The sequence below is a fragment of the Euprymna scolopes genome, chromosome 1, assembly GCF_053919585.1.
Source record: "Euprymna scolopes isolate OS-2025 chromosome 1, ASM5391958v1, whole genome shotgun sequence".
In the NCBI taxonomy this organism is placed as follows: Eukaryota; Metazoa; Mollusca; class Cephalopoda; order Sepiida; family Sepiolidae; genus Euprymna; species Euprymna scolopes.
Genome location: NC_136482.1, coordinates 8,388,401 through 8,442,122, shown reverse-complemented (window position 1 = coordinate 8,442,122; position 53,722 = coordinate 8,388,401). Strand labels below are relative to the sequence as shown.

At 32.1% G+C, this 53,722-nt stretch overlaps 1 protein-coding gene across 1 annotated transcript; it reads left to right on the top strand.

The window, feature by feature from the left end:
- Positions 1-1,556: 1,556 nt before the first annotated feature.
- Positions 1,557-53,068, top strand: LOC145277486 (WD repeat-containing protein 82-like). The gene is made up of 9 exons (XM_080128912.1): positions 1,557-1,998; positions 11,272-11,369; positions 20,707-20,773; positions 29,771-29,870; positions 38,387-38,503; positions 43,723-43,878; positions 43,990-44,059; positions 47,455-47,597; positions 51,957-53,068. Exons 1-9 carry the CDS (start codon positions 1,838-1,840, stop codon positions 51,984-51,986), a joined length of 942 nt encoding a protein of 313 aa, XP_079985038.1. The 5' UTR covers positions 1,557-1,837; the 3' UTR covers positions 51,987-53,068.
- Positions 53,069-53,722: the final 654 nt, after the last annotated feature.

Below are 53,722 nucleotides of genomic sequence, written 5' to 3'. Positions count from 1 at the left end.
TGCAGTATTAACATGAAATAAACAAATTTATGTGTTAGGAAGATTAGTTTAAATTGTTCCAACATAAGTGTGTGGAATGTTCATAATGAAAGATTAATGAAGTGAGGATTTTGTGAGATTAGCATGAGATTTAAAATGACAGATTTTTGAAGATCAGTGCCACATGTGGGCTTAAAATTAATGTGGTTATTTTCTGAGAAAAACAGTCCATAAATCATATCAGCGAATGCGTGTGTGTGTGTGTGTTCATATCGTAAGAACAGTAGTTCAAAATAAAATTGTTTCAAGGAAGATTTAAATTCTCGTTCAATGTGGTAATTTTTCATAATGGGAATTAAGGTTTATGTGCATTGCGCGTAATTTCAGGACAGAGGATTCTAACGTCTCTCTAGGTGATGGCGTTATCCTGAACACGTGTTAACACTTGAGAAATCAACGAGGAAACTAATTTGATTTTTTTATGTATTTTTTAAATACAGGCCTTCTCGAATGTTCCAGCCTGTTCATTTTCTATGTGAGGGAGTGTAATATAGTTCCTTTTGTTTTATGTGTGCGTGTGGTCGCATCATGACATCATGTACCTTCATACGCGTGCGCGTTGAAGTCGTGATCGCTCTGAAATGTTTCTGCCGGGAATTTATTCTGGTTGGGCATTGCGGTTGCTACAATGTCATCGGTGAATGCGGAAACTCTGGCTATCGATCTAGCAGGCGGAGCGATCCTACGCAGGACCGAACTTGCCTCTCCGCACCTCAGCTTGCGAAGTAGCGGCTCCAACGCAAACACAGCGAACAGCTCTGACTCAGGGATCAGGAGATAGCAAAGGATTTTGAACGCTTTCCATTTATGTGTACCACTGCTGTCGGCATGCGGTACAGTACGGAGATCCATTTGCGGAAGCCCGGTTAAAATTCAGCGGCCTCTAAACAAGATGCCAGGAAGTGATGGTCGACCTTATCAAAAGCTTTGGACTGCTCTAAATTAATCAGCGCGGCTTCTGTGTCGTGTTCTATCCTTCCCGCTAAGATCGTACGTATCAGGTGAAATTGTAGTCGTAGTAACAGCAGTAATACAGGGTGTCCAGTCCACAAAGTCTGGCTACATTATGCAGCCAGACTTTCCACAAAGTCTAGCTACATTATGTAGCCAGACTTTGTGGACACCCTGTATATATATATATATATATATATATATATATATATATATGAGAGAGAGAGAGAGAGAGAGAGAGAGAGAGAGAGAGAGAGTGTGTGCGTGTGTGTGTGTGTGTGTGTGTGTGTGTTTGCGGAGATATGTAAGAGACAAATAGATTTAAAAGCTAAGTTTTGTAATCGATGAATGTCAAAATAAAATAATATTTAAAAAAATAATTGTTATTTTTTTTTACTTAACAAAATAAAACCACAAACATTTTTGTTTTGTTTACATCACGAACAATAGTTTTGTGATAATTTAATAATGTGACCCCTGACCTGAATGACACTTAAATGGAAACCGGAAGTGTACTAAAGTCTGTTTACTACCCATTTACTGCGAACCTATATTAACGCGTAAATAGAACCGGAAGTGTATAAAATATATTTACTGCGGACCAGTGTGGCTTAATTGTAACTCTTTTGATTATCTTCCTATTCTCATTTTGACATTTTTTCTTCGTCACTTTTATGTTATTTATTGACCGGATAGAATAGGTTTTTTGTTGTTATAGTTAAGTCTATAACTTAACGCGATCCTATTCTTTATTTGTTGATTGGTTCTAATATATTTATTGTCTATCGAGAGTAACAAGCTCGCCACACCATTATTCTCACGTCCGACTAAATAATGCACATGGAAAATGAAGTTGAATGACACCGTCATCCGTAAATTTCGCGTTGCCAAAGTCTTCAAGGAGAACAGCGACAAAATAAATAGTATCGACTTCTATGCAAACGGGGAGACACTTATCTCGAGCAGTGATGATGAATCCATTGTGATTTACGACTGTCAAAACGGAACGTAAGTCGAGATGATATCATGAGCACAAAATGGGGGATTGGTTTATTTTAGGAAGAAAAATTGTCTTCCTTGTTTTTAATTAGTGGAAATATCTAGTAGTTCAACGAGTTTAAATTAAACATTAGCCAATAAACAAGAATGAAGATCTCTCGTTATTTTTATTTATTTATTTATTTTAAATTTAATTTATTTACTAAAGCTTGGTACGAAATTAAAATTTACAATCATTCCCCCACTTTGTGGCCATTTTTTTTTTTTTTCTTTTTTAAGAAAAAGAAGCGCCTTTTTGTTTTTATCTTATATATTCTGTTATTTTATCTAGCATCTAACCTAAATAATGTAGAACATTTTGCGGGGGAATTATTAAAATGGCAAGTGCTTTAATAGATCAACCCCCCCATGGCTTTCAATAACGAATTACAAAAGCTGAAAGGTAACTACACAAAATGAAACCCGTGTTCCTGAAAACAAACAAACTAAAACGAACAAATATATTTACATAGTTGCATTATATTTTCTTTAGTAATTTATATATATATATATATATATATAGGACATTTATGCATGGTAACAATATTTTCTGTTCATTATAAATTAATGGAGTAGTTCCGTCCGCTTTAATGGAAGAATTAACAAAGACTCACTCCTAATGTTAATGGTTTTGTAAATTTGTACGTGAATGTTAGTGCACAAGCTGCACAACTGCACAAGTCCGTTATTTTGTTTTGTGATTATTTTCTAGTGTTTTTCTTTTTTTTTATGCAGATAGTTTATTTTTGTAATAAAAAATAACACTAAGAAATAATCCCAAAAGATTGAAAGGCGACAATTTACAAAAATTACAATACAAAGATAAAAAGTAATGCAAATTCTTTTTTTTTAACATTCCGTTTCAGGCTCCCGGATTTCATTTTGTGTACTCGCTGCATTTTGTCTATTGTAACTCTAACCAATATCTGCAGTATGCACTTACCGCGCTATTTTTTTTTTTTTTTTTTTTTTTAAACTGTTAAGTGATTACGAAACACCCTTGTCCCTTCCCTTTCAAAATAATAACGTTATTTCAGTATGGTAACATAAGTGCATAAGTACCTTTATTATTTAAAATTGTTAGGTGAAAGTACAAAATACCCTCCCTTCCCCATGTTAAGAGTGGCTTTCAAAATAATAACGTTATTTCAGCACGGTAACATAAGTGCATACATACCAGGTTTAAACAGACCATTTCATTATTATACTGATAATATTCCACAAATGGGTACTAATGAATGCACTTACTGATCCGCGCTATTTTTTTAATCGTATTCTGAGGAGAAACCAACACGTTTGAAATGTGTAAATATGCAACAAGAATCGTGGTTTTCACAAAATGGAGTCTTACGAGATGTCGCTAAAATTTTATTAAAATATAAATATTTATTTGAAAAATATAATTTTCACCCCGCTATTCACAGACGCCAATCTAAAATTAAAATGTTTACTTTTTAGAAAACCGTTAGTTTTTAAGTATTGCTTTTGTTTGTAATATTTTAATCAAAAATGTGGGGTTTGTATTACTGTACACATAGATTCGAAAAAGTTGTCAAAAAACAAATATATAACAAATGTTATCAAAGGCAAGATAAGTTTTCTACCAAACTGGATATATTTTTCGTGTTTTTATTCAATGTAACATGTTTATTTAGCTCGAAAGCCATACACTCCATACAGTGTTTACCGATGTATGGAGTCTGATTCTCTCTTTAACACGGTAAGTTTGGGAAAAGATGTTATAAATAAAAAACCGGATAAAATACTGTTAAAAACTCGCTCAATACATGTTACCGTGACATAGGTTGACATATATTCGGCGGGTTTTTAGTAGTATTTTGTATAGTTTTTTATTTATAACACCTTTTTCCAAACTTACGGTGTTAAAGAGGGTGTGAGACGCCATCTTGAATTTTCGAATACATCGGTAAACACTGTTTTTCGAGCTGAATAAATATGTTACATTGAATAAAAACACAAAAAATATATCCAGTTTGGCAGAAAAGTAACTTATCTTGCCTTTGATAACATTTATTTGTTATATATTTGTTTTCTGACAACGTTTTCGAATCTGTGTACAGTAATAACAAACCCAAAATGTGTTTTTTCCATGTCATGATTTTGTTATTGATTTTTGTATTTTATCATTGTCTATATTTATAGTTTTTTTTTTTTGCTTCATTCACAATTTAAACCTTTTTGCCAATTCCAAAAATTGAAATTAGAATCTGGATTTTAAACTATTTTTAAAAACGGTTTTAAAATCAAAAATTAAACGATGTAATTGAACATTAACACCCAGGGACACGATTTCCACAAGTTTTAAAATTTCATCAGAATTTATAATAAAATTAAGTCCGCCTTCTTGGTGTTTATATCCGATTACTGTAAACTTCGAACCGAAATACGTTTTTATTTATTATGAAGTCGTCTACAAAATCCCTTAAATTATATCACCAACATTAGATATTTTTACACTGTCATATATCTGACCCATTTTGTCTGAATTTTATTGTTTGATTCGGTTTTAGACAATTCTTGTTGGCATTGTCTTATTTTGGAAGTGAAATCGGTTTATTGCCGATTGTAAGCGCCCTTTCCGGAGATTACCGACGGATTATTTTTTTATATCTTTTCAGACCCGGAAAGAAGGTTGAATTGATCTGTTATCCCACATCTTAAACTGAATTTATGTCTAGCTTTGTTGCAGTCTGAAATAGCTAAATAAAAATATAAACAAAATACGTTTTTATTTTTTTTCTATTTTATAACTTTCCCTTCAACAAGTCATATGTTTATGCTCGATTGCTCATCGAGGTTAAAGTCTAACTTAAAAAAGAAAAAAGTCATCGTTTACAAAATTCCATACATTCTCTTTATTTGTTGTTTTGTATCAACTGACATCAATAATCGTTTTCCCGCTTAAAACAGAAAGTGAAAATAATGTCGACATTTAAAATTCCCTTTTTTTCAACCCAATAGATTTCTTTTTAAATAAACTTTTTTAGCGTTTATTTTATTTTAGATTTTTGCTTAATAATATTCTGCTGCGTTGAAAACAACTAGGGGCCACCGCCCAACTTAAACTTTCTTCGTCCGTATTTACTTACCACTACTCCTCTCCCTAAAAAGACAAAGTTAGACTCGGTTTTTAATGTGAATATTTTAAGGAACAGTCTGAATGATTACGATCAAAAATAAATAAACGATAAAATAAAGTAACCGAAAATACGAAGGATGTAATTATTAAAATCGAACAGATATTACACAGATAAAAATGGGGTTTGTAATCCACAGACGTACGAAAAAGCAGTCAAAATTTAAATAATAAAAAAAATATCAAAGACAAGAAGCTGTTACTCTTCTACCTATCTGAAAAAGTTTAATGGTTTTACTTACTTTAAAACATTTCATCGGTTCGATACAGTGTTTACCAATATATGTGAAAAAGCGAAATGGCGGCGAGTTAAATACGTGAAGTTTGGAAAAATGAGATACGAAATACCGTTAGAAACCCATCGAATATATGTAACGATTAACATATTCGGTGGGTTTCTAACGGCATTTTGTGTAATATTTTAGTTTTAACTCATTTTTCTAGACTTCACGTATTTAAGTCAGCTCATCGCCATTTCTTTTTCACATAAATCGATAAACACTATGATTGTCGAACCGATTAAACGTTTTAAAGTGAGTAAAACCATTAAAAGCTTTTCCAGGTAGGTAGAAGAGTAACTTATCTTGCTTTTGATAACATTTATTTGTTATATTTTTAATTTTTGGCCGCTTTTTTCGTACGTCTGTAGATTGTAATACAAACCCTATTTTTTCTCTATTCGTTAGCTTTTTACATTTAATAGTTATATCGCCCCCCCCCTCTCGGAAAGTGGTAATACCAGGGAGGACTCTCTTCTCGGATCGCTTAAGTTCTTTTTACTACTTGCAAAATGAATGGCTGATCATGTCGACTTCCTCATTTCGCTTCAAAATTCAGGAAATAAACCAATCTTGGCTTTGTTTTACTTTGGCAACCCCGTTGTTCTGCGAGACTGAACATGGCTGTGTGCGAAATATTCGTTCCTGGCAATGTTTTTAAGTCAAACCTCAATGTAATTGAAAAAAAAAAAATTAAAAAAAAAAAACACCGTTTTTTTTTTTTTTTTTTTTTTTTTTTAAATATTTTATAATGAAAAAAAAAAAGACCGAGTTTTTTTTTTTTTTTCATTTGCATTACAAACTTCATTTTTTTACATAAAAATAGACTTTTATAATATAAATTTAATTTATTGAACAAAAAGTTTTTTTTACATTTCTCGTGTATTTTAATCAAGGGTACTCCTTGGGCGTTGAGTTCCATAGCGACCGGCAGAATTATTTAATGGTCGCTCCCTTAGTCTCACCCCCTAGTCAAGTAACATTTTTTATTTACATATTTTTATTTATTTACTTTATTTACCGATGTTGGCTTAGTAACTAAACGATTTATTGATAATTTCGTAATCCTTAAATGCATGCCGGAAGATTTAAATTGGTTCATTATTGTTGTTATGAAAAAAGTTTCATTCAACACACAAAACCAAAAATACATACTAATGATAAATGATTTATTATTCTATTCATTGAAATTTACTAATTTTTAAATGAAAAAAGTTTAAAAAAGAAAAAAAAAGTTATGTGCGCATGTAAAAATGTTTGTAAAAGTGAGAAATTATTTTAATATTCAGTTTAAAAAATTGGTAGTTTTTATTTTTTAAAAATTAGATCCACCTTATAAACACCCCCAATCTCCCCATGCTTTCGGAATAAACACTATTTGGGGAGGAGGTGAACAAATATTTGCAAAATTTAACTGATATTTGTTGTCAGCATACCCACCTGCAAATACTATTAAAAAAAAAAAGAAAAAGAAGGGTTCAGTGTCCATTGCAGAGAAGTAGATTTATTTATCAATAAAAGTCATTTAAAAAGAAAATTGTGGGGGTGGGCCTAAATGTAAATATTTACCAAAAAGTTATCCGCTCATGTAAATTAAGTGTTTGTAAAAGTGAGAAATTATTAATGTTTAGTAACTTTTTTCTTTTAATATTCATAAAGAGTAAAACTTTTTTTCGATATTCATGAAAAGAGTTAAGCCAACGCAAATAAATAAATAAATGAATGTTTGTAGAAGTGACAAATTATCAATAACTGGTTTAGTTACTTTTTTTTTTTTTAATTCATGAAGAGTTAAGCCAACGTAAATAATGTTTGTAAAAGTGGGAAAAGCAACGTAAGTAAATAAATAAAAAAAATGTAACGTGCGTTTGACTAGGGGAGGGGGGCTAAGGGATCAACCATTAAATAATTTTGCTGGTCGCCATGGAACTCAACGCCTAAGGAGTACCTAATCAAGCATTATAAAAAAACGTATCCAATACACAAGTGACAAATGAAAACATCTTTTTTTATATAATTAAATCTCATTTTCAAAAAAGATGATTGAAAAAATTTCATTTCCAAAAATAAAAACCTATATATATACTAGCTGTACCCGACCACGCATTGCTGTGGCTCTGTTTATTAAAATGTAACACAAAAATATATATATCTTTGTTGTCAATAGATACACAATATTTTGAGGTGTCTCTTTTTCTGTGCAGATGTAGAGATTGTCTGATTTATCGACTGTAGAACATCAACATATACTTGTCCATGTGAGGAGCAATCATGGTGTAAGTCACACAAACGTAAAAATTGTCCCTGAATCTTGTTAATGGCTATTGCAAACGCCAAGCAAATTGTCAAGTGCAATATTTTAAGTTTAAATTGTATATCCGTTTAAATCATTCAATGAACATCCACTGCCCGTTCTTCCTGAGGTTGACAGAGGGGAAAACATGAGGATTTCATTTTACTATAAACATGTATGTTAACATGCGCTGGAAAATCTCGTATTGTAAAAAATTTAGCCGATTTTCTTTTTGTATGTAAGTATAGTCTTTTATCAAAATAAATCGATGGAAAAATTGAAAAGAAAACTGTTTAAAGAATAAACCAACAAAATAATTGGGAGACCAATGATAGTTCAGAATGAAGAAAAAAAGGATGTACAAATGTTGAAGGATAAGTTTTAAAAAAATGGAAATAGTTTAGTAAACTTCTTTTTTTATTCAAAGAAAATATATTGCTTTCAAATATTATGAGAATATCCGTAAACATTTTAGTGCTTTTTCTTTATTGTTGCGATATTAGGAAATCGAAATATTGATTTTCAAGTGAAACCAATATTATCTACTGAATTGTCATGTCATAGTAATGAAAATAGCCAAAACTTACAAAAAACGATAAGGGAATAGTTATCGAAAAATTAGAAATTTTAGCTATTTCCCTTGTCTTTACGTCACGTGACAAAACAAACATAGCCGAAATCGTTTTTTCGTGTAATTATGAAAGACCAAAATAATTGTTACATGACAATTAGGTAGATAACATTGCTTATTGTTGAAATTGACAAAAAATCTAAGGAGTTATGTTTTTTTTTAATTAAATATCAACTTTTTGGCTGGCTGATTTCATTACAATAAGGAGGAAGCACCCTTTTTATGGGCCAACCAGTACAATGGACATCTCCTATATATATTTTTGGTACTCTTGCATAATTTAACCTGGATCATCTGGATTTTTCCTCAATTATGGTTCCGGGTTGACTGGCAGTCACCGAATTAAGCCGAGTAAAGTAACAGATGCAGACGAATTTCAAAACGAACAAACTGAAAAAAAAAAAAAAAAATAGAAATATAATAAATAAAAAATAACAGAAACCTGCTGTTAATTTATTGAAATATATATATATATATATACACCGATGAAGACTGAAGGATCGGTCGAAAATATGTACTTATAAAAAAAAGTTTTTTAATCTTTTTTCATATTATTATTTTGTATTCCTGCACGTCACCAATTAAAAACAAATAAAGAAAAGTTATAAGCTTTTATACTTTTCGCATTCTTTTTTATTCATATATATATATATATATATATATATATATATATTCCCCAATATAGTTTTATCATTTTTTGCAATTTTTATATCGATTTTTTTTTTTTTTTTTTTCCAAGAGAATATACAAATTATTTTTTGTCAACAGATGTTAAGAAAATAAACAGAAAAAATACCCCCATCATTAATTAATTATGCAAAACTTGCGAAGTGTGCACTGTTTTGCGGTTGTTGTAAAAAATGGAACGGAAATTTAAATTTTGTTCCATTTTAATCTTTTCTTTTTTTTTTTCATTGTGCCCCCTCCCCTCAAACGAATGTAATCAAAAGAATAACATTCAACAATTATACTTTTTAGATATAAGAAAACGAAAGATTTAAAAAAAAACAAAAAAAAAAAAACAATTTTATTAATGAAAGGGAAATATAATTTTTAAGCAAAAAGTCAGTTTAGTATATCTTTTTTGTTACTTTTTTTACATAAACAATGTTTATTAGCAGGCCATGGTGAGACCAAAAGTTCCTTTTTGTGATGTTACGTGATGGCAGGCAGTGGTAATTAGATTTCCCCAAATAAAAAAATAGCCACATCGTTACAAAGAAAGCCACCTATGTATTAAAGAAAAATTGATAAAAGAGATATATAAAAACATGCATGAGTACGATGAAATTATTATACCAAAATGTCGAAGCAATCCATCCAGTGGTTAGTTAGATTATCAATTACGAACATACCAAAAGTTTCATTTTATATATATATATATATATATATATATACACACAAACTATAATATGTAGGCAACTTTAGCAATGTATATATACTAATATAACTACCTTCAGTGCTATACAAAATTGAATAAGGAATCATGTCTTTGTGTCTCCAGCCATAACACCATATTAACTTATTTTTTACATTCTATGAAATTCAATGGGAGATGGGGGTGTTACTAAGGATGTACTCAGCATTTAGTGGGAAGAGATGGAACTAATTGTTTTTAAAGTAAAATTAGTCTTTAATGTAATCCCTTGAGGCACACCTGGTGTTTCTTGGTAAAGGACACACATTGTGCATTCCAGCTTGAAATTCTAAACGCTTCACATTTGACAAATTTGATCGTTTATTTCTATTAAACTAGAAAAATGTTAAGGGGTAAAACATTGTAACCCCTTCTTCTATATGTGGTAATAATCCAAATCTATATATCTATAAAAGTGAACGTGTCTGTGTGTGTACATTTCCCTACGCAATAACTTTGTCAATTTTAAGTCTACAGACTCGAAATTTGATATACAGGGTACTGAGATTTGGGAAAATCTTTGATTGGTTTTCGGCCAGAAATTTGGCTGTTAAGAGGTCCAAGTTCAATGATTTGACCTTTGAAAACTCTACCAAACTCCTCCGCCAATTTTAGGTCTAAACACTTGAAATTTTAGATATAGGTTCCTTGGACATGGATCTAACTTAATAATTTGATCCCCCAAACAAATGTAAAGAGGTCATGATAGGGGTCAAAGTTAAAAAAAAAAAAAAAAAAAGTTAAAAATTTCTGGTCTAAACATTTGAAATTTTACATAAAGGGTATTCAGGGATAGGGCAAGCTTTTTAATCGGTTTGGGTTGAAAATTTTTAGTTATCAATATATAAATGTATGTATGTTTGCATGTCTGCCTAAAACTTTCGACAGAGGTGACTGATTTTACTAAGATCAGTATCATTTTGAAGTTCGACCTTTCAGACGACAAATATCGAATAATTGGCTAAAAACATTAATATCTTTACCTTCAACTGGACACTTTTCAACCGGGGGGGGTCGCTTTTTTCACCGATATTTTTGGAAGTCATCCTGTCCTTTTGATTGTCTAGCTTTAATTTAAATCTACGTCAGTTGCGGTTTGGCGGTGGTTGTAACAGCAAAGACGTCAGGTTTTTTCCCCCGTTCTTTTCCTCCTTTGCGGTACGGGTTCGAGCCTGCCTTTCTACTACCACTTTTTTTTTTTTTTTTTTTTTTTTTTTCCTCAACATACACATCCAAACAGCCGGGCAATGCCGGGCTGAAATGCTAGTTAAATATATGTATCCAAGTGGCCTAGGTAAAAAAATATTTTTAAATAAATATGATTATAGGAGATATATTTCCCAAATCCTAGGAGTTTATGGAGACAGAAACTAATTATATAAATTATCTTTCTTAAAATTTTCTTTAGTTTGTTTATTGTGTTGTGATCCATCCCAGCATTTAATTTTGTAATTTTCTTTTTTTTAGTCCAAAAAGAACGCTCAACAGCAAGAAGTATGGCGTGGACCTCATCAGATATACTCACACAGTTAATACAGTATTACATTGCTCCACCAAAGTTGATGGTAAGTATATGCGAATCGCGATTCTTTTATCTTTGTATACGGCATTTTATTTGTGTTGCGAAAGCACTGGAAATTATTCATGGCATTAGAAACAAAAATGTCTATTTTAGCAGTGTCAGCTTCAAGCTGTTCAATCAATACCAGCAGACGTTAACGGATTTGTTATTCATCTTTACAAATATGAGACATCTGCCACTATTTACTTACTCTTCCTTTAGATCCGGTCCTACCAGATTAGGTTGTCTGAAGATATTGGCTTCCTGACCTGAAATGCACCAAACATTAATGTTTTAACTCTTGTAAAACTCAATCATGTTCTGCAAAGTCAAAAACAATTTTCCTCTACAAAATAATCAAACAAAATCCCACAAATAAATATTTGAAAAGATAAAGAACTTAAAAAAAAACTTTTGAATTATGCATTAAATAATCCAGAAAGGTTTGGTATGCTAGAAAAAAAAAAAAAAATTAATTCTCTTCACGAGTAAAATGTTAGACAACATGGTTAGTTTTTAATGTGGACAAAATGTACCCCCCCTCTCCTCCCTAGCTGAGGAGAGAACAAATAATACACTTTCATCTTAGTCCAATACATACGGGCATTGTCGTGGAGGAGAATTGGAGTTTTTCTGTTGACTAATGCTGGGTGTTGTTGAAGTTTCTGATGCATTTTATCGATTTGTTGTAATGGTTTTGCCTGCATTCAAAAAACTTATATATGAGACCAGTCACAGACCACCAAACGGTCAGCATGACCTTCTTTTGCTCCAAATCTGGCTTAAGGAAATGTTGTGGAACTTCATTGGCATCTAATCACTGAGTTGAGCGTTGCCAGTTGTCGTAAAGAACCCACATTTTATCGCAAGTCACAACCCGGTCGAGAAACCGGTCGTTCTTGTTGATATTGCGAGTTGTTTCAGCAGCTTTTCGGCCTAGCTTGAATTGAAATAAGAAAATTGTGCAAATTTGCTTTTTTACCATCGTCTTCAATGTTCTGAAAAGAGGACAATTGTTTTAAAATGAATTCAAACAATTAAATAGTGAAAAATGCTCTTTAAAATGATATATAAAGGTATTATCATGATAACTTATTTTATTGGTTTGAAAATATAGGTTCTTTTTTACCAATTGGCATAAAATATTAACCATAGAATAGTATTACGAGGGGCGTGCAATAAGTAATGCCCCTGACCCACTTCCCATAGCAGTAGAGCAACGAAACTTAGCACAGTTATTAGTCTTTCTCTACATAGGAACCACCCAGAGTTATGCATTTCTCCCATCGTTTGATGCAGCTTTGGAGACCGTTTTTGTAGAACCCTCCAGGTTGGTTCTCCAACCATGACTTCAGAAATCAAGGCTGCATCATCTGGGAAACGCTTTCCTTTCAAAAACAACTTCATGGCTGGAAAGAGGTGAAAGTCAGAGGGTGCAAGGTCAGGAGAGTAGGGAGGATGGGAGAGGATTTCATAACCACACACCCATGCTTCTGATCTGGTGACATGCGAGTTGTGGACCGGAGCGTTGTCCTGCAGGAGGAGGGTACCTTTGCTGATCTTGCCCCGCCTCTTGATTTTGATAGCTTCCTTTAATTTCCTCAAAAGTGAAGCATAATAGGCTCCTGTAATTGTGGTACCCTTTGCCAGAAAATTTGTCATCACTACTCCGTCCTGGTCCCAGAAGACTGAGCATGACCTTGCCAGTGGAGGACTGCATCCTTGCCTTCTTTGGAGGTGGTGAGTCCAAGTGCTTCCACTGCATTGACTGGGCTTTGGTCTCTGGATCATAGTGATGGACCCAGGTTTCATCCTTTGTAAACAGTCTTTTGAAAAACTTTGACTCATCTTCTTGGCACATCTCCAAATTCATCCTCGAGCACTCTATGCGATCTCGCTTCTGGAATGGTGTGAGCAACCTGGGAATCCATCTGGCAGACATCTTATGCATATGCAAATGGTCATGAATGATAGTTTCCACAGACCCTGTACTAATCATGACATCTTGGGCTATTTAGCGAATAGTAATGCGCCAATCTTCTTGACGGACAGATGCCTCATCAATGGCAGAAGGGAGGCGACCAGGTCTGGGAGCTGTTTCCACAGACTTCCAGCCATGTTTGAATTCACGATCTCAGCGTTTTACAAGGTCATATGATGGGGCATTATCACCATAAGTTTCTTTCATTTTATCAAAAATCTCCTGTGGTGTGCGTCCTTTCAAATACAAAAACCGGATCACTGCTTGACATTCAACAGGCTCTATTTCACACCTGACTCAGTTCAAACACCTGTAAAACAGAAACCACAATTAGTTCAGAGCTGTAATTTGCTACATAACCCATAGATATAAATCATTGCACATGCAAAATTTCAGCTAGATCAGACAACTGCACGCCCCTCGTATAATCTTCAAGAGGCCTTCAAATTTGCAGATATTTTCGTCCCATAGAACCAAAGATATGAGCATTTCAGTATTCAATTTGGCTATATATATATATATATATATATATATAATTAAAAAGTTTGACTCATGTCCAGGTAAACTACATCTAAAATTTCAAGTGTTTAGACCCTAAATTGGCAGAGGAGTTTGGTAAAGTCTGCAAAGGTCAACTTTTTCAACTTTGACCTCTTGGCAGACAAATTTTCACCCAAAAACTGATTAAAAAGCTTGCTGCATGTCTGAATACCCTTTATGTAAAATTTCAAATATTTAGACCCAAAATTTGCTGAATAGTTTGCTAGAGACTGCAAAGGTCAAATCTTTTGCACTTTGACCGATTGGCAGCTAAATTTTTGGCCAAAAAACAATTAAAAAGCTTGCCCTATGGTTAAATACACTTTATGTAAAATTTCAGATGTTTAGACCAAAAATTGTCTGAGAGGTCAAATTTTTATAAACTTTGATTCTAATTTTGCCCCCTTAACATTTATTGTTTTGGGCTTAAATCCAAGTTTGATCCATGTCCAAGGAACCTACGTCTAAAATTTCAAATGTTTAGATCCAAAATTAACGGAGGAATTTGATAGTTTTCAAAGGTCAAATTGTTAAACTTTAACCTCTTGACAGCCAAATTTCTGTCCGCAAACCGATTAAAAAGATTTCTCCGAATCTCAGTACCCCTTATGTCAAATCGCGAGTCTGTAGACTGAAAATTTACAGAGTAGTTTGGTAGGGAAATGTACACACACAGACAATTTCACTTTTATAGATATCTATCTTCTACTCTAGTAGTTTCTTACCCAGAACCGCTGGACTTTGGAATTCCCTTCCGAGTTCCTGCTTCCCCAACTGTACTGACATGCAGAAGTTCAAGTGTAACGTGAACCGACATCTTGCTGCCCAACTCCCCACATAGTACCCCTATAGCTTATATCCCTGATAGTAGCCTCTGCAGCAAAGTGGCAATGTGCCTTGTTTGGTGTGAAATTGCAGTAAAATTAAAAAATAAATAAAAAATCTCACCTTTTTGGCAATTTTATAAGTTCGAAATCTCAGCAACTATTGGTCAGAATTTAACAAATGAAGGCTCGTTGGAAAGGTAATGATCCACATTGTGTAGTAGGCTATGTGACATTTGTTCTTAAGGTTACACATTAAGGGGATCATCCATCATCCAGAGCCTATTTTTGGCACTTTTTATTTTTACCTGTTAGAAATAAGTAACCAATCATTAAATTTTTACAAACTAAGGTTTTTTTGAACAGTTTTTAGCTTAATTTATGTATCACTAAGTGTAAACTTTTTCCTTTTAGATGTTAAATATAGAAATAATTTAACATATATTTATTTCACCAAATCTATAGACAAGCATTGAGAATAATCTAAAGTTTGGAATAAAGTCTCCCCTTGCTGTTATTTCGATTTTTGAAATCATATTAGCAAGTTTTAGTCGTCTCCCCTCCAAGTTCAGAGATTTTGGGAGATATACATACATACAAATATGTCCCCTGGTGTTCCTTGATAGAAAATATGCTTAAATATATTTTAATTTATGCAAATTTGGTATTTATATGAAGATTAATAATTCAATCCTCAGTGCAGACGATACTAAGAATATGATTGCAAATTAAGATTTCTACCTGGGCATGGCTGAAGGAATGAGATCATACCTTCCATCCCTTTCTGGGTTAAATAAAGGGTTCCGTTATGTCTAGAGTTCAGGTTACATCAATCGAAATTTGAGAATAACACTCAAGATGAGAACAGTAGCCAATAATACATATAAATTTATTAAAATTTGTTTCAATTAATGTAACTTTACTTACAGCCCTCTCATGCAATCAATGCTGAGTATATCCTTAGGCTCCTTTCCAAAAATTGAAAATGTAACAATTAAGAATTTAAAAAAGGGGGAGGTGGGTAATAGAGTGGTATTGGCTGAGTGCAAAATGACATAGGAATCTTTGATCCTGGACAATTCTAGATAGCTTTGCTAGGATTTTAATAAAATAGACATTTGAAATATCTTTTTGTGTTTTGTTGTCTTTCTGAATTTGTATTTTGTATAAGAAAAGATTGGATTCTTCTAGCGTATCACCATGTGTGACAACTTAAGATTTGAATGACTCACTGGGTTTGGCTAAAATGTGCAACAGTTGGTAAATACTCCGCCCTAAAAAAAATCAGTTTTTTTTATTGTTAAGCAATTTAGAAAGTTTTTATTTTTAAGTAAAAGAACTTTTATTTTTTTTTCCCATCTAATTTCTAAGGAGTTAAATTTTATTTTAAATCAATACCATTTTGTTTTTCTTCCCACATTGTTATGAAAGGAAACATTTGATGATCTAAAACTGCTATTTTTAACTTGGACAAAGCAGGCGAAAGAAAATGCTATTTCAAATGTAGGCTGACAGGCCGAGTAACAGACAATTTCTTATCAAGAAGCTTGGAATCTATAAAACAATTTGCACTGTTTAATGGAGAAATGAGATTATTTGTTTTAGAACCATTGTCAACAAATATGAAATATTTTCTTTTTACAATAATATTGATTTATTCTCCACTAAAAAAAATTAGTCCAAAGTAACTTTGTTGGAAGCTAAATGTTTTTAAATTTTATATATTATTAAAAAAAATGCACTATCTCAGTTCGACATAAAAATATGAAAATGAAGACAATTTTTTGAAAGAAAACTATGTTAAAATCATTTGAAAATAAAAGAATAACAACTAAGGAAAAGTAAGGACAGGTATACAAATTGTTTTTCATATCAACAATAAAATACTGATAAATTAATTTTAAAATTTCTATATTAAAAGAAACTAAAAAAATATTTCAGGATCCCATAAAATAAAAAAAAATGCATGCAGGTTCAAATTTCATCTAAAAACTCCTTTCATTTAAAAACAATTAAAAAAAAAAATCCTATAATTTCTCACAAAATTTCTATTTTCCTTTATTATCCCCCTGCCCCTTATTTTTTTTTCTTTACTAAGTATATAGACATAATTATATATATATATATATATATATATATATATATATATATATATATATATATATATATATATATATATATATACTCGGGTTTATTTTATATTCAAAAGTAATGGACTAATGAATTCAACGAGGTTGTTAGATAGTGCTCAATAAAAAGAGCTGATAATACTTGTTTATTGTTATATAAACATGCTCACATCCCGCTGCTACAAATAACCACTTGTTTCAATCAAACAACAGATATCATCAGGCAGCGACTTGACTATTCAAAAGTTCAATGAATAATGGATTTTTATTTTAGGTAGGAACTCTTTAGAAGTTGGAGTTAAAAAACTTAAAACACAGGACTTTAATTAAATAAAAAAGTAAAAAGGGAGAGGCAATTTAAATAAAGTTAAAAGATTACAATGGGGAGAGAGTGATTGAGAAGAGAAAAAAGGAATAGAGACAGAAATAGAGAAAGAAAATATAGAGAAAATATATATATATATATATATATATATATATGATATGGAGAAGAAAAGAAAAAAGAAATAAATGGTTATAATAAAGAGAATAAGAACTAGAAGGAAAAGGAAAGAATAATGAGATCTAGTTAAATAGAGAAAGAGAGAAAGTAAGAATTTGACAGTATATAGAAAAAGAAAAAGAAAAAATCTGCGTGTCAACCAATTTATGAACAATTATACAATTCAGTAATGAAACATATTATTACAAATACAAACAGAAGATACAATCCAAGCGTCAGAAATGAACGTGTCAAAAAAGGCAGTGAATGTATTCGGCTAGCATATTTATCCTCTTACATACGTCCACGAGTAAAATCAACGCAATTCAAACATACGTCTACCATTAATTAGGCCCTTTATGCTAAATGATATAAGTTTAAAGTTTTCGCGTTTTTATTAGATAAATATATGAATAAAAGAAAAAAATAATGATAAAACAATATTAAAATTATTATTAATAACAATAAACATAATAGTAATGATAATTATAATAATAATAATAATAATAAAAACAGAATAAAATTAATATTTATTATCTTTTTAATATAACATATTTAGCCATAAGAGGGGATTAAATAAATTAAATAGGTCCAATAATTATAAATAAAAAACTACTAATATTTATGTATATAAAAAGAATACAATACAAATATATATATATATATATATATATATATATATATATATACACACACACACACACACATATATATATATATCCAAATATGCACACACATACACACACATATATATATATATACATATATATATATATACATATACATATATATATATATATATATATACATATACATGCACATAAGTAAAGGTGTAACTATACTATTAAGTTGGAAGTTTAAGCTATTTAAGTATAGATATAAAGTCATATTAAATCACAAAATAATACATTCAATACCAGATTACTAATAACACAGATACAAGTACACTTACCTATAAATATATTCAGGCAAAAGAAGTAATTAAATCAACGAAATACTCAAAAATAGCGACGCACAGGTAGATAGTACCCAAATTAAAAATAATAAGATACATATGTATATACTCACAGAGAACCAACCGACATACTAATAAGCATATATATACATATATATATATATATATATATACATATATATATATAATCTTATGTATACACATACATACAAAAAATACACAAATATATGCACACAATCATATACTAATAAACAACAACGCACACACACATATATACTCACACATAAATATGTATAATTTACATAAATTATATATATAGAAATACATAAGAATACAAATAATTTGGCAAGGGTACAGATAGATGCATACACACATAGAAACATACAAATGGATTGAATAAACATGGGAGGGTATACCAAATAATATAGAAATATATAGATCTAAGTACACACGGTCATAAAATAAATACATAGACACATACATATACACATAGACACACAGGTATATAAGATAGGAGAAGTAAAGAATGAAATCAGGAGAGGAGAAAGTATATTAATAGAATTTTAATAAATTATAGAAATCCGTGACAATTTTTAATTTATTTAAATTTATATCTAAACTAAATTACTTAAAAGATGGGTTTTATAATGTTTGCAATTAATTGAATTTTTGTGCTTCTTATTTAATAATTTATCTCTTTCTCTAAAAGTAAGTATAAATAATTTCTCATAAAGACATAGGTAGCAAGGCGAGTTTAAAGATGAACAGGTTTTCGCTTTCTTTAAAATTTTCCAATTTACTATTGGGGAGTAACCTTGCTCTACTAGTTCATTGTAATATTTAGACAAGGAAGTTCTATTTTTGTACTCATTATTTTCAAAAGAGCACTTGTGACCGGTAAATCTTTCTTTAAAATTGTTATTTGTCATTCCTATGTAATATTTTTTTTCATTCGGATTTTCCTTAGTAGAAATAGTTGCTTGGTACACTACAGAAGTAATTTGACAATTTCCTTTAAGAGGGCATTTTGATTTAATTCTACAGTTACAACTTTCGGTAGCAATGGGTGTGCTATTTTTGTTTAATATTTTGTTATTATGTTTTTTAATTATTTTTTCAAGGTTTTCATTACAGCTATAACTAAGTTTTATTGTATTTTTATTGAAAATTTTATGTAGTATGTTATTAATAGGGAAGTGCTTTTTAATTAAGTTTAAGAATTTCATTCCTAGATTTGTTTTAAGTTTCAGATTAAAAGGGGGATTGTACCACAGGATTTTTCTCTTACGGTTTCTATTTGTGTTTGGGTGTGTTGGTTCTATGAACTCAATTTGGGTGTTTTTGTATCCACTATCCTTAAGGGCTCTGTTATAGAAATATATATGTTTATTAAATGTTTCAAGATTGGAAGAATTGTCACTGATTCTTTTACTAATGGATTTGGGGATATGCCTAATGATATGCTAAATATGTTATATTAAAAAGATAATAAATATTAATTTTATTCTGTTTTTATTATTATTATTATTATTATTATTATAATTATCATTACTATTATGTTTATTGTTATTAATAATAATTTTAATATTGTTTTATCATTTATTTTTTTCTTTTATTCATATATTTATCTAATAAAAACGCGAAAACTTTAAACTTATATCATTTAGCATAAAGGGCCTAATTAATGGTAGACGTATGTTTGAATTGCGTTGATTTTACTCGTGGACGTATGTAAGAGGATAAATATGCTAGCCGAATACATTCACTGCCTTTTTTGACACGTTCATTTCTGACGCTTGGATTGTATCTTCTGTTTGTATTTGTAATAATATGTTTCATTACTGAATTGTATAATTGTTCATAAATTGGTTGACACGCAGATTTTTTTCTTTTTCTTTTTCTATATACTGTCAAATTCTTACTCTCTTTCTCTATTTAACTAGATCTCATTATTCTTTCCTTTTCCTTCTAGTTCTTATTCTCTTTATTATAACCATTTATTTCTTTTTTCTTTTCTTCTCCATATCATATATATATATATATATATATATATATTTTCTCTTCTTTTTCTCTCTATTTTGTTTTCTCTATATTTTCTTTCTCTATTTCTGTCTCTATTCCTTTTTTCTCTTCTCAATCACTCTCTCCCCATTGTAATCTTTTAATTTTATTTAAATTGCCTCTCCCTTTTTACTTTTTTATTTAATTAAAGTCCTGTGTTTTAAGTTTTTTAACTCCAACTTCTAAAGAGTTCCTACCTAAAATAAAAATCCATTATTCATTGAACTTTTGAATAGTCAAGTCGCTGCCTGATGATATCTGTTGTTTGAATGAAACAAGTGGCTATTTGTAGCAGCGGGATGTGAGCATGTTTATATAACAATAAACAAGTATATATATATATTTTTTTTTTTTTTTTTTTTTTTTGCAGACACTATAAGGTATTTGTCTTTACATGACAACAAATATATTCGATATTTTCCTGGTCATTCAAAAAAGTAAGTATCAACTTATCTGAATTTTAACATTTTCTTTTTGATTTTTAACTTTTTCATTTTCTGTTTTTTATAAAAAATGTTTCTTACTGGCTTGAAGTGTACCTTGAATTTTAGTTGTAGGTCTTTTTGTTTTATTGTAGTTATTTGATGTTTGGTTAATTTTTTGGTTAGTCAAATTTATTTCACTAAATAATTTAATAAAATATAAACTGATGAATAAAAATTTGAATATTGAATGCAACAGTAAATCTTGGGAACATATATCAGAAAGAACCATTGGAAATAAGTAGATATGTAGCTGTAGGAATTTCATAGTCATAGCGGATGATGTACCATCCACTATGACTAGGCCATTTCTACAGCTATGTACCTAGTAAACGCAGCTATTAAATCTGACAGTGATATAGAACAAGAAAGAAAAAGAAGCAATTTTAGAAGTTAGTGTCCTCAATGATGCTGAGTTAAACAAATCTGAGGTGGAAAAGACACCGAAATACCAGGGTCTTATGTATGAATTTTATTATCTTCATCATTCCAGTAATTATAGGAGCAACTGGACTTATGAAAAAGAATTTAAAAAATTACCTGGCAAATATACTCAGTGAGCCAAGTGCAAGAGAATTGCAAACAATTTAACTTAAAGGAATGTTTATGTGATAGCAGGTGAATGTCTGGCATCTGGTAGGATGCCCTATCCCCAGCTAGAACAAAATAAGAAAATTAAAGAAAAAAAAAGTGTATTGTGTGTGTATATATATATATATATATATATATATATATATATATATATATATATTTGAAACAAAATGCTGAAACTGGTCATACAACTCAACTCAAACAGTTATTACTGTTTGAGTTGGGTTGTATGACCAGTTTCAGCATTTTGTTTTGTCATCATACGTCTGTTTTTTGTTCAGTTTTATTTATATTTTTATTAGTATTTCTTTCTAATGAAGCCATTCATTCACTTGTGTAATAGTTATCCCATGTCTTCATGAATTATGTCACTATTATTACAATACGCTGTTGGCCAATTTCTGACTTGATCATTCTCTCATTTAAGGAATTAACTGTTGAAATACAATCCTCTATGTAGGTATTCCAAACAAGAATTTTAGTTTCATTATATCTCAAACGTTTACAAAGCATAAACAACTAGTGGGGGTGCCCAGTATTGCCTGGATGTTTGGAGGTATAAAAGAAAAAAAAAAGTGTTAGTCAGGCAGGCTCAAACCCGTAATGCGGTGACGTGAAAGCAGAAAAGAAAAATGCGAGTTCTTACCGCTACGCTACGAAGCTATAGGAATTGAAAAACGTTCAGATTTAGCGATCCAGAAGTTGACATGCAGAAAGTGAAAGTTAAGTATATAAGTTCATGCAAGTGAAGAAATGACAGCATGCACTTATGTTTGGCTTCCCAAACCAGCTCTCCTCAAGAGGAGGGGAAGGGCTTTGGGAATGTCTTAATGAATAGCAATTGTCTGATATCAAAGCTAATTGCCTTTCAAGATATGCTGGCCACGAAGGCCAGTGCATTTATTTCGATTCCATTTTGCTTTTATACAAAAAAGCCGAACAAACATGCGAGAGGGCGGACGAGCAGGAATTTTATAAAAGTCGATCAAAATAAATCTACCGACGATTTCCGTTCATAAATCGTAGATATTACAATCTAGGGAGTATATAAAAAGTTGTAAGAAATTTTGTTGGTTTCGCTTTTTTTATATGAAAACCACGAAGAAACACATGTGACCACGGGATAGCGTGAATTTTAAGTCACTCAAATAAGACAGAGATGACCTCCTTTCGTAAATTGTAGATATTATAATGTAGAAAGTATATGAGTATATAAAAAGATATTATAATGTAGAAAGTATATGAGTATATAAAAAGATATTATAATGTAGAAAGTATATGAGTATATAAAAAGATATTATAATGTAGAAAGTATATGAGTATATAAAAAGATATTATAATGTAGAAAGTATATGAGTATATAAAAAGATATTATAATGTAGAAAGTATATGAGTATATAAAAAGATATTATAATGTAGAAAGTATATGAGTATATAAAAAGATATTATAATGTAGAAAGTATGAGTATATAAAAAGATATTATAATGTAGAAAGTATATGAGTATATGAAAAGATATTATAATGTAGAAAGTATATGAGTATATAAAAAGATATTATAATGTAGAAAGTATATGAGTATATAAAAAGATATTATAATGTAGAAAGTATATGAGTATATAAAAAGATATTATAATGTAGAAAGTATATGAGTATATAAAAAGATATTATAATGTAGAAAGTATATGAGTATATAAAAAGATATTATAATGTAGAAAGTATATGAGTATATAAAAAGATATTATAATGTAGAAAGTATATGAGTATATGAAAAGATATTATAATGTAGAAAGTATATGAGTATATAAAAAGATATTATAATGTAGAAAGTATATGAGTATATAAAAAGATATTATAATGTAGAAAGTATATGAGTATATAAAGAGTTCTAAGAAACAGTAACACCCCCCCCCCCGAAAAAAGCCTTTGCCGGACATAAAAAAAAAGTGCGCACACATACACATTTTCGCTTTTATATAATAGATAGACTAGCGGGGGTACTCGGCGTTACCCGGGTGTTTGGAGGTGTGAAAGGAAAAAAAAGTGTTAGTAGGGAGAGAGGCTCGAACCCGTGATAAACATGTGACGCAAAGAAGAAAAGGAAAGAAAACGTGAGAACTTCCCGCTATGCTAAGAAGACATAGGAAATGAACAGCGTTCAAATTTAATGATGTCAATCAAAAGTTGACTTGCTAATGAAGGAGTTCACACAGGTGCAGAAACGAACACGATGTTGGCGAAACCAAGCTCCCTCGAAAAAGGGGAACTCTCAAATGAATAGCCTTTGTCTAATATGAAGGGTTTTCCCCACATTGGTCAAAGCTAATTGCTTTCAAGATGTCCCGGCACGAAAGGCTGCTGACGCTTTTGTATTGGTGACTTTTGCTTTATATATACGAAAAAAAACAAACACACAACAGAACAAAATAGTGTGCTGGACGTACAAAAAACGCGTGCGTCCGTTCTGTCTTTCATAAATATAGACGATACCATATTGATTGTGGTAGGGTTAGGGTTAGCAGAATTAACCAGCAAATTATATATATAGACGATACCATATTGATTGTGGTAGCAAAATTAACCGGCGAATTATATATATGGACGTTAACATATTGATTGTGGTAGCAGAATTAACCAGCGAATTATATATATAGACGATATCATATTGATTGTGGTAGGGGTAGGGTTAGCAGAATTAACCAGCAAATTATAAATATAGACGATACCATATTGATTGTGGTAGCAGAATTAACCAGCGAATTATATATATAGACGATACCATATTGATTGTGGTAGCAGAATTAACCAGCGAATTATATATATGGACGATAACATATTGATTGTGGTAGCAGAATTAACCAGCGAATTATATATATAGACGATATCATATTGATTGTGGTAGGGGTAGGGTTAGCAGAATTAACCAGCAAATTATAAATATAGACGATACCATATTGATTGTGGTAGCAGAATTAACCAGCGAATTATATATATAGACGATACCATATTGATTGTGGTAGCAGAATTAACCAGCAAATTATATATATAGACGATACCATATTGATTGTGGTAGCAGAATTAACCAGCGAATTATATATATAGACGATACCATATTGATTGTGGTAGCAGAATTAACCAGCGAATTATATATATAGACGATACCATATTGATTGTGGTAGCAGAATTAACCAGCGAATTATATATATGGACGATACCATATTGATTGTGGTAGCAGGATTAACCAGCAAATTATATATATAGACGATACCATATTGATTGTGGTAGCAGAATTAACCAGTGAATTATGAGTGTCCAAAGTTCGTTGAACATCAGAAAATTTGCCGTCTTGTGTGCACTGTTGGTTGAAATCCAATTTTCGTAGCAGATAACTAAAAACAATTGAAAAATCCTTACAAATGTGTCATCCAATGGTTAATGAAAATTCATAAAAGCATTCAAGCCTGCCTAAATATTGGATAAAATCCCATTACCTCTCAAAAAAAAAAAAAAAAAACCCACAAAAATAGCAAAAAACAGCAAACCTTTGTTCATATATTTATTTCAACAGCTAACACACTAAATCTTAATATGATTCATAGCAAAGTAGAGATCAAGCTAGATTTTTCTTTTAATAGTAAATCAGTAATATACATGTGACTGGGGATTGTTTTTGAATGTGGTATTCCTTAGGAGGAAATCAGTTCAACCCACCTAGGATTAATGCTGTTGACTATAAATCAATAATAAAAAAAAACACCTTCAAATTTGAACCATGTAAAACTTTGGGTCGGCATACCAATAGATGAGGAGCACCAGAATCCACCATCCTATTTAACCCATTAATCTTTACTTTTATTATGGGGAGAGAGTAGTGCTAGCCTCTCGCTCCCTTGCCTCATTTCCTCGGACACCTCTATGCGACATGTCCTTGTTGCTGGCACTGATCGATAAGTGTCTCTTGGAATGCTTCATCCCTAGGGCTGCCAATAGTTTCTGGCAAAGTGATTGGGACCTCCGCACTTGTGACACTGCACTGCATCCTGCTGGTCAGGGGTTGAAGAGTCTGCAGACACACAAAGAAAAACTCTGCATTGCTTGGTTGCTGCAGCAATAGGCTCATCCACCTCTACCTGTTCTGGCATGAGAGTTCGAGCCCTAGTAAGAATCTGTTCCAGGGTGCTCCATCCTTGAGAACTCGCACAATTGTTGTCCATCTGAACCGGTGAGTTCCGACATAAAACTAGGACTGTTTAAAAATTAATATATTGCAATATCTCCTTGATATTATTATAAATTAATACTTTTGTTACCTCTCCCCCATCTGACTGCCTCTCCAAAATATGTGATTTTAACTTTGACAATTAAGTGTGAACATCCTGAAAAATTTTATTGAAAGATAAATAAAAATTATTTTAGATGTAAAATGATTTCTCATTTTAAGTCATGTCACCGTTTTAGGGCAGTTAACCGATTTTTAAAAAATATTTTTTCTATGGTAGATAAATCCTGTGTTTTTTTTTTTAAATTTTTTTTAAGGTAATTATGTGTATGTGTCGTTTTAAGAGGGTCTTTTTGCAATTATGGGAAGATGGGGAGGTTGCCACTCTGAACATCCTGAAGACTTAATAGAAACAAAACAAAATCAATTTTTGAATTTAGAGTGGAGGTTGGTTTCACATAAATTTAATGTAAAATAATTCACCATTTCGAAACCATCCTAGCGTTTTAAGACAGTTAACCAATTTATTTTTTATAGGAGATAAATCGTGCACTTTTTTAAGGAAAGATCTTTATTTTTTACACTTATATGTAGCTAACCGACGAATTTTGTTTAGTGGGGAGTTCTGCCACTCGGACATAGCATTATTGTTAGAGCTAAAGATTTTAGGAGAAGGCTTACCAATCGTACCTAGGGTTAGGTGTAGAATTAAGGAAGTTTTTTAATTTTTTGTTAAAAAGGTGTTTAACACCCATTGTGAAACAACTTTACAAGAATTACAACAAACAGACAAAAATGTTATTTAAAACAAGTGACGTTATTCTAACAGAAAACATGACGTTTGGAAAAATATCAAGTAGTTTTTGTTCCACCTATTTAAATATTTTTAAAAAAGAACTTTTTTGCAAAAGCTGACAAATTGCTCCCAAATTTTGAATGAATTTCATTTTTATTTTTAATTACATTTCATGTCTTTTTCTACTGTTTTGTTTTCTTAACTGAGCACCTCATACAAAAATTTAAATATCGATTTTTTTTTTTTTTTTTTTTTATAATCGGGTAGATTAGTTTCCAAGTTTCCATTCTATAATCCACTGAAAACATTGTAAAAAAAGACAAATTAAAAAAAAAAAAAAAAAATCATTTCAGTGCACATTTTCGGTTGTTCAAAGCAAAACCACAATATGTAAAAAATTTGACCACTGGTAAAATTTGAAAAATATTTATATGGTTGATAACAAAATAGCTCTAACTAAACATGTAAGAAAATTTTTTTTTTTATGATCAGATTTTCAATTTAAAAAACAATTTGATCTGGAAAAAAAATCAGCAACAAAAAAAAACATCTGTTTACCAGGGGCTGTGCTCTTACTGTTTTTGTTGCTATTACTAATACTACTGTCCACACTCAAAATCAAAACAATATTTTCCCAGATATCATGTTTTGAAATTGCTATTTACCACAAGAGAAAATCACATACAATTATTCTTTTAATGGATAAAAACAGTAAAGATTGTTTTAGTTAACCGTGGGTGTCTGAAGAAAATTGTTTTTTCAAAATTTTCAGTACTTATGTTGAAATCTTTTTTAACACAACAAAAGACGAATGGTCAAATGTATTTTGGACACCTGAAACTATTAAAAGTGACATCTCTTTTGGTTAGTGTTATGGGGTTAAATGCTAATAAGAACGAAGGAACACAGAATTTTTAGGAATGAAACATGTATTCACATATATTACAGAAAAGTGAGTTAAGTAATACCATACCTCAACGGTAGGACGTTTGCCGGAAGTGATGTCACCAACGGAAGTGACATTATGAGATAGTCCATTAATCCTAAGGAGGGGTGTCTCCAACAGTTAGTTTTAAAGTTCATGAAAAAATTCTTAATACAAACGTGGTACGAGCATTTACAAATGCGGGGGTATTAGAAAATCTTACTGAAAACTCTGTTTTATGATGTTCGCATTTTTATCATGTTATTTGCTTAAAACTCTAAAAGAATATATAATCTACATTCTTTATTCATTTGAAAGTACATTCATTTCTGAACAAAATGGTGATATTTTGAAAAGTTAGTGCTTTGTTTTGTAAAATATGACTATTTTAGCAGAAGCGCCTTGAAATCTGTAATTATACAAAGCGCTTCATCGTCCATATGTATTGGTACATAATGATTAAGAGCATTAGTTTATAATTGGTTCTGACAGTCTTTTGGGGTTGAAAGTTTTAATCTTTGCTACACTAATAACTACCACAAATTAACATTTCCATCTGGTTATGGTTGATGGGATGAGAACAATCTACTCGTATTGATTTGATAAAAAGTTTAGTTTAAAATTTCACACAGGTCCCAATGTTTGACATTCTGACTTATAAAAGATATATTTCTGCCTCAATAATAGTTGCATTCTACATCCGCTAAAAAGGTTGAGAATATAACACTTCAGCTGAGAATAAATTCCAAATAAAACAAATGTTGGCATTTGTAAAAATGTTGGCATTTGTAAAAATGTTGGCATTTTATCCAAAAGACATTCATTTAGTTTCTGTTTTCATATTTAATATTCAAGTTAGAAATAAAATATTTTTCATATTTAATATTCAAGTTAGAAATAAAATGTTTTTCATATTTAATATTCAAGTTAGAAATAAAATGTTTTTCATATTTAATATTCAAGTTAGAAATAAAATGTTTTTCATATTTAATATTCAAGTTAGAAATAAAATGTTTTTCATATTTAATATTCAAGTTAGAAATAAAATGTTTTTCATATTTAATATTCAAGTTAGAAATAAAATGTTTTTCATATTTAATATTCAAGTTAGAAATAAAATGTTTTTCATATTTAATATTCAAGTTAGAAATAAAATGTTTTTCATATTTAATATTCAAGTTAGAAATAAAATGTTTTTCATATTTAATATTCAAGTTAGAAATAAAATGTTTTTCATATTTAATATTCAAGTTAGAAATAAAATGTTTTTCATATTTAATATTCAAGTTAGAAATAAAATGTTTTTCATATTTAATATTCAAGTTAGAAATAAAATGTTTTTCATATTTAATATTCAAGTTAGAAATAAAATGTTTTTCATATTTAATATTCAAGTTAGAAATAAAATGTTTTTCATATTTAATATTCAAGTTAGAAATAAAATGTTTTTCATATTTAATATTCAAGTTAGAAATAAAATGTTTTTCATATTTAATATTCAAGTTAGAAATAAAATGTTTTTCATATTTAATATTCAAGTTAGAAATAAAATGTTTTTCATATTTAATATTCAAGTTAGAAATAAAATGTTTTTCATATTTAATATTCAAGTTAGAAATAAAATGTTTTTCATATTTAATATTCAAGTTAGAAATAAAATGTTTTTCATATTTAATATTCAAGTTAGAAATAAAATGTTTTTCATATTTAATATTCAAGTTAGAAATAAAATGTTTTTCATATTTAATATTCAAGTTAGAAATAAAATGTTTTTCATATTTAATATTCAAGTTAGAAATAAAATGTTTTTCATATTTAATATTCAAGTTAGAAATAAAATGTTTTTCATATTTAATATTCAAGTTAGAAATAAAATGTTTTTCATATTTAATATTCAAGTTAGAAATAAAATGTTTTTCATATTTAATATTCAAGTTAGAAATAAAATGTTTTTCATATTTAATATTCAAGTTAGAAATAAAATGTTTTTCATATTTAATATTCAAGTTAGAAATAAAATGTTTTTCATATTTAATATTCAAGTTAGAAATAAAATGTTTTTCATATTTAATATTCAAGTTAGAAATAAAATGTTTTTCATATTTAATATTCAAGTTAGAAATAAAATGTTTTTCATATTTAATATTCAAGTTAGAAATAAAATGTTTTTCATATTTAATATTCAAGTTAGAAATAAAATGTTTTTCATATTTAATATTCAAGTTAGAAATAAAATGTTTTTCATATTTAATATACAAGTTAGAAATAAAATGTTTTTCATATTTAATATACAAGTAAGAAATAAAATGTTTTTCAGTGTTAGTTTTCCATATACTTTCTTTCCAAATACTTTGATATTATTCATGAAGCCTCTTTTTTCTCTTCCACATAGTTTTTGCACGATTTTTTTAATGTTTTTACAGAGTGGTGACATTATGTATGTCTCCAATTGATGACAAGTTCCTCTCTGGATCGTTGGATAAAACAATTCGATTATGGGACCTTCGTTCACAAAACTGTCAGGTAATAATAACCATCTTTTTTTAATACAACTTTTACATTTTTGTTCATTTCCCTTTTTTTATAGGTTGAAATATGTTGCAATATTTTTTTAACTATAATGGGGTATGATTCCACACAGTCGGGAAATTCTATTTCTAAACAATGCTGCTAGGAACTGACAAATCAAATTAATTCACGTTCCGCCACCAACCAATCACAAACCAGAATTGCTCCATAAAAATTAAACCTTTTCTGTAGCAACTTCGCATACATTTTCTTCGTGTCAACACGGGAAGAATCTTTTGCTCAGTAGCTTCCAACTCAAGAAGTGTTTATTTAGAACCAGTCACCTCCAGGACTTGTGTAAAAAAAACTAACCATCGGAAACTGTTCTGAAACTAAACATGGCTTACAACTCTAGAAAATATTCAAAAACTTTGTGTGTATGATGTTAGCTGATTGTAGGTTTTGTTATCTGGCATTTAATTGAATTTGTATCAGATAACGGATATGTGAGGAATCGAGGTAAGGGTTGCAGTTATTTCTGGTTCATTTTGAGGAAACCACTTATTAAATGGACTAGTGAACTTATACACATTTTCTTCACTTAATGATGAATTTGTTAGTTTTTTTTCTTATCAGGAGCTGCTAAAAACAGCCTATCCTGCCTTGACAGAGTACAAAATAGACTTCGTGGCTTAGTGGAGGATGCCCTTTTCTCTACCCTGCAACCTCTCTCCCACAGAAGAGACGTTGCGAGTGTCGGTGTTTGTGTCGGGGTGGGGGGTTAAAATTTAAAAAAAAAAAAGTTTTGGTAGTTAAGTATGAAGGCTCGAATCTGAACCCTTGAAGCAAATTTGGAAATTAAAGTGTGAAAAAAAACGCGCGGCGTTAACCACTAGGCCACCACGTAATAGTAACGGAAACATGTTTGAATTTATTTAAGTATTAAGAATTGGCAGCTGCCCATACTTAATGACTTAATGAGGTCAACTTTCACTGCGGGGCAGCTTCTTTTTTAGTTTTTTTTTTTTTGGTTTCACCAAGATGTTGGGGGGGGACTAGCTCTCCATAAAAAAGGGGATTGTTCAAATTGTCTGATATAAGGAGAAACTCCACATTGATCAAAGCTGATTGCTTTTGGACGTTCCCGGCAATCGCACCGGGAACAATGTCTTAAGCTTTGTTTCACTTTTATTATACGAAAAAGCCCAATCCACACACGGCGATCGAAAAATGTTAAATATTTAGCTTTTCAAACTCAGGCAAATTAAATAGACCCCCGTTAATTCGTAGATATTATCATTTAGACGTAATATAAAAAGTTTTAAGAAGAAGTGAGCCAACTGATCGCTTCTCGGAAAAAGCCTTTCTTGGACATACACAAAAAGCGAACATACATACACACACACACACACATTTTCGCTTTTATATATATATATATATATATATATATATATATATACTAGCGGGGGGTACCCGGCGATGCCCGGGTGTTTGTAGGTGTGTGTATGTATGGGGGGGGGGTAAGTAATAACCCTGTTTAAATATTATAAAAAAAATTATGTTAAAAAAATCGGAAAAACCAAAACAACCCGGAGCCTTGAGGCTAAGGCGGAAAAAAAATCCGGCACGTTACACGGACACCAAACAGACAAATAACTAAAAGCTGACAAAATGAAATGTTTAAAAAACCAGCAAGTTAAACTAACATCAATGTTTTCTCGGTCAAACATGACGTCATCGTCGCAGTAGTCGTAGAAAAGGGGAAAATGAAGGAACGATTTTTTGCTACCCAACTTCCTGTACAAAACTGGTCATTTTAGGGTAAAGGAATTAATGTTTTTGGCCAATTTTTCGATATTTGTTGTCCAAGATGTCGGGCTTCAAAATGATACTAATCTCGTGAAAATCCGTCGCCTCTGTCGAAAGTTTTTGTAAGACATACAAACACACACACATACATACACACATTTTCGCTTTTCATACATACACACATACACACATTTTCGCTTTTCATACATACACACATTTTCGCTTTTCATACATACACACATTTTCGCTTTTCCTACATACACACATTTTCGCTTTTCCTACATACACACATTTTCGCTTTTCCTACATACACACATTTTCGCTTTTCCTACATACACACATTTTCGCTTTTCCTACATACACACATTTTCGCTTTTCCTACATACACACATTTTCGCTTTTCCTACATACACACATTTTCGCTTTTCCTACATACACACATTTTCGCTTTTCCTACATACACACATTTTCGCTTTTCCTACATACACACATTTTCGCTTTTCCTACATACACACATTTTCGCTTTTCCTACATACACACATTTTCGCTTTTCCTACATACACACATTTTCGCTTTTCCTACATACACACATTTTCGCTTTTCCTACATACACACATTTTCGCTTTTCCTACATACACACATTTTCGCTTTTCCTACATACACACATTTTCGCTTTTCCTACATACACACATTTTCGCTTTTCCTACATACACACATTTTCGCTTTTCCTACATACACACATTTTCGCTTTTCCTACATACACACATTTTCGCTTTTCCTACATACACACATTTTCGCTTTTCCTACATACACACATTTTCGCTTTTCCTACATACACACATTTTCGCTTTTCCTACATACACACATTTTCGCTTTTCCTACATACACACATTTTCGCTTTTCCTACATACACACATTTTCGCTTTTCCTACATACACACATTTTCGCTTTTCCTACATACACACATTTTCGCTTTTCCTACATACACACATTTTCGCTTTTCCTACATACACACATTTTCGCTTTTCCTACATACACACATTTTCGCTTTTCCTACATACACACATTTTCGCTTTTCATACATACACACATTTTCGCTTTTCATACATACACACATTTTCGCTTTTCATACATACACACATTTTCGCTTTTCATACATACACACATTTTCGCTTTTCATACATACACACATTTTCGCTTTTATATATATACTAGCGGGGGTACCCGGCGTTGCCCGGGTGTTTGGAGGTGTGTGTGCTGTTAATTAAAAAAGAAACTGGGAGAGGGGTGTAGGATCGAACCCGAAGCCCTGAGGCGTAGTTTGAAAATAAAATTGGCCAGCCAGAATAAGTTACTGAAAGATGTTTGAATTTATTTAAGAAAGAACTAAATTGACAGGTGCGCGCACGGAAGTCGTCAAGCGTTACGACAACGGAAGCTATTCAGCAAATGAGGTCAATGACCAGGTTTGTTTGTTATAAGCAAAGTAAAAAAAGAAAACATAAAAACGAATGTTAAAACTTAAGCGGGGGGTGGGGTAATCAAAACATAAAAAAAAAAAAAACTAATGCAAAGTAAAAAAAAAAAACAGAAAAACGAACGTTACGTGAAAAATGGCTGAAATAACACTGGTTCAATATTTAAATTTAAGAAATCAAAAAAAAAAAAGAAAAAGACATCTCACACCACGATTCGAACCCAAAATGTTTAGATAACGAACCAACACGCTAACCAACTGAGCTAACGCGACGTACATGAAATTTAGTCAGTTTTTCAACTATTTAAAATAAATCAGGTCATGACGGCATGCGTAGAACTGGTCGTCGTCACGAGAGGACCGGTTTTGTTGACCCCTCCCCCTGTCGAAAATTGTCGATTTCGGGGTGAAAAAAATAAATGTTTTTGGCCAATTTTTCGATATTTTTCGGGCGAAGGATGGAGCTTCAATATGATACAGAGTTTGTGAATTTTCGTTGTCTGTCGTAAGTTTTTAGCGGACACACGAACAAACATACATACATAAACACATTTTCGCTTTTATATATATATAAAGAATAGACTAGCGGAGGGTACCCGGCGTTGCCCGGGTGTTTGTAGGTGTGTGTGGTTTTCGGTAAATCAAAACTCCAGGGGGCGGGGGTTAAAATAAAAATAAAAAAAAGTTTTGGTAGTTAAGTATGAGGATCGAACCCAAACCCTTGAGGCAAAGTTGGAAATTAAAGTGTGAAAAAAAAAAACGTGTGAAGTTAACCATTGAGCCACCGCGAAATACTAACGGAAATACGTTTTAATTTATTTAATTATTTAGAATTGGCAGATGCACGTTTTAATGACTTAGTGAGGTCAACTTTGACTGCGGGGTAGTAATTCATTTACTGCGGGAACGCTTTTTTTATTTTTATTTTTCCAAGATGTTGTGGGGGGGGGGGCAGCTCCCCATAAAAAGTGGATTGTCCAAATTGAATAGCAATTGTCTGATATAAGGAAAATATTTCCACATTGATCAAATCTGATTGCTTTCGGACATTTCCGACGATTGCGACCAGAGAAATACCGCCAGAATTAGTGTCGCTTTTATTATACGAAAAAGCCTAATCCACATGCGGCGAGCAAAAAATGTTGAATATTTATCTTTTCAAAGTTGAGCAAATTAAATAGACAGGCGACCTCCATTGTTAACTCGTAGATATTATGATTTATATGTGATATAAAATGTTTTAAGAAGTTGTGAGCCGACCGACCGCTTCTTGGAAAAAAGCCTTTCTTAAACATACACAAAAAAGCGAACATGCATACACACATTTTCGCTTTTATATATATAGACTAGCGGGGGGGGGGGGTAAAATAATAAAAAAAAATGTTTTGGTAGATAAGTATGAGGATCGAACCCGAACCCTTGAGGCAAAGTTGGAAATTGAAGTGTGAAAAAAAAAGAGTGCAACGTTAACCATTGGGCCACCGTGAGATGCTAACGGAAACATGTTTGAATTTATTTAATTACTTAATTAGCAGGTGCACGTTTTAATGACTTAATGAGGTCAACTTTTGACTGTGGGGTATCATTTCATTTAGTGTGGGAATGCTTTTTTTTTCCCCCCCAAGATGTTGGGGGTAGGGGGAAACAGCTCCACTTGTCCAAATTGAATAGCAATTGTCTTCTCATATAAGGAAATAATATTTCCACATTGAGTAAAGCTCATTGCTTTCGGACATTTCCGCCAATCGAGACCGGAAAAATACCTAGACAATTAGTGTCGCTTTTATTATAGGAAAAGGCCTAACCCACATGCGGCGAGTGAAAGCTGTTGAATATTTATCTTCCCGAAGTCGAGCAAATTAAATAGACATGCGCGCTCCGTTGTTAACCCTGAGATATTACGATTTACATGTGATATAAAAAGTTGTTAGGCAACCGACCGCTTCTCTAAAAAAAGCCTTTCTTGGACATACACAAAAAGCGAACATACATTTTCGCTTTTATCAGAGAGGCGGTAGCACTCTCTATATAGGGATGGCCCGTACACGCCTATATACGCCTACAAAACTATACAAATCTCAACTAAAATCAACTTATAAGTTTCAAAAAGCACATATTCTTACAGAGAAGCGTCTTACGAATCCAGCGAGTGTCAAAACATCGGTTAAAATGTCAAAAGAGAGCAAAAAAAAAAAGGGTACAAAAATGGCCAATTGTTCTTTCTTTTGAGACGATGTATCTCGGTGTACGAACGGTCTCTGACAACAGTTCAAGCATCAATCGACTGCTCTTTACACGGAGAAGTGCAGTGACCCATCGCTTTTTAGCTAACTCCATAATTAAATAAGATTACGTGTAATAAGTTTTAAACACTATATACCCAATGTAGACAGACCACTTCGAACACGGAACTTCTCTCAAAAGGGACAGCTCCAAATAATACACCGGATGCTCACAGACGTTCCAGTTTGCCAGTGGCCTATATTTCTTGGACGCTGAATATTTGAGGTGAACGTTAAGGTTTTTTCTTTAAACAGTAACCCACCAGCGTTAATGAAACCACGAAATCTTTATCTCAGTTGATCAAAATTGTTATAAGAGTAACCTATCAGCAAGTACGACATCAAAAAACAATGTTATAAAAACAAATAATTCTTCAGATTTTGGACTGTAAAATATGTACAAAATATCAATGCTGTGACCAGGATTCGAACCTAGGTTAGCACGGCCACAACGTGGGGTCCTAACCTCTAGACGATCACGGCTAACACTGACGTCTGTCGCTCTTGGCAGAAAGACACATGACTACTGTCAAACTATTGAAAAATAAGGAGGAAACTTGAAATTCTCACGCATGCGCAAAAATACACTATAGCAACCATTGTTAAATGCAGCTGAATCTCTTCGCTTGCTAAGAAAAGTAGATCAGACCAGTTCTTCTAAGAACTCACCAAACGCCAAAGGAAATAAGTTAAATTAACCGCAAAAGAAACTGCAAGAAAGTCCTCTTCTAAGAACTCACTGGAAGCTGACCAAAAAGAATCAAAATCCAAGCCCTAGCCACAAAAATAACTAGATATTGTAGCTACTATACACAATCTACTAATAAAAACAAGTAAGTCTTCTAAAATAAACTACAATAAATTAACCAAGTAACCTCACACTGTCACTGATTAGGACTTCATATAAAGATAACAACTACACTATTGGTGTATATACCGTTCCACACTTTAACTATTGGTGACGGGGCAGTATCTCAATTCTACGAGAGTTGTCTTGCTATAAGATAAGTGATATTATAGTAAGATACACATAAGTGTTATATGTTTACATTTAATAAAAAATGCCAAAGTCAGCACATAGTAAAAAAGCTCAGAGAAATATAGACTATGAAAAAAACAAAGTCAAGGTATTATCTTAGCAAAAAGAATACTATCAGAAAAATGCTGAAATAATAAAAATTAAGTATCATGCAAATCCTGAGGCAAAGAAGTCTGCCTCCCGTGCTGACTCAAAAGCACGGTATAACAGGGATCCCGAGGGGAAAAAAACTGCTTCACGTGCTCTTTATAACAAAGAACCAGAAAAAAAGAAGGCTGCCTCACGTGCTCTTTATAACAAAGAACCAGAAAAAAAAAGAAGGCTGCCTCACGTGCTGACTCAAAAGCACTGTATAACAGGGATCCCAAGGGGAAAAAACTTCCTCATGCACAAACTATTATAAATATAAATATCAAAAACTGCCAAATCTTTGCCAAAACGCCAAAGAATGAACCAAGAAAAATTTAATAGTGAAGGTATGAACATTTTAGAACTTTATAATACTCTAACTGTTTTATCAGAGAGGCGGTAGCACTCTCTATGTAATATAGAACCGATGGAGGACCAAGAGGCAACTCCTAAGGCCCAAAACCCAAAGACCTAAAACCCAGCAGGAAGCGACCTGCTACTAATGGAGGCGGCAATGAGCCGCCTCCTAAAAAAGACAATACTATCATGAATGTAAGTTTAAAAATAAGACTGTAAGTAAAAATACTAATTAACAAGAATAAAAAAGCATTGGAAATGCAAAAGGATATAGAGATGGTATGCCAAAAAGTATACAAACAAGATAGCTATGAATGGCTAGGCACATGGAAATAGAATTGCATCCAAAGTATAGCCCTATAGCTTTTTACAACCATAATGATGGCACGGAATGAAGATTGGAGAAAAGCTATAGGGCTATACTTTGGATGCAATTCTATTTCCATGTGCCTAGCCATTCATAGCTATCTTGTTTGTATACTTTTTAGCATACCATCCCTATATCCTTTTGCATTTCCAATGCCTTTTTATTCTTGTATATATAGACTAGCGGGGGCTCCCGGCGATGCCCGGGTGTTTGGAGGTGTGTGTGGTGTTAAACAAAAAAGAATCCGGGGGGGGGGGGGGGGATGAACCCGAAGCCCTGAGGCGAAGTTTGAAAATAAAATCGGCCAGCCAGAATGAGTTAGTGAAAGATGTTTGAATTTATTTAAGAACCAAATTGACAGGTGCACAGCCGGAAGTCGTCGAGCGTTACGACGACGACATAGGTTTGTTTGTTATAAGCGAAGTAAAAAAGAAAACAACGTTAACACTAAGCGGGGGAAAAAAAAATACAAAAAAGAACTAACGTAAGGCAAACGAACGATGAAAACAGAAAACCGAACACGTGAAAAATGGCTTAAATAAGCCTGTTTCGATATTAAAATTTAAAAAATCGAGAAAAAAACAAAAAAAAACAAAAAACATCTCGCACCCAAAACGTTTAGATAATGAACCAAGGACTTAACCAACTGAGCTAAGGCGACGTTCACAAAATTTGTTCGGTTTTTCAACTATTTAAAGTAAATCAGGTCACGACGTCATTTGACGCATGCATAGAATCGTTCATGGTCATGAGAGGACCGTTTTTAGGGGGGGGGGTCAATTTATCCCAACATGCATTTTTATTTTATTTTTTTTTAGAAGGTATCCATTGAGAGAAGGCTAAAGTACATTTACAAATAACTTTGTTAGATTTAATTTATATGAAAAGTAGAGTTTGTCCCAACTATTTTATATTAATAATACATTTTTTTTGTTTTAATTAACCTATTTTTATACACTAAGTATTGTTTTTTATTCATATTGGTTTAAAATATTTTTATATACAATAGTAAGTATTGTGTTTATTTGTTATTCATATTGGTTTAAAAAAAATTTTATTCATATTTTCAAGGGTTTAATGAATCTCCCTGGCAGACCAGTTGCAGCTTTTGATCCAGAGGGACTGATATTTGCTGCTGGAATCAATTCTGAATGTGTAAAACTTTATGACCTTCGTTCTTTTGATAAGGTAAGCATCATTGGCAGCTTTTGAAGACCACATTTTCATTCGCTTAACTTGTTCTATGTATGAAATTTTTTTGAATTTAAATCTAATTAACTTGTGACTGTATATGCCTACAAAAGGACTTTCATGTTCAAAGTGAACAGTAAAGCATCAGAAATCTTTTTTTTTTTTTTTTTTTTTTTTTTTTTACAAAAGATATGTACTTTGTGAAATGTTTATATATTAAGTAATCAGGGATCCATCGTTTTTTGTTTTTTCTTGCCAGAAAAAATTGATTTTGACTAAAATTGTTTGAAACTTTCTATGAATGCAAGTTTTTGTTTTCGTCAAAATATGCTTTTTGTAAAAACTGAAATCTGCCAAATATCTAGAGCCTTACTTACTTTTTAAGTATTGTTTGACTTGATTTTCTTTTTCTTATCTTTTCCTGCTATTTCTTTTTGACCCTATCAGTGGGTCTCTCAATAGAGCCACCAGTTGACTGTTAGTGGCGACCTGTAATGCTTAAGGACAGGAACCCGGTGGTTGAGCAGATCATGTTCAAGGTACAATAGGAGCATACACCACTTTGCCCCTTACTTGGGCTAAGACAAGTGGTTGGACAGATCTGATCAAATCAATCACTTGATCATGTCTAGCACTAAATCAAGCATAAAAAAAATATGCTCACATCCCCCCACATTAGACAAACTGATTTAGTAAGCAACAGCTGAATCCACTTGCGGGATAATGGACTCAACCTGGCTGGGAAACCAAAATTTTTCCTTAAAAAGAACAAACAAACTAATAAAGCCTTTAGAAAAAAAAAAATTCACTTTAGCAGAATTAGAAGAATCTCTCTCTAAAGCCCAACAGAAAAACCTGACAAAATTTCATGCGATTTTCTGAAAAACCTACCAAAAGTATTTAAATATTTACTCAAAATATACAATGAAATATGGCCCACTGGAAATATCCATCAAATTTGGAAACCGACTGCGATAATTACAATTGCTAAACATAACACTCTATATCAAAATGATACTAGGTCATCACACGTTAGACTAATAGAATTAACATGCTGCATTGGAAACAATGATAAGCACCAAACTAATCTGGTTTGTAGAATCTAAGAACTTGATAACAAAATACCAATCTGGATTTCATAAACACAGAAGCACAACTAACCATTTTGATTCAACTGGAGACATCTATAAGAGAGGCCTTCATAAAAAAAGAATATCTGGTAGCCATATTTTCTTACATTAAAAAGGCATCCGACACCATGTGAAAACACAGTTATGAAAGACCTAAAAGAATTAGGACTGAAAGGAAAAATGCCAATATTCATCCAAGATTTTCTACAAAATAGACATTTTATTGTAAGAATAAGAACATTCTCAATTCAAGAACAAAAAAAAACAGAATTACACAAAATATTCTTTTTGTAATTCTGTTCAACATAAAAATATTGTTCCAACTACTGGAATACATTATGCACTCTACGTGGACGATTTTTTTTTATATACTGTAGATGCAGATACATTTATCTAATAGTGTAAACTCCAACTTTGCTTAAAATAACAATGTTCAGAAGAAAACGCTTTCAAATTCTCAGAAATCAAGACGAAATGTGTACACTTTTTTAACCTACGAAAAATGCACAATGACCCAACCTTAACATAAAAATCAAATACAAGTAGTTGATGAATATAAATTTCTAGGGATTATATTTGACTGAAAATTTTCATCCTCCATATTACGTAAGGAAAAATATTAACAAAACCATAAACTTATTTAAAAGTAGTAAGTCACACTGATTAGGAAGCAAATAAGCAAACGCTATTAAAACTGCACTAATCCATAGTGTGATCTAAGTTGGACTATGGAGCCTTTATATATGGAGTAGCAAGACCTTCGTACTTGAAAAAACTTGAAACAATCCACCACCAAGGATTGAGAATCACATTTGACGCTTTTCCTTTATGTAGAGTCTAATGAAGCCCCCACTAGCAATAAGAAAGGAAAAACTAGCTCTTAAATATTTACCAAAATAGCTTAAAATCTACTAAACCCAGTCTATGACTGTACCTTTAGCTTGAAATGCGAAATCTTATTTGGGGAAAAACACCAAAGCAATCAGACCATTCAGCCTACAAACTAAAAAAACTGCCCCCAAAAAAACAAATACTATCCACAAATCAATCATTTCCATAATCCTGCCATAGCAATTAAAGGAACATAGAATTCTACTAGACATGACTAAATATGCTAATGACTGAACAAACCTAATAATATTCCACAAAAAATTCCAAAACACAGAAATGAATCATCTTAACCACATACCTATATACACTGATGGTTCAAAAAGTCAAAATAATGTAGGAAGTGCTGCCATATCATATGAAGGAAAACTAGGCAAAAGATTAATAAATGCAGCATCAATATTGAAATTATTGATTTCACTCTCAACCTAATCACTAAAAGTCAACAAAAAGAAATGTTTCTCAAACTTGGTACACATAATAACACCAAAATCCCCACAAAAACTGCATGACCTTAAATGACCATAGAAAGGTTGGTAGGTCGTTAAGCATAAACAAATCTTTTCTTTTCTTTGCTCTCTCCATCTTGCCTTCCTTTTCCCTCTTATGACAGTTCTCCCTGAAAACTAAAAATGTTAATTTTGCCATGAAGATTACAATTTCAAACAATTTATGGGTAGGGGTGGAGGGTGAGTTTTGTTTCATTCAAGAATGACCTCCTATCTCCCCTCCACACATATCCGATTCTCTCTCCTCTGATCTTGATCACGTACAATGGGGAAAGGAGTGGCTGGTTACTTTTAATGCATCTAAAACTAAGCTTCTATCTTTACATCATCAACGTTCTGATCCCTATCTGGCATCAATTAAAATGAATGGCTCTCGTGTTGGGGAGGCCTCAAGTTTTGACAAGCTTCTGGGCTTGACCTTTACTCCTGATCTTAAATAGAATACGTACATCAAATGTTGCCAAGGCTGCTGGAAAAATGGTTGGATCCTTCTATCGATCCAGTAGATATCTCACTGCTGATGCAATTCTCTATCTATATAAGAGCCAGGTACGTCCAAGGATGGAATACTGTTGCCACATCTGGGCAGGAGCTGTTAGAAAGGACTTGTCCTGCCTTGATGGGGTTCAAAATAGACTTTGTGGCCTTTTCTCTTCGCTGCAACCTCTATCTCACAGAAGAGATGTTGCAAGTTTGTCTCTGCTTTATCTTTATTTTCATAGAAAGTGTTCGACTGAGCTTCAATCTATGGTCCCCCCTCGCCAAACTTTCACAAGAGACACTCGTCTAGCTGAAAACACTATCAATAATTCCCCCTACTCTTTATCTGTGCCTAAACCTAAACGTAGATTCCATGATCAAAGAAGCTTCTTTCTTAGAACTGCACGCCTGTGGAATTGTCTTCCGTTTTCCTGCTTTCCAGCTGACTACAATATGGTTGTTTTCAAGTCTATTGTAAACAAGTTCTTGATGAGCCGTTCCACTTAAGCTAACAAATTTACCGAACTTCCATTACTATCGATTACTATATTGTCCTTTTGACTATTGTACACTTTTTAACCCTTATCCTTGAAGGGCCTCTCGACCTTGGTAAGTGGTGACGCCTATGTAAAAAAAAAAAATGTACTGTGTCTTTTTCTTAATTTTTATTTTGTTGAAACTGATTGGAGTTGCAAATAGCCTGAAGTGAGAATCTCTGACATTTTTAATGATTTTAAATTCTTGTCATTATCTTAATGTGACTATCTCTCTTAATTTCACTATTTCTTGTTTACAAGAACTACAACATGGCCATCTTCAAATGCCATAAATCATAATCAAAATTTGCTCATTGCATGCACAATTAACAGAAAGTAAAAAGGGAAATAACTCTGCGTATTTCCATTCGAAGAAATCTTTTTACTCATTGCCCACTTGGGAGTGACAGTTCTAATTTAGAATAAATTTCTGACAATTAAAAAACATTTCTTCTTACAATGATTTACTTTTATTACATTTTTCTGTTTATATTTCAAGTTTTGAGGTTATCTTTCTTAATTATGGTTCTTTCTAATTGGCTTAACAGGTTATGTGCTGATCATTTTATATCGCTCTTTTTTTTTTTTTACAAAGGAGTCACCACTTATCAAGGCCCGAATGCCACTCGATGATAAGGGCTAATGAATGTACAGTAGTAAATCTGACAATATCATAGTAATAGTTGTGGAAATTTGGTGAATTGGATTACTTAAGGGGATAGCTCATCAAGAATTTGTTTATGTTGGACTTGAAGACAACCATATCGTAGTCAGCTGGAAAACAGGCAAACGGAAGAGAGTTCCATAAGTGTGCAGTTCTAAGAAAGAAGCTTTGTTCATGGAATACGTTTAGGTTTAGGCACAGATAAAGAGTGGGAAATTATTGATAGTGGTTTTAGCTAGACGGGTGTTTTTCGTGAAAGTTTGGTGGGGGGGGGGCATAGATTGGAGCTCAGAGGAGCACTTGCCATGAAAATAATGATAAAGCAGAGACAGGCTCGCAACATCTTTGTAGGAAAGAAGTTGCGGAGAAGAGAAAAGGGCATCCTCTACTAGGCTATGAAGTTTATTTTGAACTCTGTCAAGCCAGGATAAGGTTTTCTAGCAGCTCCCGCCCATATGTGGCAACAGTACTCTGTCCTTGGATGTACCTGGTTCTTATATAGGTAGAGAATTGCATCAGGAGTGAGATATCTACTGGATCGATAGAAGGATACCATCATTTTTCCAGCGACTTTGGCAACGGATTTGATGTATGTGTTCCATCTCAGATCAGATGTAAAGGTCAAGCTCAGGCCTGTCAAAACATGAAGCCTCCCCAAGACGAGAGCCATTCATTTTAATTGATGCCAAATGGGGATCAGATCGTTGATGATGTAAAAATAGAAGCTTGGTTTTAGATGCATTAAAAGTAACCAGCCATGTCTTTCCCATTGTATCTTTCTTTCTTTTTTTGTTTATTATTGCTCGTATTTTGAATATTTCTGCTGTATCAGTTGTAATGGAAAAAAAAAAAAAATGAAAAGCTAAGGAATGTGCAACAGCTAAAACTTGCAATACAGATTATCAGTTATGTGCTTTCATTGTCAAATTTCATTTTAATTAGTATTTGATTAAAAATGTTGATATATTATGAAAACCTGTTATTTGAGATTTTTTTTTTTCTCTTTAAGGGCCCATTTACTACGTTCAAGTTGAATCAGGATAAGGACTGTGATTGGACAGGAATGAAGTTCAGTCCAGATGGTAAACTGATTCTGATTTCCACCAATGCTCAAGTGATCCGCCTCATCGATGCTTTTCATGGCTCTCCCTTGCATACATTCACAGTAAGTTGATTTCTCTTCTTCGGATTTAATTTGTGCTTTCAAGGTCAATATTTTTAAGTATATCAGCAACTATTACATGCTAACCCTCGTTTTTTTTTTTCTCTCTCTCAGGGACACACAAATAACAAAGGAATTCCATTAGAAGCCTCATTTAGCCCAGATTCTAAGTTTGTCTTCTCAGGTATGACTTTATAATTTTCTTTTCAAAAGGCACCCAATATATTTGATATCCGTCTCTTATTGTCAGCCCCCCCCCTCTATCTCTGCCATTACAGGAAAAGATCGTAAATGTGTCATTGAATTTTCATCAAAGCAAATTCCAAAAAAATATATGGCAATGTAAAACTAAATATTTGGTGCTAAGTGATATGATTCTTTCGTCTCTTTAAAGAAAAATATTGCAGCTGTTATCGTATGCGTGTTGATGAGCAAGCTCATGTTTCACTTAATTCTCCCCATCCATTCGCTTGTTAAGCAAGCAAATGTTTTGAGCATCTGTTAAATTTCTTGAATACTTGGGGGGGGGGCAGTCTTTGAATCACTTGGCCATACACCTGCGTTTTTACTATAATATATTATGTTCATCATAGTATTATCCTTTTTCATATTCTATTTTTATCTGGCATCAAGTAATAATAAAAAGGGTGCTTGTGCAGTATAATTCAGTTTCAAATGCATTTCAGATAAAAATGCATACTTATATGTTATGTCAAAATTAGTAAGAATTCAAAAAATTATTAGAAATGATAGAAAAATAATCTTCTATATATATAAAAGCGAAAATGTATGTATGTGTGTATGTTTGGATGTCTGCTAAAAACTTTCGACAGACGCGACGAAAATTCACAAACTTGGTATCACATTGAATCTCCATCCTTTGCTCGAAAAATTGGCCAAAAACGTGAACTTTTTCAACCCGAAATCGACAATTTTCGACAGGGGGGAGGGGGTCAACAAAAACGGTCCTCTCAGATGACGTCGTGACCTGATCTACTTTAAATAGTTGAAAAACCGAACAAATTTCATGTCCGTCGCTTTAGCTCAGTTGGTTAAGGCCTTGGTTCATTATCTAAACGTTTTGGGTTCTAATCGTGGTGTGAGATTTTTTAAATTTAAATATTGAATCAGTGTTATTGAAGCCATTTTTCATGTAACGTTCATTTTTCTGCTTTTTTTTTTTTTTTTTTTTTTTTTTTTTTACTTTGCTTATTCGTAGCGACACCCAAAAAAAACCCGGGTACCCACCGATTTATTAAATTTTAATATCAAAACAGGCTTATTTAAGCCATTTTTCACATGTTCATTTTCTGTTTTCATTGTTCGTTTGCCTTATGTTAGTTTTTTTTTGTGTTTTTTTTTTTCCCTGCTTAAGTGTTAACGTTGTTTTCTTTTTTTACTTCGCTTATAACAAACAAACCTACGCCGTCGTTGTCGTTGTAACGCTCAACGACTTCCGGCCATGCACCTGTCAATTTCGTTCTTAAATAAATTCAAACATCTTTCACTAACTAAATTCAAACATCTTTCACATTCTGGCTGACCAATTTTATTTTTAAACTTCGCCTCAGGGCTTCAGGTTCGATCCCCCCCCCTCCCCCCAAGGTTCTTTTTTATTTAACACCACACACACCTACAAACGTCCTCTCATGACGAGTCCGCTTCTACCTACGCATGCATCATACGACGTCGTAACCTGATTTACTTTATTTGAAAAAGGGACACAATTTTGGCAACGGCGTCTTAGCTCAGTTGCTTAGAGCACGGCCTCATTATCTAAACGTTTTGGGTTCGAATCGTGGTGTGAGATGTCTTTTTTAAATTTTAATATTGAAACGGTTATTTATTTTTCAAGTGTTTTTTTTTTGGGGGGGGGCTATTTTTCAGATTTTTTAAAGAAGTTTTAACGCTCGTTTTTCTGTTTTCTTTTTTTTTGTTTTACCAATTTTTACATTTAACATCGTTCGTTTGCCTTATGTTAGTTTTTTTTGTGTTTTTTTTTTGAATATTTACTTCGGTTATTATGTTATGCTTTGATCAATGTGGTGAAAACCCTTCATATTAGACAATTGCTATTCATTTGAGAGTTCCCCTTTTTTGGAGGAGCTTTGTTTTCCCAACATCGTGGGGAAACAAATAAATTAGATGGCAGAAAGCTGAACTGACCTTCAGCCAACATTCGTTTCTGCACCTGCTAGAAAGTCAACCTTTTGACTGACATTAAATTCCAATGCTTTTCACTTCCTATGGCCTCGTAGTGTAGTGGTAAGATGTCACGTTTTCTTTCACTTTCTTTTCCGCCTTCGGGTTCGAGCCTCCCTTCTACTAACACCTTTTTTTTTTCCTTTTTTTCCTTTTACACTTTGAAACACTCGGGCAATGCCGGGTACACCATCTAGTGTTTCATAATTTTTTTACTAATTTGACATGCAACTAAGTAATTGTGTTTTAAGCTGAAATGCATTTTTTTTTTTTTTTTGTCCCATTCTTAAAGAATGACCAATTTGTCTTATAATTTTTCGTTTCCTTCAAACTTGTCTTCTGTTTTACTCGAAATTCAAGAAATTTGTTGTTCAAATTCTCTATTTTCAATTTGTTAATAAGCCGAAAAATGTGAGTTGGTAAAAAATTTTTTGTCATACCATTGACGAGATCAAGTTGTCTCCTGATTTGTTTCTTAATATCAGTTTTGTTTTCAACCAAAAACAAATTCAATGAACTGAGGTTGGAATGAGTTACATACATATTTTTTTTTATTTGTAAAAAAAAAAAAAAAAAAAAAAAAAAAAAAAATCATTGCATATTTTCTATAAAATTGGCTTCGTTAATTATTAGGAATTTTTTTTTTTTTTTTACTTTTGATAATGTTTTGCTTTTTCTATATTTTTACTTATTTCTCTTTTCACATGTGTAAATTTTATCTTCTATTCTTTTGTCTTTAGTGTGTCTAAAACTCCTGTTCAAGGATTCTATAATCTTAATGGTGATTAATTGTAAGGCCATTTTTGTTTAGGCCATAAATGATCATAGTTTAGAATCGAAATGAAAAAGGAGAATTCTGAATATCGGTTGCAGGTAGGTAAGATGAATAGTGCAGTAGTTATAATGATATTAATCCAAAAGGTGAAGTCCACAAATAAGATAGCTTAGTTCCGCCAAGTAAGGCAATAAAAATAAGTAGCAATTCTGGCTATGTCATAAGTGATTAAATAAAACACATTCTGACAAATTTGCTTTCTGATCGGTCCATTGCCTTCATTCTTGGGTATAAATGAAATCGTCCAAGTATTCACAACCATATGCATGACAATTATACCAAAAATATTGCAACAACTCTAGATTACTTTCTTTTTGCTCATGAACCGGAAGGGGTTTGTTGATAAAAATAATTTTTTATTTTTTTTTTTATTTTTTAATCTTATTACAAAAAAAAAAGTGCCACCTCAGACCCCCTAGATATTGCCAACACCCAACTTTTGACTTTTTTTTTTTACTTCATAGAAAATATCTTTCAATTAAGTAATCTTGGTTGTAGTATAGCAAAATCACATTTGTATTTTAAATCTCTATCTCTTTCAGGCTCCACTGATGGTAAGATTCATTGTTGGAGTACTGAAACGGGAAGCAAGGTGGCTATGTTGAGTGCAGACCATCCCGGGCCTGTACAGTGTGTCCAATTTAACCCTAAGTACATGATGCTGGCGACAGCCTGCACAAACATGGTAAGCAGAAATTACAGCCCTCCCTCCTTTTTTTTTTCATAACTTTTATAATCATGAAATAACTTTGCAGATTGTATCAAATGACTGTAAATTTATTGTATGACACAAAATCACACATAAGGTTGATGTTTTGTAAAATTCCGATCATATTTATATTTTTGCAAAAAAATACCTTTCTGTTTAACAACTGTGCAATGAATGTTTGGCACTACCTGAGTCACTGCCAATGTAAAGAAAGAAATATGTTGCCCCTAAAAATTACTACAAACTTTCAAGTTCAGAGTTGCTCCATGATAAAACTGGATGTTTTCAAAATTAATAACTGCAAATTAAAAACATGTTTGACTGGATTTGAGTTCATTCTTGATCCATATAATATATGACAAAAAGTCTATATTCCAAATTTTAAGATGTTGTCCATCTTACCGTTTATTCTTTACAGCATGTTAAATGAATCTAATAAATTCCAAAATTGGCATAATAATTACATGAATGATTCTGTGTTACATATCAGATGCTGTCAAGAATTGAACATTTTAACATGCTTAAAGAAATAATTGAAAGAATTGAACATTTTTAATATGCTTAAAGAAATAAATGATAAGATGGACAACATCTTAAAATTTGGAATATAGACTTTTGTCATTTGTTTGTATACACTGTGTATCAAATTATTAATGAGTTTACATTTTTTTTAAATATTTAAGGAATGGGTGAATAAAAATCCATGAAACTTTGAGAAAATGCTTACAAAATTATTCAGCTAATCCAGTCAGAAAAGAAAAGTATTTAAAGTAGTATTAGCGAAACTATGGCAGAAGATAGGAATATCTGTTGATTTCAGTGTATCAAGTTATTAACGAGGTTGATAAAAAACACAATTTGCCCATAACTTGTTTATTGAAATAATTTTCAAACATTAAATGAACTAGGAAAAATGCTTAGAACACAATAACTACATAGCAATTTCTACGTTGACATAATTAGTAGGGGATATGCGATCTTTTTTTTTATGAATGACTTTTAAAAGATGTTGGTCCACAGAATTAGTCAAATTTGTGATTTCATCAAGTTATTTCTTGCGATACCTCTTGAAGAGCATCCCACAACTCATCATTGCTCTTAAATTGGCGTTCACTTGCATAGAGGCATCGCTCCATGATATTCCAAAAGTTCTCAATTGAGTTCAAATCTGGTGAATTCGCAGGACACTCCATCTTCTGTGGCCCAGAGAACCCCAGTTGTTGCAAATACTCTTTGCTTTTGTTTGCTGCATGCGAGGGAGCATTATCCTGCATACAAAATAATAGTTCTTCTGAATGTCAACCTTTGCTTCTTCAGCCAGGGTTCAAAGTGCTCCTTCAGAAAAGCTATATAAGCATTTGACGTCATTTTTACGCTTTCTGGGACTCTCCATAATTCCAGATCAAATCATTATCACCACAACCTTGTTGGCGCCTTAAACGCTGATGACGATGTCGTCCATCTAGGACCTATCCCTTGCTCCAGCCATCGCGAGTGACACGCACTTCATCCATGAACAAAACTTTGGAAAAATCCGTTTTCATGTTGTCCTCTGCCATTTCAATTGGTTTTGTATGTGATGTTGCTTTAATGGAGGCTTTGTCACAGACTTAACAGATTTTGCCACTTCTTTCAGAAGGTGACATCGAGTACTTTTTGAGACATTCTTCAACCCGGTTTGGTCAAAGACTTCTCGACTTGTCTACCCAGGGTTCTTAACAACTTCACGTTTAATTTGGAGTAGAGAACGGCATGAAACAACTGTAGATTTACCCTTATCAGCTAATCTTACGTATCTTTTGTACGGTCCTTGACAAAGTTCTTCAGTTTGATGGTACCTTCCTATCATTTTCGATATTTTGAGGGTAGTTTTAACTTTTGCTAGCTGTTCTGTAATAGTACTCTTTTCAGAACTACTCAAACCACCTTTACGAACCATTTTATTGACAAAACAGACTGCCTTGTTAATAATTTGACATGCTTTGTAGTTACATCAAGTTTCATAAATTAAAGATTGGTATAAATAAAAGGTGAAATATAATTGAATAAGTATATGTTTCCCATAAAACATACATCTATATCTCTTACAGAACACAGGCTTTTATTGCTTATGAATGAAGGCCTGTCAATCCTAATTGTTGTCTACTGGTCATTTTTATTTCATTTTTTGTTCTGTTATTATCTTGCCAATGCAGCCAATTAATTTCTGCTGATGATTTTTTTACAAGTCAGCTCTGCCTATCAATCTAGACAAATGGGTGCTTTTTTGTTATGATAGTAAAAAATTAAAATATTGAATTTCAAGTAAAACCAATGGTATCTGCTTAGCTGTTATGTCGCAGTAATGAACATATCCAAATATTATGAAAAATGATAGGGTAGAAAATTAATTATTAATGAAAATAGTTTTTGAAGACAATTAGTGAAAATTGAGTTTTGCAAAAAAAAAAAAAAAACTGGAGACTTCAAAAGGAAGATAATTATTTTCTGAAAACTGAAAATCTTTGGCCAATTTAGCAAAACTTAATCTTTACAAATTGTTTTTAAAAACTTTTTCCATTATAATTATTTATCAATCTTATTTTTCATAAGTTTTGGATGTGTTCATCATCAGCAGAAATTAATTGGCTGCATTGGCAAGAGAATAACAAGAAAAATAAAAATAAAATTTGAAAATGAAATGAAAATGACTAGTAGACAACAATTAGGATTGACAGGCCTTCATTCATAAACAGTAAAAACCTGTGTTCTCCAAATATTACTGTGGCACTACAATTAAGTAGTGAAACCAATAATCCGTTGGTGTCACTAGAAATTAAATATTTTGTTACAATGTTTTGATTTTCACTATCATAGCAAAAAAAACGACAATTGCTCATTTTTTGCTTACAACTTTCAAATCAAAATTGTTGAGCTTTCAATTTATGACATTGCATGTTTTTCACGGATATTTTTCGATCTTTTTTTTTTTTTTTTAATTTTTTTCTCAATCGCATGTAATAATTTATACCCCCCCCCTCTTCCCGGACACAACCGGCAGCACAAATTGCCTTCAGAAAGGATATTCTCATAATTTTGTTTTCTCTCTCCAAATTATCATGATTGTATTAAATTTGTCATCTGTTGAAATTATTATACACCTACTATTAATGATGACGAGTATATAATCCAAAGAAGTCATCATCTCAATTCCTATTTAATAATTAACTGAAAAAAAGTGTTGTGGGAGTCGATTGAACAAATTCGAATCTCCACCCTCAGAGGTTAAATAATACTTGTAAAAAATTTGACTGAAATCTGTTTAAACACACATAAAAACATTGTTGTGGGAAGAAATAAGCATTATACCAGTATGGTAGGCACAACTTTTGTAATTAAAAACATTTTTATACTTAAGACACATTCTCTTGAAGACCAAACTCTGCGAAATGCAGATAGCTGCCCTAAAGATGGACAACGCCCATCTTTAAAAGAGCCGAAGTGTAACGTGGTCATTACACTATAAGCATGTTGTTATATTCCAACCACTCAGACCCACATGTCTGGTACTTTGTCACAAAGAAACAAAGAAAAATCCGACTCAGCATTTTTTTAAAGTGCAAATGAAACGCATTTATTCATGGTTCTTCCAAAGTAATACATTTCATTATCTTTTCAAGTCTTTTTTACACGTGTTTTACAACACTCTGTCATATATATGTGCTTTTTAAAAGTCTATCTCTCCACCACTGGATGCCGGCCATAGTCGGCACTTTCTCCCTTTCAACTTCACACGTCCATCGTCCCCAACACACACTTTGTTTTTCCTGCTCAATCCTTCCCATGATGTCTGTGTATGCACACTTTCCATTTTGCATATGTGCTTTAACAGCTGCAGCTGCTAATATTTTCCCTAGCGACTGATTTTATCACATGCTCCATATTACCAAGAGAGAGAGTACCACTTCGTTACACTTGGATATAAATTTAAATCTTCACAAAATCAAGTGTTAGCGCCAGGAAGGAGCTCTATGACTTGTTTGAATTAAAATGAAAATAACAAAAAATAAAAATGGCAATTTCTGCATCCAACTAACGACCACTTAAGATTGAAGTTGTTTGAAGTCTACAAATAACAAGTTTTTCTTAAGATGTTTTTGCTATAAAAATCCTGTTTCAAATTTAAGCATAATTGATGGACACCATTTTAGAGATGCTTGGATGTATTTAAAATAAGGCAAGTCTATTTAATCTACATGTTTAATGACAAAAACATTATTTTGTGTGACCAACTGACAGCCACTTTAGCTTGTATTATTATTATTTAGTTGACCATAACTTTCTTTTTTCTTTCAGGCTTTCTGGCTCCCATACGTTGATGAGTGAATTTTTAGTAGATTTTGTTGTCTACTAGCAAGAAAGGAAAGAAGTGAAAGAAAAGAAAGTGAGCTTCTGCTCGGTCATCCTTATCGTTGTTGAATGGATGGCAATTCAGGACAGATGTACATAAACTTTCGCCTCAATTATCATATTTTTCATTTCTTCATCAGTGTTTTTATTGCCATTCAACTAACCAGAATCGATGCTGGTATCCTACCCCATCCTACTCTTGGACACTTTACTCACTGTTTCTCTCCCCTCCCACAACATCTTCTGTTGCAACTACTCTGCATTTTCAAGTGTAATTCTAATGTTAATTTCATTGTTGTAAAAAAAAAAAAAATCCATCATTCTTTGCGTGTGCTGTTCTTTGGCTCCTTATCTTCTTATCCCCTTTTCTTTGCTGTTGTTCAACAATTATGTGCACCGATCATGCCCATCTCCCTTTCTCTTGAACCTTGCTGTGTATAACGGCAGTCTCCATCTTTCACACAACCTCACCTCAATTGCAACCAGAGGGAAAATGAGTTATAATGTGGAGATGATATTGACCCCCCCTCCCTTTCCGCCTCCTGTTGCAACAAAGATTTCATAAAAAATGCACTTTTTCCCCTGCATCTTCAGTCGTGCGGCTTTTCTGCATCAAGTTGCGCATCCATTTAGTTAGTGTTTGCTGGTAGCCTAGATGTGGCTGCTCGTCTGTGTATTTGATCTCTGCTGCTGCCTGTTACATATCAGCTGGAGATTCATATCATATAACATGCTCTCTCTCTCTCTCTCTCTCCTCACTCCCACCCAAATAACATGATGTTCATAAATTGTAAGTAGTCTTTCATTGCATGATTTGCACTTGTAAATTAGTTCATATTTTGTTGTATTATTCGCTCTACACAAGGATAAATAACCAATCTGTTTCAATGTCTACTCTTCTTTTTATCTGAACGGTGGCATTCTTGGCTAAAGGATGGATTACACATGCTGCAACTAATGACCACAACTGGAGGTCGATTTTCAAATGTTTGAATTTATCTAAAAAAATATGAAATTAAAACTTTTTGAATACCAAAAGCATGAACAGTAAAACCTCATTTCTATTGCTTTTTTTTTTTCTCATATTTAAAATCATCAGCAGTCACAACAGTTGTGGCTGCTGCTGATTTCAGACAGATTTTAGTATTTTATAGAGAACGTTTATATTCTTCATAGATTACTTTAATTTTTTTTCACTATAAATTTTTCTTTTTTCATTGTAAATTGTACTAAATTTAAAACAATTTTTTTAAGGGAACAAACAAATTGCTCATAAAAGAAATTTAATTTTATCAATGTTTATAAGAAATATAAAAAACTATATTAAATTGATTTTTAATAATTTCTTTTAAGTAGAAAAATGAACTTTTGTAATTGGCCTTCAGTTCTGAGTTTCCAGGATTTTTATTTTACATTTTTTTTAGCTTTGCTATCATTTAAAAAAAGAAAAAAAAAAAAAAACATTAAAATTATTAATAATGCTGCCATCTTAAACATTAATATAGATAATAAAAATACTTTAAAAAAAATATTAACTGATTTATTAGGTCTTTTCTGTTATATGTTAGTTTTTTTAGGTAAGTTGATTTTAATATTTTATTTTCATGTCGATAGTCAAGTTTGAAAAATAGACTTATTTTTAAAGAAGTTGTACAACAAATTTTGCTCAAAAATGGTTCCATTTTTTATATGAATTTTTCTAAATCTCTAAA

Excerpts from the sequence above, each read along its gene's own strand:
- LOC145277486 (XM_080128912.1), top strand. The coding sequence starts at position 1,838 with ATGAAGTTGAATGACACCGTCATCCGTAAATTTCGCGTTGCCAAAGTC. Across the intron at positions 43,879-43,989 it reads CTCCCTTGCATACATTCACA|GGACACACAAATAACAAAGG; the intron begins GTAAGTTGATTT and ends TCTCTCTCTCAG. Across the intron at positions 47,598-51,956 it reads CGACAGCCTGCACAAACATG|GCTTTCTGGCTCCCATACGT; the intron begins GTAAGCAGAAAT and ends TTTTTCTTTCAG.